Source organism: Amborella trichopoda, chromosome 3, assembly GCF_054954075.1.
Source record: "Amborella trichopoda isolate Santa Cruz 75 chromosome 3, AtrichopodaSantaCruz75HAP2 v2.0, whole genome shotgun sequence".
Lineage (NCBI taxonomy): Eukaryota > Viridiplantae > Streptophyta > Magnoliopsida > Amborellales > Amborellaceae > Amborella > Amborella trichopoda.
The window spans coordinates 26,911,999-26,984,087 of record NC_142338.1 but is presented as its reverse complement, the minus strand read 5'-3'; the positions used below and the strand labels follow the sequence as shown (position 1 = coordinate 26,984,087).

Genomic DNA, 72,089 nt, shown 5'->3' with positions numbered 1-72,089 from the left:
CTCAATATTGAAGCTGAGAGAAGAATGAGGAAGAAGACTAATGAGTTCCACTTTGCCCAAAGTTCATCTTCTCAGATCCCCAAAAAACCTTATAATAATAAAAAAATTAATAGGTATAGGGGAGATGGAGAAATTTTAAAAACCAAAATTATAAAGTTAAAAATACCTATTTTTATTATAAGAAAATTAGGCACATCAAGTTTAATTGTCTAAGCTCAAAAACAAAAATAGAAACTAGAATAACAACCCTGTTCAAAATAATCAAAATAAAAGAAAGGACTTGATCTGCGTAGTTCAAGAATCAATAGTGGCCGACTATGACCTAAGAAATTGATGGGTTGACTCAGCTTTCAGTCGACATGTCTCGAGGATCAATGACGGATTCACAAAGTTGAAGGAAATTGCAACTGGTAACCAGCAGATTTATATGGGAAATGACACCTACTGTGATGTACCACGTGTCGATACTTTCAAGTTGTATTTACCAAGATTAACAAATCTCTTATTAACTGCTATATTGTAATCGCCCAATATGAGGAGCAATTTGATTTTTATCCCTATGTTAGACGATAAGGGTTATGAAATAAGGTTCGGGTATGGTCGAGTCACCATTGGAAAACATTCTAGAGCATTGGTGTATGGTACTAAAGTTGACAATTTATACCAATCGAATATTAATGAAAGTTCATCTCTTTCTGGTTATTCAGATGCCTCTTTTGATGATTTTGTGTATGTGGATGATTCATATTTTTGACACATAAAATTAGGACATATAAATAAAGATATGGTCGGGTCACCATTGGAAAACATTCTAGAGCATTGGTGTATGGTACTAAAGTTGACAATTTATACCAATCGAATATTAATGAAAGTTCATCTCTTTCTGGTTATTCAGATGCCTCTTTTGATGATTTTGTGTATGTGGATGATTCATATTTTTGACACATAAAATTAGGACATATAAATAAAGATAAAATAAATCATATGGTTAAAGGAGGCTTGCTCCCCAATTTAGGAGAAATTGTGTTCAAAACATGTGAGTCTTGTACTTCTGATAAATTAACTAAAAAGCTTTTTCCTAAAAGGAAAAAGTCTAATGAACTACTTAGTAATATTCACTCTGATATATGTGACCCATTAAATGTAAAAACACATAGAGAAGTATGAAATATTTTATAACATTTATATATGATTATTCACATTATGAATATGTATACCTAATTAGTAAAAAAGTCAGATGCTTTAAAGACATTTAAAGAATATAAAAGTTGAGGTAGAAAATCAATTGGGTAGACTTATTAAAATTATTTGAATAGATAAGAGAGGTGAATATTGCTCCACATTATTTATCGAATTCTGTAAAGCGCGTAGTATAATTCACCAAACAACCATGCCATATACACCAATGGTGTAGCTGAAAGAAGAAATAGAACTCTAATGGACATGAACAAATTTATGATGAGCCATTCAAATTTATCACCTCATTTTTTGGGTAAAATTCTCAACACTGCAATGTATATTATTAATCGTGTTCCAACTAAATCTGTAGACTTTACCCTATATGAATTACGGACAGGTAGAAAACCTGACCTTATTATCTTGAAAGTTTGGGGTTCTTGAGTACATGTACTTATACCATTACAAAATAGAGATAAGTTACAAAGTAAAACTATAAAATGTTCATTTATAGGTTATTTAGAAAATTCAAAAGGCTATAGATTCTATTACAATGAGACTAGATCCTTAGTAGAGAACAGTGATACTCATTTATTAGAAAATATAGATGATGAAAATATTTGAAGTGAGCCTATTGACTTACACGAAATTGATAAAGATAATGGTCTTCAAGACCCTATTTCTCAGTCTCCCTCTACATTTTATGAGAATGATTCAATTGAATCAAGTATACTGGATAGGCCTAAAAGAACTAGAGCACCACCTACGACTTTATGTATTTATGAGTGAAAAAAATTATTTTTCAATGAATGAAAATTCAATAGATGAACCTCGAAGCTGTAGTGAAACTATTAGCTCACATGACTCAGCTGAGTGGACTCAAGTAATGGATGATGAACTTGATTTTATTAAAAGAAATCAAATTTGAGAGTATGTTAACCTCCCTAAATATAGAAAAGTCATTAGTTGCAAATGGGTCATAAAGAAAAAGTTTAATGCAAATAGATTCATTGATAAATATAAAGCTAGGTTGGTAGCAAAATGATTCACCCAAAGGGAGCGCATAGATTATGTACAGACTTATTCTCCAGTAGCAAAATTTTCATCTATTCGGATCATCTTAGCATTAGTTACATATTATGATCTATAATTATTTCAAATTGATGTCAAAACAGCTTTATTAAATGGAGAATTAAAATAAGATATATACATGAAACAACTAGAAGGATATGTAATTAAAGCTAAGAAGACAAATTATATAAACTTAATAAATCTTTATATGGTCTAAAACAATATTCTTTTCATAATGCAATTACTGAAATTGGTTATGTAGCTAATAGGTTTGACCATTGTGTCCATGCTTGGAATAGTGGGAGCAATTTTGATATATTATCACTATATATAGATGATATTTTGATAGCCAGTAATGATATTTCCACGAATAACCATACCAAATAATGACTAAGTTCCCATTTTGAGATGAAAGATATGGGAGAAGCCTCATATGTATTGGGCATTAAGATGATCATACATAGAAGTTCGAGACTTCTATGTCTATCTTAAGAAAATTATTTAGAAAGTGTTTTAAAGATATTTAAGATGAAAAATTGCACATGTTTGTAAAGGCTTGAAATTATCAAAGAAAATGTGTCCATCAAATAATAATAATAAAGTTGAAATGCAAAGAATTACATATGCTCAAGCTGTAGGATGTATAAATTATGTCATGTTGTGTACAAGACCTTATTTGAATCATGCATATGGTATTGTGAGTAGATTTCAGAGTAATCTTGGGATAACTCATTAGCAAGCCGTAAAAAGGATACTCAGATATATTCAGAAAACTAAAAATTAAAAGTTGTGCTTTCAAGCCAATAACTTAGAAGTTACTGGGTACTCTGATGCAGACTTTACAGGAGACGCAGATGATAGAAATCAACCTCAAGATTTATATTCATCTTTGGAGGTAGATGTGTTTATTGGTCTAGCAAAAAACAATGTTGTGTAGCTTGGTAAATTATGGAAGCCGAGTTTATTGCTTGGAGCATTGCGACAACTTATGTCGTCTAGATTAAATACTTCATAAATGATTTGAAGTTAGATATAATCGATAGATCTATTTTTTGTGATAATCAAGCTGTCATCTCGTCAATTAGAAATGAAGTCTATAGTTTTAAGGGTAAGCACATTGAAATTGATTATCATTATATTTATGATATTATTGAAAAGAATGAAATAACTGTAAGTTATTTGCCATTTTCAAATATGATTACAGACCCTTTAACAAAGGGATTAAGTGCATAAATATTATCAAAGCATGTAACTTTGATGGGACTTGCGAATATTTAAGTAAAGAATTTCCAAATGGGATTTTTTTTTCTTTGATGTCTTGGTCATGAGAGGAAAAACTGCATTAGCGTAAAAAACCTCATGACATGACTTTGGATATTTTTTTTGTTATGAGATATATAACGGCACAAGCGTTAAAAGCTTCATGACAAGGATATGCTCATAAATATTAAACCCACTAAGTGATATAAACTTTATGATATTTTAATGTGTCTAGCCCTTATGGCTAAATGAGAGATGTTGGTATGTATGAGTGACCATGGAGCCTAACATGTCTCATATTCTCTCTTTGATTATTTATCTCAATTATTTAATATTTATCGCTAAAATAAGGGCTTCTTAGAGAGAGAAGATGTCGTCATCTAAGGGGTAGATGATAACTACCCACCTCCCAAGAATTGTAGGCCATGTTTCTTAAAGATTCCAGGAGGAAGCCGAACGTTGGAGAACAACCTCCTCCCATCCGTCTATAACTAGGCTTTTCATGGTCATGGAGAGGCACATACAAAGAATTAATTTTTGAGTTCTAATTATTCTAGAAAAACTTGACCTTGCGATCTATAGTCTCATGGCATTGGCTTTGACTCTTGGGAATTTGGTGGGTCCATCTCTTTCCTCAATATTTTAACATTTTCGGCATAGTTTTGAGGTGGACCTTGCGTTAATAATATAAGGTTGACACCTTATACAAACCTCACCCATTAATGAATGAGATGATTAGTAAGAGAAAAAGAAAAAACATAGTAACATATAAGAAAGTATTTGGGTTTTAGTTCCAGACATAAATTAACAGAATATCTTAAATTTGAATAAGAGAGAGATATTCATATTTTTCTATTCACTATATTAAATGAGTCCAGCAAAGGAGATCCATCTTATCTCTTTATAATTATGTTAAGATGGAAGTTCTCTCTTTCTCCCTATAATTGAATGTCCTTTTTAATTATCATTTCAAGATAAATAATTATTTTTATAATTAATTTAATTTCACGTGCAACGCACATGCATACCATTAGTCTATTTTAATTGGTGATGCAGAACAAAAATTACTGGGTTTTAAAACGTGGTAAGATTAAGCGTCAACGTTCTTGATTAAAGTCCCTTTACACAGCATGTTTATTTTTTCGCTACTTTACCTTCATGGATATCTATATTGTCTTTTGATTAAACGTCAGTCATTAATTAAGCGCCTGATTTTGAAGTTTCCCATTTTTTTTTCAAATCTTAGTACTTGTCTTGGTGGGTATCTTGGGGTAAAACTGCCTGGTAAATTGGTATTTCCTGCTCTCTCTCATCGCCCGCCAAAAAACCTTAGGTTTAGCCCTTGATTACGATTATTGACTAGTCCTGCTCTGCAAGAAAAGCAGAAACTGTGATGGCGGCGACCATCACAGAGTTGGATGATGATATTGTGAGAAGCATGTCTATCGATGCAGTTTTTACAAATTATGTGAGTGAATATCATTCTTCTTTTATTCTCTCTCATCCAAGAAATTTGTTCTTTATGTAGTTCATGAAAATTTCAGCTAGGCTGCAAATCTATTTCCCCACCCTCTCTTTCTACTCATTTTTGCACATTTTTTTTTTGTTTTTCTATTATGTATGTTTGTATCTATCTATATATCTATCATGTTTCTACATGTAGTGGGAGTACAATGATTTTTGCTAACTTTCCTATGTAATTAAAAGTTAAGATTCAATTATTGTGAATTGATTGCAACTTGATTTGAATTGTTTGCAACTTCATTTGTGACCCCCCTTCCCCAACTCACTTTCTCTTCTAAGTTCTAATCACTCAATGTTTAGAAGTTTAGGCTGTAATTGCTTGATTTGTTTTGAGCTTCGTTTTGAATTGCTCCCATTTCCTCTCTCTCTCTCTCTCTCTGTAACTACACACCATAGTTAGAGCCTACAAGTTTAGATTATAATTGTAGTTTTTCCTAATAAGTTTTTCAAATACAGCAAACAGTACATAAGTGAAAATCACAATGTAAAAATGGTTTTTTTTAGATACCATGGAAAAAGGAAAAACAAAACAATGATCAGGGCAAATGTGAAAGATTTCATGGAATACCATTGCTAATCACCATTGACATAATCACATAAAAGGACTCTCCATCAATGATTTGGAGGCATACATACGAGGAAAGCAATAAATTACAGTGTAACACACTAAATAAGTAAAAAAATGGCTATACAACTATAAATTCCAGTGCATGAGTGAGTGACTGATTGTATTAGCCTCCTCCTGCACAACATGCACAGGTTTAGTATCATTATACCCCTCCATCAGAAATGAGTTGCACAGTGTACATAAACATGGCTCGGGCAAAGTACGGGTCCTACTGCCCCTGCCTCAGCCGAGTTACTCGAGCGAGTCTGTCGTAAGAACACATAAAGCTGACATTTTTTAGAGAGAGGTGATATGGCAAATTGGAGCCTTGCCCAAGGCAACCTGGCAATAGAGGGACTAGGTGAGAAAGACCAATGACACAAGTTAACTAGTGCTTGAGAGATTGATCCATGTATGGAGCGAGTGTCGATCGGTTGACGTACACTTCTAGCAAATACCAATTCTAGGATACACTTTTCCACAGGATTGAAAAATACAGGGAACCAAATGGGCCCCTATGGATCTAGGAAACCATGAACTACCCTATACTGCTAAATTGTACAAAAGTCAAAACAATTGGCCACTTTGGTCTAATGATAATCTGTCGAATTCAATGATGTGGGGAATCTACCCCATGGGGAGTTGTTTCCAAGTTAAACAAAGTGCCACAAACTACGCATGTGCCATCACTCACCATAAATCTGAGGATAAATATGTTCTTTACGATTTTATCGCACCATTCTCTCATGATGCTACAAACACCTTGACTTTTTACTCACCGCCGCAAAGGTGTACCCCATATTTCTCTATGCAACCTTTATGTAAAGACCACTATTATTAACCATAAGTCTATATTGCCACTTTGCTATAAGGGATTTGTTAGGCTCCCATAACATTCTTGTACCCAAGCAGCATTCTTATTTGTGTTGACATGTCTTTGACCATTCAAAATATCAAAATTTCGCCTCCTACCCGTAAGAAATTCATCAAGTAGTCTTTCTATATCTCCAACTTGGTTGGCACCTAAAAGAGGGATAGGGCTACTTGATTAGTGTGATATTTCTCACAACAAAAAGAAGCTTACTCCTCCATGATGAGGGTCTACTGAACTAGATCTCATGAGTTCTTATTTGGTTTAGAAATGTATGATGGCCCAAGGTATGAGCTAAGAAGGTATGAGACCTAATGATATAAAGTCTCAGTTGTTGTTCCTCACATTCATCCCAGCCATGGAGCTTTTCTTAAGATTAATTTTGAGTTCCATGACTACCTTGTAACTGTTGAAATCTTTAGGGAAGAGATGGACCCACCAAATTCCCAGGAGTGGAAGCCAACGTGTGTGAGACTGTGGATTGAAGATGTTAGGGTTTTTCAGAACAATAAGAACTTAAAGATAACGTCTCTGTGTATACCTCTCCATGGCCATGAAAAGCCTAATTATAGAGGGATGGATGAGGTCGTTCTTTAATGTTCGGCTTCCCCCTGGAATCTCTGATAAACGCGACCCACAATTCCTGAGAGGTGGGTAGTTATCATCTACCCGTTAGATGACCACATCTTCTCTTTCTAATTAAACCTTTATTTTTAGTGACAAATATTAAATCAGATAAATAATAAGAGAGAGAAATATGATACATGTTAGGCCCCATGGCCACTCATATGTACCAACATCTCCCATTTGGCCATGAAGGTTAAATACATTAAAATATCATAAAGTTTATAAAAACTACTTAGTGGGTTCAATATTTATGAGCATATCATTCCTATGAAGCTTTTCATGCTTGTGCGGGTATGCATCTCATAACAAAAAGAAAAAAAATCCAAAGTTATATCATGGGGTTTTTCACGTTAATGCGGCTTTTCTTCTCATGACCAAGACATCAAAGAAAAAAAAATCATATTTGAGAGTTCCTGACTTAAATATTTCTAAGTCTCATCAAAACTACATGCTTTGATAATATTTCTGAGCTCAATCCCTTTGTTAAAGGGTTTGCAATCATATCTAAATATGGCAAATAACTTCCAGTTATTTCATTCTTTCCAATAACATCATAAATATAATGATAATCAATTTTAATGTGCTTACTCTTGGAACTATAAGCTCCATTTCTAATTGATAAGATAGCTGCGTAATTACCACAAAAAAATGTAATAGGTCCGTCGGCTATCACCAGCTTCAAATAATTTATGAAGCGTTTTATCTATATAGTATAAGTTGTAGTAATGCTACAAGCAATATGCTCGACTTCCATAATATACCGAGCTACACAACCTTGTTTCTTGCTAGACCAAGAAATACATCCATCTTCAAAGAGGACTACAGATCCTGAGGTTGATTTTCTATCATCTATGTCTCCTGCAAAGTTTGTATCAGACTATCTAGTAACCTCTAAGTTATCAGCTTGGAAGCACAACTTGTAATTTTTAGTTTTCTAAATATATGTGAGTATCTTTTTTACGGCTTCCCAATGAGTCATCCCATGATTCCTCTAAAATCTACTTTCAAAACCATATGCATGACTCAAATCAGGTCTAGTACACAACATAGAATAATTTATGCATCTTACAGCTTGAGCATATGAAATTCTTTCTATTTTAGCTTTGTCACTATCATTTAATAGACACATTTTCTTTTACAATTTCAAGCCTTTACAAATGAGTGTTCTGTGGGCGAGCAACTTTTCAATTTAAATCTCTTTAAAATATTTCTAAATAATTTTCTTGAGATGAATATTGAAGTCTCGAACTTCTATCTCTTGTTATTTTAATGCACAATACATATGAGGCTTCTCTCATATCTTTCATCTTAAAATGAGAACTTAACCATGATTTGGTATGGTTAATCATGCCAATATCATTACCGACTATCAAAATATCATCTGTATACAGTGATAATATAACAAAATTGTTGTCAATAATCCAGACATATATACAATAGTCTAACCTATTGGCTACATAACCAATTTCAATGATTGCATTAAGAAAAGTAAAGCACCATCGCCTAGAAGATTGTTTTAGACCATATAAATTTTTTTTAAGTTTATATATTTTGTCTTCTTGATTTTTAATTGCATATCCTTTTGGTTGTTTCATGTGTTGTTTCATGTATATATCTTATTTTAATTCTCCATTTAAGAAAGCGGTTTTGATATCAATTTGAAATAATTCTAGATCATTATATGCAACTAATGTTAGGATGATCAATTTATGCCCTCCCTTTGGGTGAATCCTTTTGCTACCAACCTAGCTTTATATTTATCAATGGATCCATTTGCATTAAGCTTTTTGTTTAAGACCCATTTGCAACCAATGACTTTTACATATTTAGGGAGGTCAACCAATTCCCAAACTTGATTTCTTTTAATAGAATCAAGTTCATCATCCATGACTTGAATCCATTCAGCTAAGTCATGTGAGCTAATAGCTTCACTGTAGCTTTGATGTTCATCTATTGAATTCTCGCTCATTGAAGAATAATTATCTTCATTAATAAAAACATAAAATTCTTCTAAATTCGTAGGTGGGGCTGTCGTTCTTTTAGCCCTATTTGGTATATTTGATTCAAATAAATTGTAGAGGGAGACTGACATAGGGTATTTCAGATCCTTATCTTTATCAATTTCATGTAAGTCAATAGGCTTACTTAAACTATGTTCATCATCTATATTTTTTAATAAATGAGCATCACGATTCTCTACTAAGGATTTAGTCTCATGGTTATAAAATCTATAACCCTTAGAATTTTTTGAATAACCTATAAATGACCATTTTATAATTTTACTTTGTAATTTATCTCTATTTTGTGGTGGTATAAATATATGTGCCCAAGAACCCCAAACTTTCAAGATAGTTAGGTAAGGTTTTCTACCTATCCATAATTCATATGGGGTCAAGTCTATAGATTTAGTTGGAACATGATTAATAATATGCATTGCAGTGTTGAGAGCCTCATCCAAAAAATAAGGTGATAATTTTGAATAGTTCATCATAGATTTAGCCACGTCTATCATAGTTCTATTTCTTCTTTTAGCTAAACCATTTTGTTGTGGTGCATATGACATAGTTGTTTGATGAATTATACCATGCTCCTTACAGAATTCAGTAAATGAGGTGAAGCAATATTCACCTTCCCTATCTGTTCGAAGAATTTTAATATGTCTACCTAACTGATTTTCTACCTCAGCATTATATTATTTAAATGTTTCTAAATCATCTGAATTTTTACTAATTAGGTATACATATCCATAGAATGAATAATCATATATAAATGTTATGAAATATTTCATACCTCTCTATGTATTTTTATATTTAATGGGCTACATATATCAGAGTGAACAATACTAAGTAGTTCATTAGACCTTTTTTCTTTAAGGAAATGCTTTTTAGTTAATTTACCATAATTACACGGTTCGCATGTTTTAAACACAATTTCTCCTAAATTAAGGAGCAAGCCTCTTTTTACCATGTGATTCATTTTATTTTTATTTATATGTCATAATCTTAAGTTTCATAAATATGAATCATCAACACACACAAAAGCATAAAAAGAGCCATCAGAATAACAAAAAAGATATAAACTTTCATCAATATTCAATTAGTGTAATTGTCAACTTTAGTACCATACACCAATGCTCTATAATGTTTTTCAATGGTGACTCGACTAAACCTAAACCTTATTATCATAATGCTTATCGTCTAGCCTAGGAAAAAAAATTAAATTGCGCCTTATATTGGGCACATACAATGTATCAATCAATAAGAGGTTTGTTCCTCCTGATAAACAAAGCTTGAAAAAGCTTGAAAGTACTGATAACTAGTACATCACAGTAGGCATCATTTCCCATATAAATCCACTGGTTACCGGCTGTAATCTCCTTCAACTTTGTGAATCCGTCGTTGGTCTTTGAGACATGTTGAGTGGAGGTTGAGTCGACCCACCAATTTCTTAGTTCATGGTCGACAACATTGATTCTAGGACGACACATATCAAGTCATTTTTTTTATTTTTGATTATTTCGAGCAGGATTGTTATTATGGTTTATATTTTTGTTTTTCATCTTAGGAAAATTAAACTTGATATGCTCAATTTCTTTACAATAAAAATAGGTATTTCAACATTATTCTTTTGATTTTTAAAATTTCTCTCATTTCCCTTATACCTATTATTTTTCTAATTATTGTAAAATTATTGGGAAACTGAGAAGATGAACTTTGGGCAAAATGGAGCTCATTAGATTTCTTCATCATTCTTTTTTCAGCTTCAATACTGAGGTGCGTGAAAAGATTCAACATAGTTATCCATTGTGCAAAGTAGTTCAATACAATTACAATATGCTCCCAAGATGATGGGAGACTGTTAATGATAATAAGCACTTGTCATCTTTTATAAAACTCAATATAGTAGTCCTAGCTACTTTGTCATCTTCTGACCATTTTTCAAGTCACTTTCGGGCTTGACCATTGGCATTAGGCTCTAAAATTGATAGTTCTGTATCTAGAACATAATCCACCCTATCTTGGAAGAGAATATATCCAATTTTTCTCTTCCATATAGAACAATTTGTTCCATTGAGTTTTTCAAGTTTTGATAGTTCTGATATTACTAGCCTGGATGCTATTTTAAACTTTAGATAATACCGAAAGGTTTAAAAAATTCAATTATGTTTAAGAACAAGGTTGTCTTCTAGTCAAATCAATACGTTGCAGACTTTGTATGGGTAGCAACTTTAGTGAACAATTCTCTTAAAATGTTTATGTTTACACTACTATGATGCAAGAAAATCAAAAGGTAATGCAACAATCTACTTTATGTAATTCTTGCATAATACTAATTTTTATAAATATATGTTTTAGCTCTAGAGAGAGAAAGTCTACAATTATATTTAATATTTTTCAACAAAAATATAACATAACATAAATCACAAAAAATGAATTCACAAAATCAAGATCATGAAATTTTCTTACTTAAAAAGACCAAAGCATAGAATAATTATGCAAGGCAGTGACAATTATGATGCAAATAAAATATATAGAAAATCCCTAAATTATAAACATGCAATTGATATGTCAAACTTTACTCGAATAGTTGTTGTGTGTATAATAATTTTCAATAATCCAAAAAAAATATGCACTAATTTTCAACAACAAAAAATGGAAGAATGACTATGCAAGCTAACTGATTTTCAAGAAATATGTCGTTTTTTTTTGTGTCTCTCTCTAAAAATTAAGCAACATCTTTATTTCTCTCTCTAAATATTACAGCAGCAAATTTTAATTTAATTTTATTATTTATTATTAAGTTCACTGAAAATTTAGTGAATTTCACTGATACTCACTGAATTAGAGAGAGAGTAAATAATGAAGACCTTAACGTTATGATTGGTTCAAAGTTTTCTTTCTCCTTTTCAATACTGATGATTTCTTAAAAGCGATACGCAGAGAATATCTTAGAGACATAATATGATAAGCAAATAATATCTTTAAAGGGACAGTAAGATAATATCTTAAAAAAAGTATAAGCTGAGAGTATCTCAGAGAGCAGAGAATATCTTAAAAAGGATAAATAGAAAATATCTTAAAAAATTGATAAACAAATAATATCTCAGAGAGCAGAGAATATCTTAAAAGGGATAAGCAGATAAAATCTTAGAGAGAGAATATTTATTTGAGAAATAAAAAAATAAAAAAATCATATTATTAAATTTAAGGTAAAAAAAAAGTAAAAACATTTATTGTAAGATATACGGGCATGACAAAACCCAATATCAAAGTTACTGTAAATTAAACTAAAAAAAAGATATAAACACCAACAAAAATGAAAGATAGAACTTGGGACATGTAGGTTATGAGCAAGCCACGCTTCCACAACTATGTTATGATACCAACGTTGAAATCTTGAGGGAAGAGATGGACCCACTAAATTCCCAGGAGTCGAAGCCAATGTCGTGAGACTGTGGATTGCAAAGGTCAGGGTTTTCCAGAATAATGAGAACTCAAAGATAACTTCTCTGTGTACGTCTCTCCATGGCCATGAAATGCCTGGTTATAGAGGGATGGATGAGGTAATTCTCTAATGTTCAGCTTCCTCCTGGAATCTCTGACAAACGTGGCCCACAATTCCTGAGAGGTGGGTAGTTATCATCTACCCATTAAATGATGATATCTTCCCTATCGAAGAGGCCTTTATTTTAATGATAAATATTAAATCATTAAGATAAATAATAAGAGAGAGAAATGTAAGACTTGTTTGGCATGACAACTCATACATACCAACAGCAACACCACATATTTAGCTACCTGTTGTTCACGAGTTTCCTTCTATTGCAGAAAGTTTGGGTATCATTTGCATGTTGAAGATAGGGTACGCATTGACCTCCTCGGACCGCAATGTTGAGAACAATCAAGTTTTTAAATAACATTTTTGTACTTCTTATTTTTGTTATTAAATTAAATGGGTATGGTGGTAAGTAAGAACACCACCGTGACACTATTCTCTCATTTTTCTCTCTCATGTGAAACTCTCTCTCATTCTACCTCCCACTTTCTCTCTCTTCATAGTTCTTAATCTTTCTAACACTTTGCTGATTTCTATCATTCAAGTTTTTAAATGACATTTTCGTACTTCTTATTTTTGTTATTAAATTAAATGGGCATGGTGATAAGTAAGAACACCACTGTGACATTATTCTCTCATTTTTCTCTCTCATGTGAAACTCTCTCTCATTCTACCTCCCACTTTCTCTCTCTTCATAGTTCTTAATCTTCTAACACTTTGCTGATTTCCATGATATTCTCGAGATCCAATGATGTAATCTGACCTTGCAAAGACCGCACATAGTCATACGGTCAGAAAGCCTTGTGAAATCAAGTATTAAAAAAGAGAGACCTAAATATAATGGTTTTTCCATTTGTGGGTCTCCTTTTGATATGCGGATCGAATGGAAAAAAAAAAGAAGAACTTAAAAAATTATAGTGACGAGGCAAACCCTAAATTTTCATGGATCTAAAATTTCGATCTAAAAAATTGAAGGGGTGCATCAAACCCTAATTTTTCATGGGTCGAAATTGTGATGTCAAATTGAAAATCCTAAAACTAGTTGGGATTTTTTTGATGTTTCAAAGTGGTTGTTGGACCATCTAATGTGTCTCATATATAGTTGGCAAGTTGGGGATTATCAATAAATTGGCTAACCATAAAATTAAAAATAAATCATTTTTATTTTAAAAAAGTCGGATGAGAAAATTAGGTAAAAAATACGGATCGATAAAAATATTTCATATAAAGATATCGTTACTATATTGGATTAGGCTAAAAACATTGAAGTAAAATAATCGGATAATTTTATAACATTAAAAAATTTGAAATTTTAAAAAATAAAAATTATGTCAAAACCATCAATAACTAATTTATCTATAAAATTTTTAATAAACTAATATAATGAAGTAAATTAATTTAGGTACTTCACTTTCATCCAATCGTTTAATATTAAATCTATCTATTAAATACTTTAAAAAAACATCGCACCTACTAATTACATACCAAAAATAAATATACTATATAAAGTTATTCATTAAATACGTTAATTAGGTGACACATATACAATATAAATTTATTAAAAAAAATACACGATTTTCCATTATTATGGTTAAAGTTTTATAAATTTCTTTCAAATTGAAAAGAGGCTCGTAGAAATTTTAGTTTCACGTCTGTGTTTACCGTTTAGAGAGAGAAGAAGAAGGAATAGAAATTTGGGTTTCACGTCTGTGTTTACCGTTTAGAGAGAGAAGAACGAAGAGAAGAAACTAGGGCTGGCCTCATAGCCATCAGGGTTTATATGGAAGAACGAAGAAGGAAAAGGTCATCGGCTTCACAAACCATAATGGAAGAGGGCTCTAACTGAGTTTTAGAGTGGGAAAAGGAAGGAAGATGGGTTGCTGATTTTTGATACTTTGAAGAGGATTTTTCTCTCTGATTTGGGATGTTGTTTGAGAGAAAGCCTTAACTGATTTGTGAAGAGGCCCTGACTGATTTTTACAGAGAGAAAAGTAAGAGGGTTTTCATTTTATTGGGAAACAGCAAGCAGAGCTGAAGGATTAGGTTTGGGGAACTAATCTATATGTACAACTGCTTGCTCCTGTAAGTTTACAGTTTACACTATATTGTTTATCTTTGTTATCACATAAACAAAAACAAAATATTGATTACTTGGTCCTGTAGTCACACTCTCTGCTTCTCATTTATCAGTAAAATACTATGTTTTGAGCTATAATTTGTGCCATAAACAGTATTTTCATAAAAACAATTATCATAAATAATCACAGAAATCTGCTTGTATATGATTTTCTTTACACAATGATTTACTTTACCAAATGATTTGCTATAAACAGTATTTCATTTACACAACGATTTTCCATAATAACAACTGAAATCTGCATCTATTTGTTTAAGTTTTTAAGAAAAAGGGAAAAAAAAAACTTCATTCCTTCAATCTGCATTGAAGAACGCAGTTGGGATAAAGATTTCTATTTTATGTTTTTTTTTGAAATAATATTTTTTTTTCAAAAGCATGAAAGTAACAATGGTTGCAATACACAAAACAGGAAAAAAAAAAAATTTACTTTTTTTTTTAAAAAATATAGGTAAAAAAAGATACAATTTTTTGGCGTGATTTAAATCGTATTATGAAAAAAAAGCGCTTTAAACGTTTTGATGTAAACTACGCTATTTTTTTTTCCGACCTTTTCAAAAAAAAGGTCGTCGTTTAAAACTGTTTAAAAAAAAAAGCCGATTTTAATAAAATCGCCAATTAAACGGCGATTTGCTAACTATGGTCTCATATCTTCAGGTGGAGTGAAATCAAGCAGCTGTTTGTGGTAATCAGCAAGGCTTTTTTGGCTGCTTGTGGTAATCAGCTAGTTTTTTTGGCTGTTTGTGGTAATCAGCAAGGTTTTTTTGGCTGTTTTACCATTACTGACAAGTCTTGCTCTGCAAGAAAAAGCGGAAACTGTGATGGCGGTGGTCATCACAGAGTTGGATGATGATATTGTGAGAAGCATGTCTATTGGTGCAGTTTTTACAGATTATGTGAGTTAATACCATTCTTCTTTTATTCTCTCTCTTAGAAGAAATTTGTTCTCTATGTCGTTCATGAAAATTTCAGCTAGACTGCAATTCTTTTTCTCTACCCTCACTCTCTACTCATTTCCTCACCCTTCTCTTTTTTTGTTTTTCTATTATGTGTGTTTGTATCTATCTTGTTTCTACCTGTAGTGGGAGTAAAACGATTTTGCAAACTTTCCTCTGTAATTAAAAGTTAATATTCGAGTGTTGTGAATTGATTGCAACTTGATTTGAATTGTGTGCAACTTCATTTGTGACCTCCCTTCCCCAACTCACTTTCTCTTCTAAGTTCTAATCACTCAATGTTTAGAAGTTGAGACTGTAATTGCTTGAATTGTTTTGAGGTTCATTCTGAATTGCTCCCATTTCCTCTCTCTTTGTAACTACACATCATAGTTAGAGCCTGCAAGTTTGGATTGTAATTGTAGTTTTTCCTTATAAGTGTCTCAAATACTGCAAAGAATACATAAGGGAAAATCAAAGTGTAAAAATGGTTTTATTTAGACACCATGGAAAAAGGGGAAAAAAAAACAATGATCAAGAAAAATGTGAAAGATCTCATGAAATACCATTGCTAATCACCATTGACGTAATCACATCAAAGGACTCTCCTTGAATGATTTGGAGGTATACATACGAGGAAAGCAACAAATTATAATGTAACCCACTTGACCCTGAAGAAGTTAAAAAATGGCCATACAACTATAAAATTCTAGTGCATGAGTGAGTGACTGATTTTATTAGCCTCCTCCCTGAATAACATGCACATGTTTAGGTATCATTATACTCCTCCACCGGAAATGAGTTGCACAGTGTACATAAACATGGCTCAGGCAGGGTACGGGCCGTACGGCCCCTTCCTCAGCCAAGTTACTCGGGCGAGTCTGCTGTACGAACACATAAGGCTGACTTTTTTTAGAGAGAGGCGATATGGCAAATTGGAGCCTTGCCCAAGGCAACTTGGCAATAGAGGGCCAGGTGAGAAGGCCAATGAAACAAGTTAACTAGTGCATGAGAGATTGATTCTTGTATGGAGCCAGTGTCAATCGGTTGGCGTGCGCTTCTAGTAAATACCAATTCTAGGATACTCTTTTTCACAAGATTGGAAAATACAGGGAACCAAATGGGCCCTTATGGGATCTAGGAAACCATGAACTACCCTACTGCTTATAGCTCAAAAGTCAAAACAATTGGCCACTTTGGTCTAAGGATAATCTGCCGAACTCAATGAAGTGGGGAATCTTCCCCATGGGGAGTTGTTTCCAAGTTAAATAAAGTGCCGCAAACTGCACCATTTGCAAACACCTTGAGTTCTCTATGATTTTACCTTACCATTCTCTCTTGATGTAGCAAACACCTTGAGTTCTTACTCACAACACCAAAGGTGCTACCCCATAATTCTCTACATAACCTTTATATAAAAACCGCTATTGTTAACCATAAGTCTATATTGCCACTTTCCTAGAAGGGATTTGTTAGGCTCCCATAACATCCTTGTATCTAGGCAGCATTCTTATTTGTGTTGACATGTCTTTGCCCATTTCAAAAGATCAAATTTTAGCCTCCTTCCCATAAGAAATTCATCTGGTAATCTTTCTATCTTTACGACTAACTTGGTTGGCACCTAAAAGAGGGACAGAGCTACTTGATTAATGTGATCTTTCTCACAACAAAAAGAAAGTTACTCCTCTATGAGTAGGGTCTACTGAACCGGATCTCATGAGCTCTTATTTGGTTTGGCAATGTATGTTGCCCCAAGATATGAGCTAAGAAGGTATGAGACCTAATGATATAACGTCCCAGTTGTTCGTTCCTCACATTCATCCCAGCCATAGAGCTTTTCCAAAGATTAATTTTGAGTTCCATGACTACCTCGTAACACCACATATTTAGCTACGTGTTGTTCACGGGTTCCCTTCTATTGCAGAAAGTTTGGGTATCATCTGCATGTTGAAAATAGGGTATGCATTGTCCTCCTTGGATCGCAATGTTGAGAACAATCAAGTTTTTAAACTGTCTTTTTGTACTTCCTATTTTTGTTATTAAATTAAAGGATATAAGTGGGCATGGTGGTCAGTAAGAACACCATTGTGACACTATTCTCTCGTTTTTTCTCTTTCATTCTATCTCCAACTTTCTCTCTCTTCATAGTTCTTGATCCTTCTAACAATTTGCTGATTTCCATCATTCAAGTTTGCTATATTTTAACTTGGTATCAGAGCAAGATGCTTCTGGAGATATTCTTGAGACCCAATAATGTAATCTCACCTTGCAAAGACAGCCCATGGTTGTACGGTCAGAAAGCCTAAATTTGTGAAATTAGGTATTAAAAAAAAAGAGACCTAAATATGATGATTTTTCCATTTGTGAATATTCTTTGTGATATGTGGATCAATATGGGAAAAAAAAACTCAATTCTGAAAATTATAGTGGTGAGTCAAACCCTAAAATTTTATGGATCTAAAACTCCGATCTAAAAAATTGAAGGAGTCCATCAAACCCGAATTTTTCATGGGTGGAGTTTGTGATGTCAAATTGAAAGCCCTAGAACTGGTTGGGATTTTTTTGATGTTTCAAAGTGGTTTTTGGACTCTCTAATGTGTCTCATATTTTCGGGTGGAGTGAAATCAAGTAGCTGTTTTTGGTAATCAGCAAGGTTTTTCTGGCTGCTTGTGGTAATCAGCAATTTTTGTTTGGCTGTTTGAGTGTTTGTGGTAAACGACAAGGTTTTTTTGTGTGTTTTGGTTAAATAGTGGCTGATATATCAAATATTACTGATTCAGAGCACTCTTCTACGACCACCAATACTCGGAGTGTAAACTCTCTGTGGGTATCCATGGAAAAATCCCTGGTCTGCAGATTACTAATGTTAAACGTGATGGGACCTATTATTTGGAATGGTCTCGCGTTGCTAAAATGTTTATTGGTGGTAGAGAGAAGTTGGGTACATCATTGGTAAAATTGTTGAACCTGAAGAGACAAAATACTTCATATGAAAAGTGGGAGACTGAAAACTTGATTGTAATGTCTTGGTTATTGTACTCAATACAACCTTCAATTAGTAAAGGTTTCCTATTTCTTCGTATTGGGAAAGAAATCTGAGAATCGATACACCAAACATATCTCAAAGCAAGAATGGGTCCCGGGTTTACCCACTAGGGCAGGAGATATCACATCTTTGACAGGGGGAGCAGTCTCTAGCAGCATATTTTTCTTACTTTGAAGTCTATGGAGGAATTAGATCATGATCATATGTTTAAACCAGCCTGTAAGCAAGATGGGGATAAATACAAGGAATTTTAGGATCAAAATGGTATCTTTGAGTTTTCGGCTGGATTGCTCCCTGAGTTAGAATTAGCCAGGGTTCAAATTCTTAGTTGGGATGCTCTTTCATATCTCAATCAGGTATATTCCTTTATCCAGAGTGAAAAAAGTAGGATAGGTGTCATGCTTCCTGCACAACCAATGGATCGTGCTGCTCTTGTTTTTGCCTCATTGCCTCATTGCCTCCTAAGAACAATAAGGGGATTGGATCAACAAAATTTGGAAAAGGGAGTCCCAATTAAGGAGATAAAAGTAAGCTAAAGTGTGATCATTGTGGTAGGACTGGTCATGTCAAGGAGAATTACTGGGATTTAGTTAGTCGACTGGAAAAATCTAATCGTCCTGGGCAATTCAATGCACGTAATGTTTCAACCACTGGTGGTTCAACAACTATTAATGCTGGTTAGGTGCAACTCAATGCAGCTACATCCTTACCTTCTGTCCAGAGGAAGATGATATCAGTCTTCAAGGAGGAAATTGAGAGCCTTCGCCAGTTGTTTGCACAGTTAGATGGCCCACCTACTACCTCCACAGCATCCTTTGCCTACTCAGGTATTCATCCTTCTACCAACCATATCTCCCTTTATTCTTTTGGACAGTCATGGATCATTGATTTTGTTGCTTCAGATCATATAACTGGTATGTCCTCTTTGTTTTCTTCTTATTCTCCTTGTTTTGGAAGAGGAAAGTTAGAATTGCTAATGGTTCTTTGTTTTCTTCTTATTCTCCTTGTTTTGGAAGAGACAAAGTTAGAATTGCTAATGGTTCTTTCTCTTCCATTGCTGATAAAGGAATTGTAAATACTTCATCTCAATCATTTGTTCTTCATGTTCCTAACTTTTCTACAAACCTAATGTCTGTTAGTAGCATTACCTAGAGTCTAGATTGTAGTGTAATCTTCTTTTCTTTCCATTGTGTTTTCAAGACCTCGATATGAGGAAGATGATTGACAGTTATCGTGATAAAGGAATTGTAAATACTTCACCTCAATCATTTGTTCTTCATGTTCCTAACTTTTCTACAAACCTAATGTCTGTTAGTAGCATTACCTAGAGTCTAGATTGTGGTGTAATCTTCTTTCCTTTCGATTTTGTTTTTCAAGACCTCGATATGAGGAAGATGATTGACAGTTGTCGTGAAGCTGGTGGTCTCTACATTCTTGACATGCCTATTACTACTTCTCAAGCTCCTCAGTCCAGTATGAATATTAATAAAGATCGAATTTGGCAGTGGCATCTTCAACTTGGTTATTCGTCTTTTTAGTCATTGAATATTCTATTTCTTAAGTTGTTTGCTTCTACAAGCACGTCAGAGTTCAATGTGAAGTTTGTGAACTTTCAAAACTTTGTAGAAACTCTTTTTTGCCCAGTAATAATAAAACTACTATTCCTTGTGCTACTGTTCATTCTGATGTATGGGGTCCATCTCCTCTGACTTCTATTTTTGGTTATTGGTATTTTGTTTCTTTTGTGGATGATGACTCTTACTGTACATGGATATATCTTATGAAGACCAAATATGAAGTCCCTAAATTCTTTAGGGTCTTTTATAAGATGATCTATAATCAGTTTGACCCTAAAATTTAGTTACTCAGATCATATCAAAGTAAAGAGTATTGCAATTGGGAGTTACTTTCTTATATTAAAGAAAAAGGCATAGAATATCATAAGTCTTGCTCATATACCCCACAACAAAATGGGGTAGTGAAAAGAAAGAATATACACGTCTTGGAAGTGAGTTGTGCTCTTTTCTTGAGTATGAAGGTACCCGAGAAGTATTGTTTTGAAGTTGTACTTATGGCATCCTATCTCATCAATCAAAGCCCTCTCGTTTTCTTGATAACCAATCGTTCTATAAACTTATCCATCCTGATCGTCCACTTATTAGTGTCCCTCTTAAGGTCTTTGTTTGTGTTTGCTTCGTGCGCGTTCTTGGTCCAAATTGTACAAAGTTGTACCCTAAATCTGTAAAATGTATTTTCCTCGATTTCCCTTCCTCTCAGAAGGGCTACAAATGCTATGATATAGTGTCTTGGATGGAATTTGATTCAATGGATGTAATGTTTTCCTTTTTTCTCTGCCTCTCTTTAGGGGGAGCTCAATGTGGAAGAGAGCTCTCATGTTCCCCTTCATGTTCCTATTTTTTCTGACTGTAGAGGGCAGGAGGACAGTGGAGGCCAATCTTGTGATGTTAGAGCTGAAGAAAAGCAATTAAAAGTCTATACTCAATGGAAACAAAGAGTGGAGATCACCGTAGTTGACATGCCTCGGAGCCAGTCTCATACCTTTGATCCAGGTAATCCTAGATCCACTTTTATCAATTCTCAGTGTGATTGAGTCTCCAATTGTTGTACATAAAGGCAAACGTAGTTGTACTACTCAGCCAATTAGTAATTTTGTTTCTTATAAGTCCTTATCTCCTTCCTAGATTGCATTTGTGTCCTCTTTGTCTTTTGTTTCTATCCTTTCCTGTGTTACAAAAGCTTTAGCTCATCCTAAGTGGAAGGAGGCTATGCGTGAGGAGATGAGGGCATTACTTAAGAATACTCGGGAGCTAAGGGAAGAAGTTGGTTGACTGCAAATGGGTTTACACTGTAAAGCAAAAGGCCGATGGAACTATTCATAGATACAAGGCGAGATTGGTTGCTAAGGGGTTACTTAGACTTATAGAATAGTCTACTAGGCAACATTTGCTCGTTTAGATAAAATGAATTGCATTCGAGTGCTTTTGTCCTTGACAGCCAACTTTAAGTGGTCCTTCTATCAGTTGTATGTCAAGAACACATTCCTTCGTGTGGAATTACAAGAACAAGCTTATATGGTACCTCCACCTGTGTTTTGTGTACTTGGATGTGAAGGGAAAGTTTGTAGATTGAGAAATGCCATCTTGGGACTAAAGTAATCTCATAGTGATTGGTTTGAGAGGTTCAGTGGGGAAAGAATTAGGCATACTCAAAGTCATTCTGACCCTACCTTATTTATCTAACACACAAAGATCAACACCACAATCCTAATTTATATGTGGATGACATTGTTGTAACTGGTAATTGTCCTGAGGAAATTTTGCAACTCTAAAGGTTTTCTGGGAGAGAATTTGAAACGAAAGATCTAGGTTCACTGAAGTTCTTTCTTGGAATAGAAGTAGCCAGGTCAAAAAGAGGAATTTTCATCTCTCAAAGGAAGTATATATTGGATCTATTTAAGGAAACTGGAAAGCGTGGGGCTAAACTCGCCAACACACCTATAAAACAAAACCACAAGCTTGATGGCCTAAGGGAGAAGCTCTCAAGGACATGGATATGTTTCAAAGATTAGTGAGTTGACTAATATGCCTTTCACTTACATGCACAAACATTGCATATGTTGTGAGCATGATTAATCAGTTTAATGCATTCCCTTTTAACTATCCATCTTGAAGCTGCCATCAGAGTACTCATGTATCTAAAGTCATCACCAGGGAGAGGACTGCTGTTTGCTAATCATGGGTATCCATTGGTTGAAGCTTATACAGATGCAGACTGGGGTGGTTCTATTATAGATCGAAGATGGACATTGGGGTGTTGTACTTTTGTTGGAAGGAACCTTTGTGATTTAAAGGAGTAAAAGCAATCACTAGTAGCAAGATCAAGTGCAGAAGCTGAATATGGATCTGACTCATGGTACATGTGAATTACTATGTCTAAAAATTCTTTTATGAGAACTTGGTTTCTTGTGAAAGGTCAATGTCCTTGTACTTGACAATAAGGCAGCTGTCACTATCAGTGTAGCCCATAATCCGGTCCAGTATGATAGAACGAAGTGTATGGTAGTGTATCACCATTTTAATCGAGAAAGGGTTGCTACCAAAGAATTTTGTCTTCCTTATGTTAAAGGCTGTTGGGAAACCTCTACTAAAATGATTTTAAGCAAGCAGGGCATATGACAGATATCTATACACTAGCTTGAGGGGGAGTGTTGAGAATAATCAAGTTTTTATCTATTTCTTCTTATATCAAGTCCTTGAGGACATTTCTGTCATTTCCTTTTCTTAAGGGACCTTTTTGTACTCCATATTTTTGTTAATAAATTAAAGAATATAAGTGGGCCGTAATGATTAGTAAGAACACCATCTTGACTCTATTCTCTCCTCTTTCTCTCTCTCTCTCTTCAACTTTCTTTCTTGTCACAGTTCTTGATCCTTCTAACACTTTGCTGATTTCCATCATGCAAGTTTGCTACATTTTAACTCACAGCAAATTGCATCAATCATCATGTCTTCATCAATGATCTTGCCAAAGTACTCTTCCACCAATGTAAAGAGGAGGGGTTAAAAAGGGTCCCCCTGCCCCTATCAAATAAAGGAAATCCTAACGGATTTATCATGCATGGTCTCCCTCTCGCTTGCTCTCTGTGATATATAGACGTAGTAGTGTGACGATACCATAAGGACTCACTGAAACTTGATCCACTAAAAATTTTTAGGGCATCTGTCTCCTTGCTGCTCCATGAACATGGTTAAAAGGAAGTTGAAGAGAACTGTTAGCTTGTTATTGTCACATTGAAATGCTATCCAGCTCTCTTGTTTTTTTGTTTTTTCAATATAATGTCAAGATGTCTGTTAAAGTGAAGGCTTTTGTTCTTTCATCAGCAAAACACTTAATGTTAATGTTATTCCATTATCTTCAGGTTGGAAAGATCAGTTCTTTTGATTTTCATCGAACCGAAGATCTCTTAGTTACAGCAAGCGAAGATGATTCTATACGCCTTTATGATATTGCAAATGCTACGTAAGTTTGTAGGATATAATTAAAAGGACTACTGCATTGTGGTTGATATATTCTTAAATTCGATGCAAACTTTACTATGTTGCTTCATCATCTTGTGCATTATCATTTTGTGTATTCGTTATCTATTAGTTGTTCTGTTTTCTTTGAATCTTCTTGTTAGCTATGTTATATTCGATAAAAGTAGAAGATACTTGTACGGGTACACTGGCTAAGTGCGTAAAGTGAACTGATATGTATATTTTTAAGCATTTGTGGTAGTATTTTCCTTTTGAATTGAGTTATCTTGAAAAGGATTGTGCATTACGACTTGTTTTTAGTGCTTGGATATTCAAGGAAAGCTTGTAGATCTGGTATTGGCTAAAGGAGGGGCTAATAGATAACTTAAGTGAGAGGTTCACCTTGACTTTATAGATGTAAAAATCCAAGATTATTGCATAAAAACTATCACTAAACCTTGTGGATTTGGTACTAGCTAAATGAGGGGCTAACAGATAACTTAAATGAGAGGTTCAAACTTGAATTTATAGATGTAAAAATCAGAGTTTAATGCCTAAAGACTAGCCGTAGTCTTGGTCATTGAGTAGATTGTCTCATCCCATGGGTAACGCGAAATTATTAAACCTATATGAGCATATAATGTATACAAATGTCTCCTGTGTAAGGGTGGAGTCAGCTTAGGATGCAATGTTGTCTATCTACTTGACTAATATTTTCGTAGTCATATTCTTTAGATAAATAGATAATTGATATTTGGATAGTTTCAGGCAATTTTTACCGTAGTGAATATTGGATATTTTTTTTCCTGGGTCCCAGATTGAACTTTCACATCGTGGATTGGTTTTTGTTTTGAAACAATAAAACTTGTTACTTGGTAAAGAGAAAAACTGCCAATGTTCTTTCTTTTATTTGAGTTTAACCAAACCTTCAATTTAAATTTAATACAAGTTCCAGGTTTGAAAATAAGATAAAATATAATTGTTTCCAAGCTTTGGCAAATTCAAGGCATAACAATTTGCATTTCAACTATTGTCTTGTAATTCTTTCCCTGGACAAAATTTACTCTACTAGTGATATTTTCATATATCATCATCATTGAGAATTCATGAGTCTTGTTTTATGGTGGTATGTGCTTCTGCTTCATATTGGAACACTAGGGTTTTAAAGACAACGTATAACAAGAAACATGGTGTAGATCGTGTATGCTTTACCCACCATCCCAGCTCCATAATATGCTCTTCAAGATACAACCTGGATGCTACAAGTGGTATGATGCAAACGCTTGTCTCATGAGTTTTTGATTTGTTTTGATGGCTAAGCCCATTCTAATTGCCTCCAATAATTAGACATATAGTTTCCGTCTGCCAGAATCTCTGCGCTATCTTTCACTATATGACAATCGATGCCTCCGTAACTTCAAGGGGCACAAAGAGAGGTATTTCTTCCAAAAGCTGTATGCTATGAAGAAGTTATTTTGTTATTTATTTGTTTTCTTTTCGTGGTTCTACTGGATATGGCATAGCATAAAAGTAAAAGTAGAAGATAGAAATGCTGAAATTTATGTTCAACTAAAGGGACAGAATATCATCACCATTGTCATCATTGCCATCAATATTTAGGGGAAATCATGCTCGAATCCAGTACAGAAACTGCCGACCATTGGAGTCTTTACCATCCAATGAAATGATGGACAATGGTCGAGAGAGAATGCCATGAGCTATATTGGGACATGACCCCCACTTGGAAACTGCTGTCTCTTCATCATTGTCTGTCACTTTATTGGACCACGAGGGGCCAAAGGCACTACGTTTTCCAAAGTCCATCATATTATGGTGTGCATAGCCAGTTGCCTTTTCTTTTATTTCAATCAATAAGTTTTTGATATTTTGGTAATGCTGTTGGTAGAGTGGTTTCCCTCTGCGTGTCACCAATCAACGATAGCTTCATGTCCGGTTCACTTGACCACACTGTACGATTGTGGGACCTCAGGGTGAATGTTTGCCAGGTTAGATATTCAATCTACTATTGTATGTGCTTCTAATTAGAACGTAAAATAGAAGTATCTCATAATCCAATGGTCTAGTACCTTGAAAGTAGATGGACATTGATTAACTGTATTTGGGTGAATGTCCACATGGGTCTCGCATGCCTATTGTTAATCTCCAAAGTTGGTCGTCGAGATTGGACCATGATGACCTTAGGAGCAGTGCATGGCATGCTCCATTAGACTACAGGATATGAACCTAAATAAAGCCTCATACTACTACTCATTTCTTCAATGCATATTCATAGCCACTTTCATCATTTACAGGGACTTCTACATTTACGTGGCAGGCCCACAGTTGCATATGATCAACAAGGTCTTGTTTTTGCTGTAGCAATGGAAGGAGGGGCCATCAAATTGTTTGATTCGCGTTCCTATGATAAGGTCCATGGGCCAACAACTAAACCATGCATGTAACTTACTATTTCAATTTCGAAGGTCTGAACATATCTTTGAAAATTCTAGGGTCCTTTTGATACCTTTCTAGTTGGAGGAGATACAGCGGAGGTGTGTGATATCAAATTCAGCAATGATGGCAAGTCCATGCTCCTTACGACAACAAACAACAATAACTATGTTCTTGATGCGTATGGCGGTGAGAAGGTTGGTTTATATATTCTTTCTTCATATTAATCATAGAAAGAAAGAAAGAAGGTTGCTTACCATAAGGAACGCAGAGTAACTAGGGTCATTTCTGCAAAACTCTTATTATCATTATTCCCATACACTGGTGAGATGTGGTGATGTGCCCTGATAGCTTCTCTGGAATTACAACACCCTCCAAGAAAATTGTTAAATGATTATTTTGGCCTGTCTTTTTTTGTTTTATTTTCATTTTCATTTTCTATTCTTTTAATATACGGCATTATCCTTGGAAGTATATTTACGTACTTAATGTTGGATTGACACCTTCTATAAACTTTTGCATTATTAATTAGTTTTACTTATATTAGTACATATATTATTATTTATAAATTAGTATTATTTTGAAAAATTTAAAAAAACTAAAGATGCAAAAAAGAAAAACAATGAAGGAATTAACTTTTTTCTTTTTTGCATTTAGCAAGATAAATACTAGCTTTTTACTTTTTTTTATAGTAATATATTATTAATTTATATAATTTGTATTTTGGTTAATTATTATTATTTAATATAATTAAAGTTATTTTCAATTATATCAGTATGTATACTATTTACTTGTAAGTAAATATCATGCTCGAAAATTCGATAATATGAAAATACAAAACACATCATATAATACATATAATGAAATCATAATAATTAGATACCTATTGCAATCAAAATTAATTATGATGTCGTCATTATTTATTTTTTCCTTTCATGGTAGGGACATTCTTTTTTTTTTTTTTCGATTTAGTTTTGAATTTTGAAAAATATGAAAAGTACAGACAAAAAATGAAAGAAATAGAGAGAAAATGCAAATGAATAAAGAAAATTGAAGAGTGAGTTTTGTTTTTTTCATTTACCAATTACGATAATACTAAAATTTTAATTTTTTATTGTACTAATGTAACAATTACATCATGCACTAATTAAATAATTTTAATGTATACAGAAAATATAATCTTATAAGCAAGTAGTAAATAAAAATAGAGAAGGAATTATCTCTTCCTATTTTGTATTACCACTATAAGTACTAACTTTCTATTTTTCTTTTTTGTGGAAACATTATATTATTAACCTATATAATTAGCATTTCTGGTTGATAGAGAGAGTTTTCATTGAAAGGGAGAGAGAATATGAATAAATATTGATATGTAAATTGGGGAAGAAAGAAATTAATGGAGATAAAATAGGAATAAACTTACAAATAAATTGATAAAATTGAAAATAAAAAAGATACTTGGCAAAAAAAAAAAGAGAAAATATCTCCTTACCCACTAATTTTAACTTCTCTATCTCTTTGGACCCAAGGATGAAAAATATTACTTGGAAGCAAAGGACCTCCATTTTTTCTATCTTGCAACCCTATGAATCCCTTTTTTGATGAATTTTTGACCCCAATAAAAATTAAAATGACGTCCTATCTTGCAAAGGCTTTGTTTGTGGGTTTTTTTAGAGAGAGAGCGGGGATGATCTCTCATCCTTGGGTCCTTGGCTTCTAGGGGAATGATCTCTCATTCCATAGCTCCATGTCTCGCTGTTTTCTGTCGGTCACGATTTTGCGATTGTCTCTTTCATATACGCTGGTAGATGGCTTTTCTTCACTGAACCAACTCCGAGTTCACTCTCTCTCTAATTCCTGATTCATTATCTCTATAATTGCAAATTACTCCCTCTCTCTAACTCCTAATCCATTATCTCTAATTGCAAATAACTCTCTCTTCATTCTCTCTTTAACTGAAGATTACTCTCTTTCTTCATTCTCTAACAGCAAATTACACTCTCTCTCTAGATGCAAGAACGAGGCAAAGGCATTTCAGGGTGGTGGAACTCAGAGCCAAACCCCCGTGCAAACTCCACTCTCTCTACCCACCCCCAGTTGGCATTTGTGCCTTCTGTGTCCAAGAAAAACTCATCAGCCTCTCACTTTCTCTCTACCCACCTCTCACCCCCCAACACATCTCGGATTCAGGCCAATACACCTCAGAGTCTCACATTTTTGGGGTTGGCAAAATTTCCTCTCTCACCAAGGAAAGAGATCCACCACCCATCAGACCAGACTCCACAAAAGTGCTCAAGATAATCGTTTCTCTCTCTTCTCGTTCTTCTCTCTCTAACATCTTGAGGAGAGAGAAGCACCCACAACTCACTCGTGAAAGAAGTTATTCCTCCGCTCTCTACCACATCGAGAGAGAAGAATTACCTACGGTGAGTTGCCATGATCCCTGGCTCTAAGAAAACCCAATTGAACATATGGAAAATCCCTATGTGCTGTCTTTTGAGCTTTGTTGCCTAGAGAAGCCAGCAATTTCAACTCTTCATGATTTAAACCTATGTGCGGAGCACCTTCTAAGACGGCTATGGTTGCAAGAATTGCCCCGTTTTCCTTTACAATCTGCTCAACTTGCTTTGCAGTCTCAAGATTTTGGGGATAGGGCATTCCATGAGATATGATGGTGGACTCGAGGGCAACAACTGCATCTCCATGTGAGAGAGCATCACGAACAACTGGTGCCACCACCATACCCATTGTGCCAACATGAAAGAAGCACCTCTCTCTCGCCCAAGTTAATGAGAGAAGAAATATCTGCAACCCCACCATGAGAGAAAATCTTCTCTCTCTACCATGTTGGTGAGAGAGAAGAAAAACCCACCTCCTAATAATGATAGAAAAGCTTTTCTCGTGAAGATAAAGCGACAGTGAGAGATCATTCCCTCTCTCTCTTAAAAAAAAACCCACAAACGAAGCCTTTGCAAGATAGGATGTTATCTTAATTTTTGTTGGGGTAAAAAATTCATCAAAAAGGGATTCAGGGGGTTGCAAGATAGGAAAAATGGAGGTCCTTTGCTTTCAAGTAATATTTTTCACCCTTGGGTCCAAAGAGATAGAGAAGTTAAAATTAGGGGGTACGGAAATATTTTCCTAAAAAAATAATAGGGGTCCTCCTCTCGCTTTATATATAATAATAGATATATACATAATAGTGATGATGGATACGTAAGAGATAATAGGCAAACTGAGGATTATATCGCTCAATACTCCATTTTAATAGAGGAGCATGCAAAAAATGAAGACACAATGTGTACAATTTTTAATTATTAAATATGTATAGAATTGTAGGAAATTGAAGAAATATTCAAAACGAATAGCTCTTTCATGAATGACATAATGAAATAATTATTGAAATATAAATGTGCTACAATGAAAGATTAAGAATGTTCAATTGAAGAAAATTTAATGAATCCTATGTCAATTTTTTATCTTGGACCTTTGGGCTTCTTTTGGTCTTTGGTTGTTCTAGAAAATAAAATATGTTTGTAATCACATAGTTCATTGTTGTTCGATAATGAAAAATGTTTAGTGAGGCCCACACTACAAAATTTTTCTGTGTTCAATATATCACAAGCTGGAAAAGTGAGTGAGTCCCGAATAAAAGTTAAAAGGCATTAAAAAATTAGTTTTTTAAAATATAAAATAATTTAAAATTATTCAATATAAATAATTTTGACATTTCAAAATGTTAAATTTCAATTTGTGGAAATTTAGTTGTCTATCGCCATGTAAATGTAGGTCGCTACTAAAAGGCATTATGTAAAATAAGTTTTTAATAATGTTTAAAAATATTAAATTAAAAGAAAAAGAATCATAAGTGAATTTAAATGTATGATAATCAAATGAATAAAAAAGTAGGAATAAATATAAATTATAGTCACAAAGAATAATTTTAAAACATTTCAGATTTTAAAATTGGTATTTTATTTTTTTATAGTAAAGATGTAATATAATATTTAAATCTCAAAATTCATAATACATATATTTAAGAATCTTGAAAGTTATTGCCGAAATTTTAAAAAATTATTATGCTAATCCATGACATCTAAGATAAATTGCTTCAATGGTCGATGGCATGATGGCTATGGCATTGCTACCGAATATCATTATGCTAATATCCCTTTCTCTACTCCAACCTACAACATCTTTCTCTATAGAGAGTAGGTCTAGTGTCGTGGCGCTAGTATCATCTGAGCCCTCGTTAAAGATCACGGCTTCCATTCTCACTAACACTTTCAAAAGTTGACTCTTTCAAAATAGGTGGGGAGTTCGCAATCCCTACTAATCTACCCCCCAAATAAAAAACGAAAAAAATATCTTCTTGGTACCCTCATGCTTATGATAACATCTCTTTCCTCAATGTTGTGGTAGCATTTCTCCCTCTAAACCTACAAGCTTATAGTAACATCTCTCTCTGTAGGGCACAAACAATATCAAAAGAACTCTTTGTCCCCTGATTTTATAATAATCTCTCTCTTTCTTTCTCTCCTCGAAGCTATACTAACCTCTCTCTCTCTCTCTCTACCCTTAGGTTTACAGTAAGGTCTGTCTCAATCTTATAGTAACATGCTCATCTTTCATTGTCTCAAATAATATTATGATCACCAATATGTTGTTCTCATAGTTGCATTTGAATTGTGACTTGAAGCTTTTGCCTTACAACCCTTTAGAATTGATTATGGAACCACCTTGTCTTTCCTCATGTGTCTTTTCCTAGTGTTTTAGAACCCAGCGATCCGGACTTGGAATCAGCTTGTGCCGAACTAGGTTTGGGAAGGTATCGGTCACAGTTCAGTTCCCCCCTTAAAACTCCCCGTCCATTTTTTTTAAGCTGATCTAAATTGTTTTTTAGGTGAAAGCTTATCTAATGTTTTCTTATGCCTGCCCATAAAACCAACGCCAAAAAAAACCCCTTACCGTCCCACCACCTCCCAAACAAAAAATCCCCACACCATAAACTTCTATTTTAATTTTTATTTTGTTTTATATTTTTAACATTTTCTGGATCACCAATTCAGACCGATCAATATTACCGATCCGACAGCCCGAAATGGATATATGGGTTGAATGATCATCCATCAATCCGGGTTTTGAAACACTTCTTTCTCCTATATTCTTTGTTATATGGCCCATAGTTGTTTGGATCGGAAGCAAGACTGGAAGCAAGATTCGGATCAAGAGCAAGGGATCTTGAAATGCTGGAATATTCCAATGTTAGGAATCTAGATCCCCAAATGTTAGGGATCGCGATCCTAACCTTTTGAGGATCTTGACCCAACCTTTTAGGATCTTGATCCCAACCTTTTGGGGATCTTGCTTCCAACCTTAAAAAATATTTATAGTCTAGGACTATCTAGACGCTTTAAACTAGAGATCTTTTTATTTATAGCCGGAAGCAATGCAATTATATTAAAAGTGTAGTTATATTGCTAGCTAGCTATAAACAAAGAAAATCATCAGTGTAGTTGTTGTCTTGGTATTTAAAGTTGGGATTTAGGGATGGATTCGAGATCTTTAATGGTGGGGATTGGGATCCTAAAATTCAAAAATTGAGATCACTTGAAGATCCCTTTTCTGTGTCGTAAGAGCGAGATTATGGAGCGGGATCACTACCTTTGTTAGGAGATCCTAGTAACCCTTATGCCCATGTATGTTTTTCAGTGATAGGGGCATTCTTCTCTAACTTTGTTATTTGTATTATAAATGCTTGTTCTTGTTCTTGCAGTGCACTCTTTTGTTATAGCATTACTTGTATAATTTTATCTCTTGACATTCTTATTTCCATGGTCTGTAGAGATGTGGATTTAGTCTAGACCCATGTCCTAATTCCACAATTGAAGCAACTTTCACTCCAGATGGACAATTTGTAATATCAGGTAGCCTTTTGATAACCTTAAGGCAGGCGCTTCCTCCATGCTAGAGATTGTCTTTTTTTTTTTGGTTGTTACATGCAAGAGACTGTTTAATTATTTTCTATATAAAGGACATCCCACTATCTATATATTGTTGACTATTTTTTTCTTAATAAGTGCCATTAATTCATGGTTGAGGTGCTAAAATATCAAAATCTACCGCAAGTCAAACGACCAAGCAAAAACGTTATATCTGGTTCATAATTGTTGGGATCGGAGTGGGATTAGGATCAGCATTTGGGGATTGTGAATGGCTACAAATCTGTATAGTTGGGAGCACCATCTATACACTGTACTTTTTTGGGATTGAGATCCCAAGATTTTAGGGATCTCAATCCCAACTTTTGGGATCTTGCTCCCAACCTTAAATAATATATAGCCCAAGACTACATATACTCTTTAAACTAGGGATCTCTTTATTTATATCCAACAAGAAATGCAACTATATTAAAAATATGATTGCATTGCTAGCTAGCTATAAATTAATGAAATGATTAGTATGGATGTTATCTTGGTAGTTAAGGTGGGAATTGAGATCCTAATAATGGGGATCCAGATCCCAAAATTTTAAAGTTGAGATTCCTTGAAGATCCCTTTCATGGAGTGCTAGAGTGTAATTTTGCAACAGGATTGCCACCCTTGTTGGGAGATCCGGCAGCCATGATTTGGTTACACAGCTTGTGGATGAAATTTAATTCTAAGGGATAAGGGTTGTGCGCCTTGTTGTTATTATCCTACATGAGAACCGTTGAATATTCTATTTGTTTGATAGTTATGTCGAATGTTATACTGCAGGCTCTGGGGATGGAACCCTTCATGCATGGAGCATAAACACTAGGCATGAGGTGCGTGCAAGATATCGTTGTTTGTTTTAAGAATCAAGATTATGATTTTAGAATTTTTTTTTGCCTTTTCTAGTAATCTACAATGGTAATCTAGAATATTCGTTATGCAAATCATGAATTTGATAAAATTATGATATTTGAGAATTTGAATAAGTGAATAGTTCTTATTCAAATTGTCCTAGTTTTATAGTTTGATGAATCAATAATGATGATATTTTGGGATTGTATACTAAAAGACTGTTTACTTTTAACACGAGAAGGTCATAATCACATTTAGCAGTCACATTTGAAATACGGAGGCTAGGAGTGTGTCAAAAAGCTTAATAAATATTTTTTAGGACTTTGAGCTTGGTTGATAGCATTACCCCCTATTATCCGATTTCACATCTTACGACTTAGGGTGATTGTGACCTTCTTTTGCCAATGGTAAGTGGTCTTAGTATATATTTTCTCTGTTATTTTAGTGGAAATGCCCTTTCCAAATTGTAAATTTATGGTGAAGGATGGAAAATTTGCATGCTGGTTGAGAAATAACTTGGCTTTTGGACAGGATACAAGAATGGCAAGAGCTGTGGTTTAGGTATCTCTATTGATGAAATGCCCTACTAAAAATGTTAATGCAAAATGTGCAACTATTATCTTCAACTGTTGATGTATCCTTGTCCAAAACACAAGCAACTTGTACACCAGAGTTTAACCCAATAATGAAGTAAAATAAAAAGAAGGGGGAAGAAAAAAACTAATGGGTTGAAGTGGAGTGTATTGCCTTCGCCTAAACAGCTTGGAGCTTTTATTCTTGTCTTAGATTTACTGGTTCAAAGCTGATGCGTATCTATAAATATGTAGCTCCGTCTCAACCCTCCGGGTATTAGGTTCTTTCATTTCAAGCTCTTCAAATCCATTCTGTCCTACCAAAGCATGTGATGATACTAATATATTATTATATTAGAAACAAAAATAACCAAGCTTCCTATGAAATGGAAAATGACCTTACATTCCCAAATAAAAACCTGACATTAGTAGGTCTATGAGCATCAGTTTGCTAATAAGGTACCAATTTCTTTATTTGTCATAGCCTTCGTAATCAAACCTCCAATACAAAATGTAATGCCAATATGAAGCATGATAGCATGATCCAGGAGCTTCTCCTTGACATGCAATTGACCTTGCTATGCTTGTAAATTGGATGCTTAGATGAGTCTATGCTATCCCGAATAGGAGCAACATGTGAGCCTGAGGAAGAACTCGAGGAATACACGTCACTTGAAATTTTTAGGGGTGACCATAATTGCGGGAACCTCGGGGGTAGGGCCACAGTCACACCTTAGGTTTAGAGAAACATGGATCTTGCTCTTACAAAATGGGATCTTGGTCTACATGCTTGTAGGATCCCTCCAAGTAGAGGAGCAGTACTATTAATTGAACTAGTGGTCATATCCTTGGTATTATAGATTTATTTCTTTAGAACATGTTAAACTGTGGTTCATATTGCATCGTGGTATACTAAAATTGGGGTATTTAAAAACACTGTGTTATTCTAGTAAATTGGAATAGTAGAACTGTGTCATTGGTGTTAAGCTAAGGTGTATGATAATAGATCGAGCAGGCATTGTCCCGATCCTAATTTATTACAAATTATTAATTGATCTCATTTTATGTATAGTGGAACTTAGATACTTACAAGTCAAAACGACGACCCCAGTGACGTGGGATCTCGCTCCCACGTATCCTAAGATGTAGCTCCTTAACTTGTTGAATGTACGGATGCTGATCCTAACCCTAGGGAGCCTCCACCCTATGGCAGTTCGGTGTTTCCCAAACCGATCCCCCTCCCGAACCATCTCCCGCCTCCAAGCTCTATGGGGCTGATTTATCTTACTAGAAGTAATTTCATGTTCCTTAACCATTTGATTGAACTTCGATGTTGTTTGCTGCCTTTATCAACAGAATTGGTGAGAAAGACATGGTCCAAATAAAATACAAGATCCAGCCAATATGAAACTTTTTGAATGAAATTCAAGAAAAGAACATTCTTGAACTCGCATATGGAGTCATTGAATGTCTCTTTTAAGATCAAACAATTCCATCAAATTGGGTGTGATTTTATGCTAATAGCATCTAGGATACCTAGAATATCAGTGAACCCAGTTATTGCAGTTGATCTGTGTACTTTCTTTTATCTTCTAGGATCTATTTCTTGCTTAATGGAAAATTCGCTGTCAGACCTGGTTAATCTTTCACTCCATCCCCCCCCCACCCCCCACCCCCCACCCCCCACCCCCCACCAAGAGCATTTTATATTTCTGCTGAATATTCCCTCAACTAACAAAGAGATCTTGGGGGAAATGGCCATATATGACATTGACTGCATCCGTGTATCTTGTGTGCAAATTCTTCTTTTTTTGTTTTTCTGGGTAGTCTTCTTTTGTCTTTTTCCTTTTGATTAATGGAATGTTGATGAGATGAGATAAACCTGCGAATAAAATGAACGTCCTTGTGGTATTCAGATAGTTGATGGTGACAGAAACCAAGTGTTAACAAATTGGGAGTATTTACCGAGAATTAGACTTTGGCTCACAAAGTATTTCACATTAAGCTCTGAAGCAATGACAATATATGAGGGCCTTTGCGTGCATACTTGTGATTTTGAACATAATATCATGGAGAGGAACCTTGTTGTACATAAATATGATAAATGTCATAATACTACAATATATAGCTGAAGTTGAGTGGTCATAAGAAAAGAAATGCTGGATAAATCATGTTCATCAAAATATGTGAAAACTGAAGTGCTGATAGCAAAATTGACACTTTATTTTTTTTGGAGTTTTAATGATGTCAATATCATATATAGAATCAATAAGCATGAAAAGAGACAACAATTCACCAAATTCAACTTGGTTAGTATGTATTGGATACCAAAAGCATAAAGACTTTGCATGAGACCATATAAACTATATGCAAGCTACAAAAGATACCGAGGAAGAGCTATCTGATAAAATGCCTTGAGGAAATGAATTCTTCACATCTATTTAATTGAGGCAAAATATAGCATCTCTTTGCAAGCATGTTCCACATGGTATCACTTTTAATTATCCAGCAGCATGGTCTTATCTTACCTTACCTTATACATTTTTCAATTGCTCATTCCTTACCACAGGAGGTGATTGAGGTTAGTAGGTATAACGTAGGGTAGTAAGAGAGTGTTGCTTGTAATGAATGTACGTATTAACTTGAATATGACTCTGATTTTTATGTTCCATACTGAAGTTTATAAACCAGCTTGATAACACTCCCAAGTATTATATCTTGTCTTGATTAATATTACATTCATATGTGGCACGAAGCAATCCATGCACACTATGCATGTTCGAGAGAGTCACATATCCATGAACATTATGCATGTTGGAGACAGTCACAATTAAATTTTTGGTAAGCTAGATGCAGTCAAAGCTAGATGAGATAACATTTATGCTCTATAGTTTCAATGCGTATTCCTTTAGGTTGTTCCCATTGAGAGAGGTATCTCCTTTTACTTGATATAAATTAAAGGTGGCAGAGAATCACAAGGTGTAACCTAGTTGGGGTTACCAATTAGGAAAGGTAGACTTCCTCTAGATGGAGGTAGGTACTTTCTAGGGCGAAAAATGGTGTGATGGTGCGGCCTGTTGAATGTTTGGTTTGTCATAGAGAAGCAGTTATCGTAGACATTTTGGGTGATATCCTCTTTTTGGGAAAAAAAAGTCTGTTTCTCACTGCTCGTCTCTTTGTCTGGAAGTGTTTAGTAGTGGTTGCATGGGGAAAAGAAAATGAATATAAGTGTGTGATGTCAATAAAGAGAATGGTTTAAAATGAATGATCAATCAAGAGTTATAGATGTCATTTTTTGTTGGGTGAGAGATAAATTTATTGTCCCAAAATTGGTGATGTAAAGCTCTTTTCGGTACAGTGGATTTCAGTTTGTCATGCCTATAAATGTATGGGTGAACCCTATCCTTGTGTCATTTTGGAATCTCAATTTTACTTTATTTCATTTGCTGATACTATGGTTGGTTTTCACGTATTTCATTTCTACCTCGTTAATACACTGGCTCCCATGTTCTCACCCTTCCAAAACCTACTGTTGACCATAAGCTCATTCTCCTCGATATGCAGCACACCTCGAGGGGTCCCAAACCTTTCGCTTCGAGCTAGCTTGGTAGGAATCATACTCGGCTCAGGTCTAAGGTTGAGCGGTTTCGCGTTCAATGTAACCTTCAGCTCCTTAAATCTGACCTCAAGGTTTGGAGCCGTAGCTTCCTAGGTAATTTTCAGGGACAAAAGGTCACATTGCTTAATGCCATCCAAGAATGGGGCATCATCGATGAGACTCGGACCCTCAACGAAGTTGGAAGGGCCATAAGGCCTGAGTTAAAATTGGATTACCGACTCCTTTGGAAGGAGGACATCTATTGGTTTCAATGGTCAGTCAAGTGGTTGAAACATGGAGATATCAATACGGTGTTCTTCCACATGTAGCTAGTTGTTGGAGACAAGACAATATCATCTCCCAAATTACAGAGGATGACCTCGTCTTCGTCCAGCCACCCCTCATTGAAAAAGTTATTGACTTCTTTAAACTCCCCTTCAAGTCTCCCTTTGGGCCCAAGCCAAGAATCGCTGATCACTCCTTCCTCTCCATTTCCCCAGACAAATCCCAATGGCTCGAATGTCTTCTCTCCGAACAAGAAATCCTCTCGGCTATCTCTGACGTTGGTCAGGACCTTGCCCTCTTGTCCTGATGGCTACCCAGTCACCCTTTTCAAAAGGTTTTGGGACTCCCTCCTCCCGGACGTGCTATTCTTCTTCGTTGAAATCTTTGCTCGGGGAGCAGTCCACAAGGTGATGAATGCTACCTTTGTTGCGCTGGTCCCAAAAGTTGAAGTAGCTGAAGAGCTCAGAGACTTCTAGCCCATCAGCCTTATAAACAGCTCCTACATGATGCTATCGAAGGTCCTCTCTTTTAGACTCCTTGAGGTCCTTGATTGGGTATTTCCCCAATAAAGGCTTTTGTCAAGGATTGCCAGAGCCTTGGTGGTGCTTTTGTAGTCCACGAAGCCATCCCACTCTGGACTCCTCTCCAAAACCCCAGGCCTAGTTATCAAATAAAATTGGGGCAAGGCATATATGACAACACCGATTGGGCTGTCCTCGACGAAACTCTCCTTAGAATGGGGCTTTGTGCTCGGTGGAGAACTTGGGTCAGTGGTTGTATATCCTGTTCTTCTCTGTCTTGATAAATGGTATCGCTAAAGACTACTTCCCTTCCTCTGGGGGCGTGAGACAAGGGGACCCCCACTCCCCCTTCCTCTTTTCCATCGTAGCCAAAGTCTTTGGCATATCAATTGCGAGAATGTACCACCACGAAATCCTTGAGGGATTCAAGATTGGCAACCTTGGCCCGACTATCTCTCACCTACAATATGCTGATGATACACAACTCTTATGTGGTGCTAATAGTCAGCAGGTCCCTCCTCTTCCTAAAATGCTTCTAATTAGCTACAAGATTCAGAGTCTATCATCATCATCATCATAGCCTTTTCCCAATTAATTGGGGTCAGCTATACGAATCCTAGTTCGTCATTCTGCTCTATTAAAGGCCATACCCTCAGTGAGGCCATAAATCCCTATATCTTTTCGGACTACTTCCAAGCACGTCCTTTTGGGTCTACCCATTGCCCCTTTCAATCATTTCACTTGAACTAACTCGTACTTCCTAACAAGTGCTATACTTGGTCGACGCCAATTATGGTCAGCCCACCTAAGTCTACTCTCTCTCATCTTGTCGCCTATTGGTGTCACACCTAAATTCTCCATAATGGAGTTATTTCAAATTCTATATCTTCTTGTCTGGCCAGTCATTTATCTCAACATCCTCATCTCCGCTACACTCATTTTATAGGTATATTGTTTTTTGTTCGCCCAACATTCCTCCTCATAGAGCAAAGCTGGTCTCACAGCTGTTCTATAGAACTTGCCCTTCAGCTTCATTGGTCTACGACGATCACATAAAATTCTAGTTGCACATCTCCACTTTACCCGCCCTGTTTTAATTCTATGTGCGTCATCTTCCTCAATCTCTCTATTTTCTTGGATTGTCAACCCAAGGTATCGAAAGTGCGGTCTTTTTGTATTTCTTAGCCGTCAATCTTAACTACTTCCTCTTCTCAACTTTGATTATTATCAAACTTACATTCCATATACTCTGTCTTAGTTAGGCTAGTTTTAAAACCTTTGGATTCTAGAGCATCCCTCCAAAGTTCCAACTTTGTGTTGACATGATTTAGAGTTAATATGACAAAATCCAAGATGATCGGCTTGTCCCTTGAAGCCCAAATTGTTCAGGAGTTTGCCCATAGATGGGGCTGCAAAGTGGAGAACCTTCCAACCACCTACCTTAGCCTCCCCCTCTGTAGTGGTAAGCCAAGGAAAAGGCAGTGAGACCACATCATAGACAAGTTCGATTGGAGATTCGTAGACTGGAAAGGGCATTTCCTCTCCTTGACCATTAGGTTCACCCTTATTAAGGAAACCTTGTCTAGGGATGGCAATGGGTCCGGTCGGGTTGGGTCGGGTCAGGTCTGGGTCTGGGTCTGACCGAACTTGAAAAAATATTATGGGACCCAGACCCGGACCTAACTGGACCCAAATTCAGTGGACCTAGACCCTAACCCAAAAATATAGTATGGAACCATAACCAGAACCCGGATTCGATCGGACCCTACCACAAAATTAAAATATCTGTGTTTAACTATATTTAAATATATTTCATAAATTGGGACCCAAAAAATATTATGGGATCCAGATCCAGACCCAACACGATTGGAACCGGACCCGGACCTGAATAGTGTTTGGGTCCAAGGTTTGGACCTAACCTGCTGGGTCCAATTTTGGACCCATACCCGGACTCGGGGTCGGGACTACCCATCGGGCCCCGGTCCATTGCCACCCCTAACCTTGTCCAACATTCCCATCTTCCAAATGTATGCTTGCCGTAAGGGTTAGTAGATTAGAACAGCTCATGAGGAACTTCCTCTGGGCCGGAGGTAGGCAACAAATTCCACCTCATTTCTTGGGACAAGGTGTGCAATCCTAAATCCCAGGGTGGATTGGGGATTTGCAAACTCTTAAGTCCAACAACCTGTTCTCCTCAGTAAGTGGTCGTGGCGCCTAACCACTCAAGAAGGCCACCTGTGGCAACAAGTTCTCAGCCACAAATATCACTTTGATGTCCCCACCTGGTTATCTAACTGCCGTGTTATCTAACTGCCGTGCAAATCATAGGTCCTGAGGGGCCTGGAGATCCCGGCGCAAAGCCTATAGCCATTTCAAAGCAAACATTCGATTCCACCCCTAGACCGGTAGTAGAGTCAAATTTTGGAACACTTCCCTAATCTCTTCCTTTTGGCAAGCAACCGTGAGTCCACGATGGCCGACCTCTTAGTACCCCAAGGCCCAACCAGAGTTCACCCAAACTTCCGGAGATCTCTCTTGGATCATGAAATAGACGACTTTCTTTGACTCTCCTCCCTTCACTCAATCTACATTCCTCCCTTGGTGAAGATAGAATCATTTGTTCCCGTGCCATTTTGGGTTCCTTTTCCCTCTCCTCTTTCTACCACTCTCTTCAATCTCTTGCAACCCTACCACATTCCAACGCCAACAACCCCATCCCCACTGCTAGAGCCTGGTTCCCCTTTGTCTCCCCAAAGATACAAGTCTTCAGCTGTTTAGCTCTCGCTGAAAGAGCTCTGACCGTGGACCAACTCCAAAGGAAGGGATTGGCAACCCCAAACTGATGTGTAATGTGCTTGAAGGAAGAGGAAATTGATGCCCACCTCTCCATCCACTGTGAAGTTGCAAGTGACCTATGAGGTTTTTTTCAACTGGTCTTGGGTTACTCCGAGGCCAGTCCCGTGCATCTTCACCTCCCTTCAACCCCTCCCATGGCCAAATCTGTTATCCTACTCTGGAATGCCTCGGTAGCAGCCACCTTGTGGGTGCTATGGACCGAAAGAAAACACAGAATCTTCCAAGGCCAATCAGCCCACCCACGGGTCCTCAAGGAATGCATCAGATCGATGGTCATCTTTTTGGCCACGAACCACAGTCGTTTCAAGCATGTCACTCTTGCAGGCTTCCACTCAACTGGTTATCTTTACTCACCTCTTGGCCCCCAGGCATCCCTAGAGCCTCCCTTGGGCGACCCTAGACCGAGGCACCATCAAACTGTACTTCGACAGTTGGTTCACTGGGCAACCCTTGCCTTGCTGGAATAGGCAGGATCTTTAGAAACCATGAAGGGCTCACCATCTTCTCGTTCTCCAAGCACATCGGCCAAGCGGACTCCCACATGGTGGAGGCGTTAGCCCTCCCCGAGGGCGTTATGAACTTCAACCCCAACTGGAACCCCCCAACTGGAACCCCGCATTGGTGGTGGCTGGGAACTCCAAAAACATTCTCTATTGGACCTCTGGATCTGCAGCCCACCCTTGGAGACTTTCACATGTTTTTGGTTTGCGGAAATCTGCAGACCCATCTAAATCTCTTGGAATCATATTTGGCGTGAGGCCAACCAGGAGGCCGACTCATTCGCAAAGGAGGCTGCAACTGATTCAGACGGCACGGCAACCCTGTGAACCTTTTCTTGCGCACTTGGTCCCTGCCTATCTACCCTATTCTGTTTTTGGCTGTGCATAGCATTTTGTTGTTGTTGGCCACCTCCTGGGTGGCATTTTGTAGAGCTCCCAATATGTGGGGCAGCCCATTTTTTGATACACTACACCTCTATATCCTTTTCCTTCAATACAATACTTTACATATTAAAAAAAAAAAGAAAAGAAAAGTCCACAATTCTTTGGGGTTTCTACTTTCACATCAAAGTGAGTTTTAAAAACCTAACAATGCATTCTTGTAGAGAGAGAGAGTAAATTTTTACAAGTTTGAGCGACCTGTACAAAGAGATGATAATAATTAACTAGATATAAGAAAAATATAATAAAAAGGAATGACAAGGTATTCTCTCCATCTAACAGGTAGCATGTTGGAACTCTCAAGTTGGGGTTACAGCATGCGTGAAGTGGGCCCCTCACCGAGCTATGTTTGTGACAGCATCTTCAGTTCTTGCCTTTTGGATTCCTGACTCGAATTCAGAACCAGCCGATATGGACTCAAACACTTGAGTATTTAATTTGTTTCTTTTGCTAATTTTGTGTTTGTTACTTTTGCTTTTTTTTCTCTCTGCAATTTACACCCTTCAAATGGAGTGGTATCGCATTTAAACTTGGCATCTTTGAAAATGGTCTTTTTATGTTCGCACGTGCGTGTCTTTTGCAAGAGGAAATGCTGTGAAGTAGTGAAGCAGATAGGTAATGACAATAGTTGTGGTGCAGTAGTTGAGAGAGAGAGGGGCTATTAATAGATAGAAAGTTGGTGATCAGGACACCTTTGTGTTACAGAAGATCTGTACGGGGAAAATATAAAGCCGATTGTGGTCATTTGGCTGTGAAACTTTTGAGACCATGTTGTTGATTAAACTGCACTGTTGATTGTGGTCATTTTGCAATCAAATTAGAAAACATCTCTCTCTGTCTCTATCTTCCAGCGATAAGTCCACTGAAGACTTGGTTGTTGCCACCAAGAGAAGCACCCCATTCTAATGTGCACATTACTATGTGAGACAGCTTGATGACCACTTCTCGCATCTCAGGCCTATTCGTTGGGTCTTCATTCAGGCATGAAAATGCTATTTCAGCCATCTGAATCAATGGAAAATTATCAACTTCAATCAGGGATGAAAATCTCACTTGTCTTGTTAGCTTATAAAATCTCTGTCATTATTTTTGAGTAGATATTTTTGGGTAGAGTAGGGATGATGAGGGAACCAACCTTGTTTACTTCCTCTATGGGATAGTTGTCATTGAGATTTTTGTCAGTCACTCTTTGCAAAGAGACGTAAGGTTCTTCTCCCCTGAATATCTCGAGCATCTGAGCACAGTTCAGAATTTTTTGAAAGATTCAGCACGAGTTTCTAGTTGAAAATTTTATACATATTATAATAAAATATTGCGCTGCATGTAGCTCCAATTTTGAGCTCTGGTTGCCTGGAAACTCAATATTTGCATGAAAACTGACAGATTTTTTTTTTTGAAATTTAATATGGTCCCATAAATTTTATGTTCCACACTTGAGTCCCACTTTTTTATAATGAACATTTCATTTCAATTTTTTCTTTTTGTACGTGAGGTTTCATAAGCACAAAAAACTTTTCCTTTTCTTATATAATCTAATTAAGCTCTCAAAGATTGGACGTCTATACTTCTCTTTGTAATGTACTAGTAAACATATTAAAAATATAATTAAGTTAAATAAAAAATGACAAAATAACCTTGAAAATTTGAAAATATATGGGTATTTTGGTTTTATTTGATTCATTTTAAAATATTTTTGAGTTCCATCTTATGTATAGAAGAGAAAATTAATTTAAAGGAAAAAGTTTAAATAAGGTTGCAACCTTAAAATGTAGAATTAAATATGCTCCAAAAAAATCCATTGGAAAAGTTAGTTCTAATGTTAAACCCTCTAATTGATCATCTTGATATCAAGATATATGAATATGAAAATAAAGAAAGATTTTGAGTCCGCATCTGGCAATACAATTTCAAGATTTTTTTATGTTTATAAATCTATTTGATTTTAATTTTTGGAGTTTAAAATTTTATAATTAGAGTTGATTTTCAGATAATTTTAAGAATTTTTTACACCAAAATTACATGCTATGATAACATTTGGAGGTATGCTTAATTGGATTGTCTAAGGTTGCAACCTTATAGAAACTGCACCCAAATTTAAAATACACATTTTGAAAAAGTGGTTCTTGAATGTAAAAGATAAAGTACGCAAAGTTATTTTTAAATTTTAATTTTTATATATATATATATATATATATATATATATATAGATATAATTTTTTGTAAATTTCCCTTTAATCTAGGCATGCACGTAATTTAGAAAATCTAATAATGATAAATTTTGGTTTAATAAGAATGGGGATTTTAAACTTTCCCTTTAACTCATCCAAGTGACGTGCTACTCCACCTTGGTGCTGTGAGAAATAAGCAAGGGTTAGTCAGGGCATTCCCCTACAGTGACACGTTGTACTAGTACTTGGGTGCAGTGAGAAATGAGCAAGGGTTAGCTAGGGCATTCCCCCGAAGCGACGTGCCGAAACAAATGCCCGACTACAGTTATAAGTAGGCAAGTTCCTGTGTCATTCTAGACGAGTGAGGATAAAAAAGCTAGTGCAAGAGAATATGATACAATGATAAGTTGGCAAGTTCCCATGCCATTCTGGATGAGCGCGGGTAAAGAAGCTAGTGCAAGAGGGTAGGATACTTCTAGTCACATGGAATGTAGAAATGGTAACTTTTTCTTGAAAATTAATGTAGAAATGTTAACAGGTAAGAACTTGGAGTTAATGGATACATAGATGCAAAAGAGTTAATATAGCTTGTCTACATGAAATTAAGTGGAACGGGGAAAACAACTAAAGAAATTGATGGATATAAACTGTTGTATAGATAAAAAGATAATAATAGAAATAGCATAAACATAATAGTGGATAAGGATTTTAAAAAATAAAAGTATAGAGTGAGACCATTTACCTTTGATACAAGGTAGTCACATTAATATTGACTATTGGATGTCAAATTGGATGACTGTAATTATTCTATTGATCAAGCTCAAACTTCAGAAGAATTTTTCTCGAACATTGTGACACATCCAAGCTATCAAATTTCACATCCGATGGTGGTTGTGAGTAATCGTGACCACCTTGTATCAAAGGTAAATGGTCTCATTGTATACAATCCCTTAAAAAAAGGGTGTAGTTTGCATGAGGTTGCAACCTTAAATAATAAAATTAAGGTGCACCTCCAAATTTTATCCTAAATTTAATTTTAGTGTAAAAATTCTTAGGATGACTTGAGAATCTATTTTGATATCTAACTATAAAAAATTTTGAACTAAAAAAATAGTTCAAATCTAGTAGAGATCGATAAACACATGAAAATCTTGAAAATGGACAGTCCAGATATATTATGTTATATTTGAGACTCCAACCTTTTTTTTTTTTTTTCACTTTCATACATCATGATGTTGAAATGATCAATTAGAGGGTTTCCAACATCAAAACAACATTTTGTGATGGATTTTTGAGGTGCACTTTAATTCTACAGTTTAAGGTTGTAACCTTATATAAACTTTTTCTTTTAAAAAATAAAGTAGTTAATGTCAATAGAGTAGGTGATAAGCTCCTATTACGTAAAATTGTATTTGGGGAGGAGATAAATATAATTAGTGTTTATGAGCCACATGTAGGACTAGAGGATAGAATTACGAGATAATTTTGGGAGGACATGGATGAACCACTCTAAGAAATACCAAATAGAGAGATAACCTTTTTTTGGAGGGGACTTAAATAGTCATGTAGGAAAAGATAATAAAGGGTACGTGGGATATGATTTTGGGAAAAGAAATGGGATCGCGAGGCTATCCTGGATTTTGCTATGACCTACAACCTAGCAAACAACTAGTTTAATAACTTATAAAAGTGAATCATATAGAACCCAGATAGAACTTTTTCTATTCAAGAAAGTAGATCGACCATCATGTAAAAAATGTAAGGTTATTTTAGGAGAGAGTGTAACCATGCAACATAGGCTCATAGTTATGGATGTTTTACCTAAAGAAATGAAAGATGAAATCAAGAGTTTAAAAATCACCGATCTAGATTCAAATAACTCAATCTAGATCGAAAATCATTGATTAACATATCGAGATGAAACGACCGTGTAGTGAATCGGTATCGGTTCCAATCAACGATTGAAAAGTCGTCGAGTCAAACTGGAGTCTCTCGGTTCGACACGGGTTTTGAACACCCCGTATCAGTTCACGTAAAAGACGCAGAAGCGCCCGTATTTAAAAAGAGTCGTCGAGTTTTAAGCGAAAATACGCAGAAGCACCCGTGTCTAGAGAGAGTCGCCAAGTTCTAATAGAAAACACACCCGTACTACAGTAAGGGTGGTTTCAACAGGTTCACTAGCAATTTCAATCGGTTCTCGCAAGCAATTTCAATCGGTTCTCGCACGTCACACGTCATCACTTCCCACCCTCATCGTTCATACTTCCCAACTTAGCACGTCACACATCATCACTTCCCAACTTCCCATCCTCATCATTAAACTTCCCATCCTCACCATTAAAAACGTAACGTACCCATGTTGGAGCCACGTCATCACTTCACATAGATTCTCTACCGCATTGAATTTTCGTACCTTTGAAATGCATTCTCTACCTTTTATAGGTAGATTTACTTCCCAATGAGAATGATGTGGGACTAATTTCAGTTTCCCCTTGTGAATGCTTATTGACATAAAAATTGTAGTGTATATCTTATACTTTGCAAAATACTAGGATATATGATATGTAGTTATTTTTTTCTTTTTAGTTTTTTTCTAAATTTTGACATTGTTAGTTTGTATTCTTAGGTGAAAATCTTTTCTTGAATAATTTTACAATGCCATAATATTCACATTTATAAGGAAATTTATTTTAATTTTTATCGTACGATATGGAAGTGTTTTTTAATATTTTTTGAATCATAGTTGTTATAATATTATAAATAATAATCATACATTGATAATCAAATCTTGTATTTTATTTATTAAATTTTTTGTGTTATAAAGTATATAATGTATTATTTTTGTTATAACAGTAAAATAATTTGTTTATATTATTAATTTATTGTAGTCCATGTATGATTATATATTTCATCCATGATAATTTAATGTTTCTTCTTTTGTGTGATATAAATTTAAGGGTTAACAATAATTCATACAGGAAAATAATATCTCAATATTTACATATTGATGCAAAAAAATAAAAATTTTTAATGGAGTACCTCCATTTTTTATTGGATTCTTAAAAAAAACATTTATAATAAATTTTAATAATTTTTTTGAATTTTTTTTAAGGCTATATCTGAACGATTCGGCTCATTACCGATTAGAATCGCCGATTCACCGATCCGAATGAGTTTTTGAGATGCCCAATCGAAATCACCGATCCGCTTTTTAAACCACTGGTTCCAATGAATCGCCTAATTCTTCGAAAAAAAATCGGTCGCCAAGAAGCCCTGAATAAATTTTAGTAGTCTTATTAAATAGCTTTCTAATAGGTGAGACCTACGTAACAAATAGCCTGCACCGACATATCTTCTCAAACGGTATCCTCACGTTTAATATATTTTATTTTTCACCCATTATTTGGGCTCCACCATGACATGTGACATGTGGAAAGGGCGGCCATTTTAAAGGAGCTTGGCCCCACATGTACGACGTGGGCCTAAACAATTGCACCGAAACCACTTGTATTTTGAAAAACCGCATGTTGTATTGCATAGTTTGGAACTCAATTTGATCTCTCTCTTTATAGCTAAGCCGTAGGAAAAGAGCCCGGGCTTATTTGCTCCCTATCACTAGCTAAAACTCACATTTGTTTCCACACCTCTTTAAATTACGAGATAATGACTCTCTCTAATTATCAAGTATAGTACATTTGGTTACCCTTACATGGGTCATACGTGTTGTAATTTTTCAGGGGAAAAAATGGAAAGTACGATTAAAGGGGTTCAATTATTTTAACAAACCGATACTGGCTTTTTAGAATTTATTGTAAAAAAAACTAAAGGATTTTTTAGAATTTGTTTTTTAAGTTTTATTCTATAAAGATGCTTTCTAAAAAATTGTTAAAAACTACTAAATTATCTCATAGTTGGGAATCTGTAATAATTTAGGAATACTTAATTGTATCTAGCCAAATTATAAAAATAATATTAGTTGTAAAAGTATTATACCAAAATTAGTATAAAAAAATGGGTGCAGTTTGCATACGGATGCATCCGTAGGTGTAGAGGTAAGGTACACCTTCAAATTTTATCATGGTATATAATTTTGATGTAAAATGTTCTAAGGATTATCTCAAAATCTAATTTTATATCTAATTATAAAATTTTAAATTTTAAAAATGGTTAAAATCAAGTAGACCTGTAGATATATGAAAATCTTGAAAATGGATGGTGTAGATAATATGTTGTAAAATGAACTATTTCCGAGACTTAAAATCTTTTTATTTTTCATAGTCATACATCTTGATGTCGAGATGATCAATCAAAGGGTTTTTTAACATTAAAACTACATTTTCCGATGGATTTTTGAGGGGCATCCGTAGTTCTACAGTGTAAGGTAGCATCCTCATATAAACTTTTTCTTAAAAAGATAGTATCAAAATTAATATCAAGAACCACTCAGACAAGAAACAATGTCTCTATTTTCATGTATTTTTTGTAAAATAATAAACCACTCGCAATTTTTGTTCGATACTAAAAACACTATTTTTAGGGATTTTTAGTATTTTTTAAATTTTTTGAGGCTAAAACTGTTTGATCTAAGCTAATTCTCTAATCTGGATCGCTGATCGACTGTTTCAACCCAGTTTTTGGGGGGTCACCGATCCATTTTTTTAAGCATTGAGTGAAACTAAAAGGTGTGCAAAAATTAAGTGGTGGAATTTTAAAAAGGAGAAATGCCTATCTAGAATAAATTGGTAAAAGAAGGGATGAATTTTGAGCACGAAATTAATGTTATGTGCAATAAGATGGTCGACTGTATTAAGAAAGTCGCAAAAGAAGCTTTAGAAAAAAAAAACTAGAGGGAAAAAAAATTTCAGTAAAGAAACTTAGTGGTGGAATGAGGAGGTTCATAAGGCTATTATTGAAGAAAGATCATATAATAAAGCTTAGCAATGTAATAGAAATGATCAAAATTTAGAAGAATATAAAAATGCTAAAAAAATAGTAAGGCTAGTAGCTTAAAGCGTATGATAATCTGTAAAATAAATTAGGTACCAGAGAATGTGAAAATTGTCTTCAAACTAGTAAAAATGAGAGCGAGGAAGTATAGGGATCTAGATCATATTAGAGAGTGAGGATTAGATGATCCTGATAAAAGATGGTGAGGTCAGCAAAAGGTGGAGAATTTATTTTCAAAATTATTAAATAACAAACATTACATGTACACAACGTTAGGGAAAGGGAAATGACCTTCATATAGTTTTTATTGATTTAGAGAATGCATACTATAGGGTACCTAGAGATTTAATTCGTTTATGTTGGAAATAAAATGAGTTACTAGAGGCTATATTGACATAGTGAGAGACATGTATGAGGGAGCGCTAACTAGTGTGCAGACAACTAGTAAAATAGACAATTAAATTCATTGCGCTTACATCAAGTGTCAACACCGAACCATATATCTTTGTTTTGGCTATGGACGAGTTAATCAAGCAACTACAAGACGAGGCATCATGGTGTATATTGTTCGTAGATGATAGTTTTAATTGATGACACTGGAGGAAATGTTAACGTAAAGTTAGAACATTGGAAGATGTTCTAGAATCTAAAAGTTTTAAAATTAACCAGACTAAGATAGAGTGACAATTCTAAAAGATATTGTTTTCGGTATCTAGAGTCGATAATCTAAAAGAGTTGACAAATTGAGGAATATGTTGCATATAGTGTTAGAGCTGGATATGCAATGTGGAGATGTGCATCTAAAGCTTTATGTGATCACCACATACTATTGAGACTGAAGGGGAAGTTCTATAGGAAATTTGTAAGGCCAGCCATGCTTTGTGGGACAAAATATTGTTTGGTCAAGAAACAATACATCCATAGGATGAGCATAGCTGAGATAAAGATGCTGAGATGGATAATTGTAAGATAAGACATGATAGATTTCGAAATAAATATATACGAGAGAACTTAAGTGTAGCATCAATAGGTGATAACTAAATGAAAATGGACTTAAGTAGGTTAGCCATGTGCATCACAAACCTACTACAATACTGGTCAAAATGTGTGATTTAGTTCAAGTGGAATGATTTAAAAAGGCAAAAGGAAAGCCCACAAGGACATAGAAGTAGTAAGAGTGACTTTTGGTCTTATTGAGAGTATGACCATTGATAGAGAAGAATGAGGAACATGATTCATATAGCCGACCCCAAATAATTGAGATAAGGCTAAGATGATGATGTTGAACAATGATAAATTCTTATAATGATAACGACAAATTTGAGGTTTTGTTATATATTTTAGTATCAATTATTTAAGACAAGGATGGATAATCTTAAGAATTGGCTTTTCTAAATATTAGAATCAGGTGGGTTAGTAGAAAGAATTTAGAGGGATCAAATTTCTCTAATGGTGAGATCATATGAAGGCTGGGCCCTTCAATTTGTCGTAACTGTTATGGAGGTTAGTGTAAGACACCTTTCCTCAGGCATGATATGTGTAGGTTAAGTGGATTTGTAGTTCTTTGGCAGACTTAGTTATATCTCCTAGCAAGCTTGTTCTTTAGATCCATAGACCACAAACTTATATGAGAGAGGTGAAGCCCCTCAATCTTGATGAAACAAAATATCAAGATGGTGCAAGCTTAGGACTTTCGGTGAGAGACCCTAGTGAGCAGATTGTTGTGCGTGAAACCCTTGAACCTGATTGGTTGATTTTTTTATAAATAAAGTACGATAAATAAAACATAAAACATATACCACAAGAACATAAATATTTACGTGGTTCATTTTAGAAGGGCAATATCTACGGACACGACAAACTAAAATCCACTATACCAATGAAAGTTACCTCATAAATTTTGGGACATAGAGTTACCTTTATAATTCTCGATAAAACCACTTAAACTTGCTCTCCTAAACGGCAACACTGCAGATCTCTCATCTCTATTCCATAACTCGATCACTGTTTAGGAAGAGACCATAACTAGACTATTATGTAGAAGAGAACTTTAAGAGCAAATGAGACTTTCTCTTACTAAAAGGAGAAATCACCCAAAATTTCAGTATAAACTGTTTCTTTACAAGAAACCAGTCTCTCAATCTTTAGGAGTCTACAAGATACACCATCACAATCATCTCAATGAGTCTACAAGAGACACTATCATAATGTTTCTCTCCATAAGAAACGCTCTTATCTCTAAGAGGAAACTTTGCATCCCTTCTATCTATAGAGAAAACCAACTTTTTCATATGGTGACCCAAATAGGGAACACAAATTCTTTGCTCTTTCATCCCATATATATAAGATTAGGAATCCACACTAAATAATAGACTTCCTATAAATGTTATATATATTTAAAAAACCAAGAGATATAACCAATGGCGTATTCGTTTTTCTGAAAGTACTCTTTCGGATTTTTAAAACATTCCGCACTTGTTTCACAGTTTCCATCTAAAATTTGGTGACCCAAATAGGGCACACAAAATCTCTGCTCTTTCATCCCACATATTTAAGATTAGGAATCCACACTAAATAAGAGACTTCCTATAAATGTTACATATATTTCAAAAATTAAGAGATATAACCAAGGGCGTATTTGTTTTTTTGAAAGTATTCTTTCAGATCACTGTTTCCATCTAAAGTTTGGAAACTAATCTTTCAACAAAAGCTCCCACTTCTTTGTTAAAAAGTGAAAGAATAAGTTCCTAAGGCGTAGGAACTTAATCTTTCAGAATGTTTTTGTTGATTACTATTCACTATTCACTATACATAATATAAATACATAATATTAGTATTATTAATATGATACAATATAATATAATATTACAATAACATAATATAATATAATTTTATATTTTATCATATTATATTTTATTTTATTATATAATATAAATATATAGTAATACTGTATATAACATATAATATACAATGATTAAATACTATATAATATAAATTACATTAATAATAATATATAATATAGAATAAAATATATATTATATCTAATATAAGACTATAAATATGACATATATTAATGTGTAATATAATATTTATATTATACTAAATATCATATATTATATTATATATAAATATTACATATAATATATATTAAATATATTATAATAATATATAATATAGAATAAAAAATATATTATATATAACAATAAATATTAAATATATTAATATTTAATATAATATTTTATATTATACTAAATATCATATATTATATTATATATAAATATTACATATAATAAATATATATATATATATTATATGTAATATATTATATTATATTATATATATATATATAATATTATATTATATATTATATAAAACACATATTTATATTATATATAATATTGATATAATTATATTATAAATAATGTATTTATCATATTAAATAATATATATTATATATAATATATAATTTACATTAATAATAATACATAATATAGAATATAATAGAATATATAATATTTATGTAAGGGTGCGGTTTGTATAGAGCGGAGGCTCTAACCAATCAAAAGTAGAGCTCACCTTCAAAGAGTGTCGAGAAATGTAATATCAATATTGGAAATCTTTGTGATAGACTTAAAATATATTTTTACATTTATTTCTAAAGTTTAAAGCTTCAAAAATAGTGTAGATCGACTATCTATGAAAACTTGAAAATCTTGAAAATTAACGGTAAAAAAATACATTACAAAATACACTATTTCCAAAACTTGAAATCCATTTTTTTTTTTCTAATGTCCATGCATATTGATGCTAAGATGATCAATTTGAAGATATTTGGGCATCAAAACAACCTCTTCTAGTGAAAGTTTTGAGGTAGGCTCAAATTTGATTATTTAAAGCCTCGGCTCTATATAAGCTTTTTCCTTTATGTAATATAATAATATAAAAATTACATAGAAATATTTATTTAATATAATAAATATATACTAATATTTATATATTAAATATAATCTAATAACATAAATATTATATATAATATAATAATATAAATATCACATATATTTTATATTATACTAAATATTATATATTACATTATATAATATTGATATTATTATGTTATATAATATAAATATCTTATATTATATTATATATTTGATATAATATATTTTTATTACTTTATATAATATTTATATTATTATATTATATATAAATATCTTATATCATATTATATATTATATGTAACACATATTTATATTATATATAATATTGATATTGTTATATTATAAAAATATATTTATTATATTAAATAAATAGTATATGTAATATAATAAATAATAATAATAAATAAATAATAAAATATAAAAAATAATATATATTATAGATAAAATATATAAATATCTTATATTATATTATGATAAATATTACATTATTTGTTATATATTACATATTATATATTATATAAATATGTTATATTATATTTTATATTATATAACACATTTATATTAGGGTGCGGTTTGTATAGAGCTTAGGCTCTAAACAAACAAATTAGAGCCTACCTTCAAATAGTGTCGAGAAATGCGGTTTCAATATTGGAAATCTTTGTGATAGCATTAAAATATATTTTTATATTTATTTATAAAGTTCAAAGCTTAAAAAATAGTGTAGATCGACATATCTATGAAAACTTAAAAATCTTGAAAATTGACGGTCCAAAAATTCATTACAAAATACACTATTTCCAAAACTTGAAATCCATTTTTTTTCTTATGTCCATGCTTCTTGATGTTGAGATGATCAATTTGAAGATATATGGGCATCAAAACAACCTCTTTTAGTGAAATTTTTGAGGTAGGCTCAAATTTGATTGTTTAGAGCCTCGACTCTATATAAACTTTTATCTTTACATTATGAGTAATGATACTATGACACCCTCCCACATCCATGTGAGTAGGATCCTAAAGGATTACCATTAAATTTTGACACCCTCCCACATCCATGTGAGTAGAATCCCAAAGGATCACCATTAAATTTTGACACAGATCTCTAGAAAAGTGATCACATGGGTGTGGGACTTGGGTGAATGGGTTTATTGATAATTTTTCTAGATATTTGTATCAAAATTTAATGGTGATCCTTTGGGGTCCTACTCACATAGGTGTGGGAGGGTCTCATAGTATCATTACTCTTATATGGAAAAATTACATAAAAATCTATTATACTTTGTGTTATTACGGATATACCAAATAGTTTATGTTATTACATGTATGTCAATTTTTAACCTTTTATAACGTAATTTTTTAAAAAGGACCACTTTACCCTTATTCGGATGTTCAACATCCGAAAGTAGGTCGAAAGTTAAATGTTAAATTTCCTATTTTCGAATGTTGAACATCAGAAATTAAGGGATTTTTGGATGTTCAACATCCGAAAATACCCCGATAGTTTAATATTAAGTATAACATTTTTGGATGTTGAACATCCGAATTTAAAATATTTTCGGATGTTCAAGATCTGAAAATACCTTGATAATTAAATAAACCTTCGTCTTCTTTGTTTTCGGATGTTGAACATCCGAAAATCTCTTAAATTCGGATGTTTAACATCCAAAAATGTTGTACTTAACATTAAACTATCGGGGTATTTTAGATGTTGAACATCCAAAAATTCCTTAATTTCGGATGTTCAGCATCGGAAAATAGGAAGTTTAACATTTAACTTTAGGCATATTTTCAGATGATGAACATCTGAAAATCCCACCAATTTGGATGTTTAACATCCGAAAAAGGGTAAATTGATCTTTTTTAAAAATTGCGTTATAAAAGATAAAAAACAGACATACATATAATAACGGAAACTACTTGGTATACCGATAATAACGCAAAGTGTAACAGATTTTTATGTAATTTTCTCCTCTTATATTGTATAAAATATTTATATTATTAAATGAGAAATAATATATTAATTATATTAAATAAATATTATATATAAAATAATAATATAAATATACGATATTTATATTATTATATTATATATAATACATATTTATAATATGTATAATATTGATATTATTATATTATAAATAATTATTTATGATATTAAATAAATTTTATATATAATCTAATAAATAGTAATATTTAAATAAATAATAATATATATTATATATATAATATATAAATATCTTATATTATATTATTATAAATATTATTTATATGTTATATACATTATATATTATGTAATATATTATATAAGTATATTATATAAATATATTATATTATGTATAACACATATTTATATTATTTATAATATTTATATTATTATATTATAAATAATATATTTATTATATTAAATAAATATTATATATAACATACAATATATATTTATTATATTGCAAAATATTTATATTATTATATTACTATATTGTATATATTATTTATAGTAGTGTATTATAAATAATATATTTATTATATTAAATAAGTATTATATTAAATATAATAAATAATAAATATAAATACTATATATTATTATATTATATTATATTATAATAAATACTATGTGATATGTTTTATATAATACAAATATACATTAAGAAAATTTATAAAATACATTATATTTTATTATACATTATCTTATATTATATTATATTATACTTTATATGTTACATATTTATAGTTATATGGTTAATATGTATGTTATTGAACACAGTACCAAAAACTTTTTTAACATTCTAGCAGGTTATCAAACACAATATCTATAATTTATTTAAACCTTCTGAACAAAACTTTCAATTTTTTGAAAGATTTTAAGAACATTCAACTTTTTGGAAAATATCTTTCATAAAAACAAACGCCCCCAAGAGTCCTATTCAATCTCAATCCCATATAATATGAGATTTTCTAATGTGAGTAATTTTGGATAGCACTAAACCCAACACAAATGGCTGAGGCTAATGCAAGAAAGTGACTTGGTTGGCTCGATTGTAAGTAGCTTGACTTTTTTTTTTCTTAAAACCAAAGGTAAATAGCTTGACGTGACAGGACCTGGGATTGGACCATGTGTGGAGGTGGTGTGGCCATACATCTGGATGGGAAGATGCATAGACTGCAACACTCATGAATTGGTGTTTGAATTGACCATGCGTTTTAGTTTTACTTGGGATTACTGTAATTTCTCATCAACTGGTACAGGTGGAAGCTGGGTTCATTTTTTAGAACACTGCTAACTTCTCTCTTAGAAATGGGAGACGCAAAGGGAAGAAAGAAGCATACAATAGATATGAGAGATTTCATCTTGTTTGGTTCCCCAATCTCTCGTACGAGTGCTCGTTTTCCTGTTATGAGCTCCGCCAGAACCACGCCAAAAGCGTAAACGTCACTCTTAGGAGTTGATTGCAGCTCACAAACAGATCTGCACATCCAAACAGAAAATTTAAACAAATGGAAAAACTGACCGCATACACGTAGGGGTAGGAATGGGTGGGGCGGGTCCAGGTGGACCTGACCGAAACCCAACCTAAATACTTATAAGTTGGGTCCGGACCCGACCTGGATTTGGGTCAGGTCGGGTGCTTGTTTATAAATAAAAACATTTAGCATATATTTTAAACTATATACTTAATATTTTCTTATACAACTATATACTGGGTCAGGAAGGGTTGGGTTGACCTCGACCAGAACCTGATCATATTTGGACCCAACTCAGGCCGGGTCAAGGTCAAATGGACTCCGACCAACCGAGCCTATCCAAAATCTGGATCCAAACTCAGATCTCGTAACATCAACCCGACGCAATTCCCACTCCTACATAAATGGGTCTAGCCCTATACAATGATGCATCAGAGTTAGCATAAAAGAAAAATACGATAATTGGTTCATGAGTCGGCGGAAATGATTGTAATGGAACTTTACAAAAATCACAAAGAACTGAAAGTAGTATGATCAGCATGCGTTTTTTGGATTAAATTTGACAATACCCAATGGAATTTCTTAAAGGGAAAATGATGATTCTATTCGTGACAAGTGATTGTCAATGCTTGAAGAAAAAAAGAAAAAGAAAAAAAGAAGATAAAGAAATATTTCAACTTCAGATCCAGAAAAATGGAAAAATGGAAATGGTAGAAAGAAAGAAAATGAATCATGAAAAATTACAACTTACTCAGGTGGTAGATAACCTGGTGTTCCAACTAATCGTGTCGTCATGAAGTTTTCAGCTCCAGTTCGTTCCAAAAGCTTGGCCAGCCCAAAATCGGAAACCTTCAAAATATTGAAAACATAGCCTTTTAGTACTCAAGTCAATTCTTTCCAGTTTTTTTTTATGGCTTTGATTTTTGAAGAAGATGGGCCAAGTTTCTAACATAAAACCAGTCAATATGGATTTAAACTATGACATAAGTCCAATTTTATGTTTTTAAACTCGGCTTGGGCCTCGGACTTTGCCCTGGCCGGAGCCAAGTAACACGGCGGAGTCGGACGTGACCGAATAGTGTACAAGACCCAAAAGGCCCTAAAAAAATTAATCTAAAGAATTTTTTAAAAATACTAGAGAATTGTAAAAGTGAAACAAAACCAAAGATAATATAAAAAAATAATAAAATAAAATATAGATTTAGATAAATTGATTTAATCTCTAAAAAAAAGGAAAATATAAAAAAGTCATGTCACAAGAAAAATTCACAAATCATTGTTAAAAAAAAAGAAGGGTTCCAACTTACATGTATACTTTTTATACATTGGGTAATTCAGTGGGGATGACGAGCCTTTATCCGTTTTTTAAATCATTAGTGGTTTTTGAATGCGTTAGGTGAGAATAGAAGCCTAGACCTTAGCTGAAGCACAAGTGGTACTACCATCACGACCAAAACCCCATTTTTAACTTTTTATACATTGATTCCTTATTTTTATATAAGTTTACTTTTTCTTTCTATTCTTCTCAAATGGCCCGAGTTGCACCCAGATACACAGCTCGGCAAGGGCCGGTCCATGTAGAGTCACGGCTCGGCAAGAGCCGGTCCAAGTAGACTCAGCCGAGTTTTCAATCACTGATCCTTCTAATAAAGTGGCATTGCTTTTTTTTTTTTTTTCCCTCTATCTCTAACGACTTACAAGAAGTACAAGAAATTTTTTTTAATGATTGACAAGTACAAGTTGATTTCAATTTAATGAAAAATAAAGAACAAGGAGAGATTACCTTAGCCCTGAGAGCCTCATCAAGTAAAATGTTGGTGGTCTTTATGTCGCGATGGACATAGCGTGTCTTAGTGTGATCATGAATATATTCAATTCCCCTTGCAGCATCAACTGCAATCTGTATTCTTACATCCCAAGGAAGGGCCTCATGACCTGATTCATTCAACCCCATACTTACTACATCACATCCACCTCTCTCCCTCTCTCTTGTTACTAATTACTATTGGAAACCTACCTCGACAAGTTTAGCTTGTATGTACTTAAAAAGCTTGCAACACTATAAAATATGATGATTAAAAAAGAAGAAAAAAATTATTATGAAGAAAACTAATAAGAATCTTATGAACAAGAAGCATCTTTCCAAGCTCGATATGAAACAAAAGTAAAGACAAGCAGTTACCAAAGATCTTCAACTTAGGTGTGTCAAATTTAATCAGTGTTAACCGGACATGGGTCTGAAAGCGGTTTATCTGGCTTAACCGGTAAACTGGCTGATTCAACCATTCTAACCGAACAAGATTCGGGCGGTAAAAAAAATATTGAAAAAATAAAAAAAATATAAAAAAAACTACTAAAATATGAAAAGCATATAAAGAATGATTAAAACAAAACACATTCAAATGAAGTTGAAAATTAATGAAAAAAATAAATTTTAACGAATTGATTTTTGAATTAAAGTGAGTATTAATGACAAAGATAATTTTTAATCTTTACCATAATGTAAAGAATATTAAAAAGTAGATTACAAACCAAATTTTTTATTTTTGGGAATTTATATACATTTTTTTGAATTTTTTTTAATATCGGTCAATCATCAAAACTGCCCAAAACCGAAACCGGCCACTAAACGGTTCCTATCTAACTGGACGACTAGCAGCTAGATTGCCCGATTTTTCTAACAAATATTTTAATCTACTTAAATATCTTTTTTCCCTCGAAAAATTCATGTCCTGAGTATTGGTAGAATTATTCACGACGCCTCTTACCACCAACAATGCTGCCAAGTTTTTATTTATTTCAAAAGAAACACCGGTACTATAAACTTTATCTCATAAATAGTTAGTAGGCAAATTATTTTCTCTTTTTTCTGCATTGCAAACTAAGAAGGAACCAACTGAAATGGAGAATGTTTGTGCAAAAAATGACTTTTTTGGTTTTTTAAGAGCTTGCTTAATTCAGCTAAACGTTACCGATAGCAATTGATGCACTGGGTTTCTTTATGGTTATGTTTCCTCTCTTCTTTTTATTTCTTATTTTTATTATTATTATTATTATTATTTATTTATTATTATTTATTTATTTTTTTGAGGCTTGACTTTTGTTTTAGAGAAAAGGAAGGGATTAGCAGTGCGTGAGAAAGGGTGGAGCCTTCCCAAATCTTCACGTGACGGAGAAGGGAAGATGATAGAAAGAGATTTGTGGGTTTTTTAATTTTATTTTTTCTTGCCCTTCTTGTATAGATGGTGAATTGGGTAAAAGTATTGGCACTGTAAAAAGATTTATGGGTTGATTTTATTGCAGATCTTAAGAGAATGTGTCATCTCACTTATTTTATTTTTTATCTTCTATTTATTATTTTTTTCTGCATCTGTTCTGATCTTGCAGATCCCAAAAGAGTATAATTTCTCAAGCCTCCTATTTTATCTTTGTTGTTTTTTTCTTTCCTGCATCAGTTTTCATCAGAGCAAAGAAGATCCAATTATCACAATGCTATTGAAACCTAATCAGGATGAACGTATGTCACAAATTTTAGAAGGTCTAATCAAAGTCATAGAAGATATTCGAAGCGAAATTTGTGAAATGAATCAACGGTTGTAATGGTTGAAGAAGAACTTTCTTTGAAAAGAAGGTGCTCATAACTATGGATCTTGTGGGACCGATATCCCACGACCAACTCATGTCCCGATCATAACAAGGAAGTTTTTAGACAAGATCGTCATCCTAGAGAGCGTCTACGAGGTTTAGGTATTAAAGTCGATTTTTTTGAATTTCAAGTTCGAGGTCGAGCTTTTTCCGATCACGAGAGAATGGTGGAGTGGGGTTTTTTGCTTTTTTTTTTTTTTTTAGATTTGAGAATTGGGAAAAGTTTATATAGGGTTGAGGCTCTAAACAATCAAATTAGTGCCTACCTCAAACATTTCACCAGAAGAGGTTGTTTTGATACCCAAATATCCTTAAATTGAACATCTTGACATCAAGATGCATGTACATGAGAAAAAACTTAGATTTCAAGTTATGGAAATAGTATATTTTGTAACGTATTTTTGGACCGTCAATTTCAAGTTTTCATAAATATGTCGATCTACATTATTTTGGAAGTTTTAAACTTTATAAATAAATATAAAAATATATTTTGAAGCTATCACAAAGATTTCCAATATTGAAACCACATTTTTTGGGATAAAGGTAGGCTCTAATTTGATTGTTTATGGCCCACATTTCTTGATACTATTTGAAGGTAGGCTCTATACAAACTGCATCCTTTAGATTTAGGGCTATGTATTTAACTTTTTCTTTGCCTTTTTTTTTTTATCAGCTTACCTTTCGTGTTTTAGGGGGAAGCTTCTCCATTATTTAGTTAGAACCGTGGGATGGTAAAACGAAGGGATTATGAGTGCGTAAGAAAGGGTGGAAGCTTCTTAAAATTGTGCGGCGTCAAGCGTAGAGAGAGAGAGGAGAGAGAGAGTTGTGATTTTTTTTTTAATTTTATTGTTTTTTAAATTTATATTTAAAAAAAATATGGCTGTTCGTAAATTAAATAAAGAATTTGGATCTTGAAAAAAAAATTTCAGAAGTAATCTTGAGAGTCTCTTATTTTATTTATTATTTATTTATTTTTTCTTAGACCCTAAGAACTATGGATTTATTGGACTTCAACACAAAATCATTGTAATATCTATAGTTCATTTCAAAATATTTAGACAACAAAGATTAGTGAATTACCTTTCAATTGTGGATCATGAAGATGGTCACTCAGTGATCCATTATGAATATACTCATAAACCAAGTAAAGATGATCATCGCCACATGCATAGCCAATCAACTCCACCTGCGAAGAATATTATGAAATAAAACACTTTACAATTTCAAGAGAGATCAAGTTCCAATTATGAAGGAAACTATATTGGTCATCCATTGGATTAATTGAACCTACTCTTTAACTTTAACCCATGACTTAATTGCAGTCGCATCATAATTGAAGCATTCCTCCTTCATTTTCAGATTTATATTTCAGGCTTCATCAAATTTTAGATACAGTCTCTGTGTAAGAATCAAATTGAAGAGTGCAATGCTGCTGGAATCCCCACCAATTAGAGCTCAATTTAAATGTTCGAGGTTTTCGAGTGGTAGTTCCTACATAGTTCTTCACAAGTACAGTGTGTAATCTTCCACAGTACTGGATGTTTTTCAACTTCAGTATGCAGCTTCAATTTTTGATTGGACAAATTAAGGATCAGTACTTAAGAATATGATCAGGAAAACCATTGTTTAAGTCGAAATCATTCGCAAAATGAAGGAATTTGATGTATAGTAGGGGCGAAGCAACCACAAATCTACTTGTTCAAGTAAAAGGGCAAGAAACCAACACAGAGTAGAGCTATAAAATCCGTACCACATTTAGGTGATGCACTTTGCACAACACTTTTAACTCTGCGAAAAATTCCTTGGACTTATTCGACTTCATCCTTTTAATTGCAACTTCCTGCGAGCAAGCATAGATATTCGATAGATTGAAAAACTTGAGGTGTCCAAAACAATGATCTCACCTGCTTTTCCAGTACGCCATAATATACATCCCCATAACCTCCCTCTCCAATCTTTTTTGTTTCAGCAAAAATTTCAGTTGCCTCTTCGATCTCCTCCAAGGTGAATAAGAAAGGCCTTTCCGACTCAAAACCAGATCCATCTGCTCCAAATTGCACACCAAATACTTAGCTCACACTGCCTAAATTGCTGCTAAAAGTTTTAGCATAAGAGTCAAAAAGGCAGACCAAAGTTCCAAATCCAACCTTCCATAATTTCTCGGCCGAGTGATTGATTTCGTAACGAAGAAATGGTCCTAGCACTTGGCCATTTGGTTACATTTTCTGGATCTTTTATAGGCGGCGGCTGCTGCCGACATAATCTGTTCCTCCTCTTGACAAAGAGCACTAAAATGAGTCCAACTAAAAGTAATGCTATAGATGCTGATATCCCCACAACTATTTCTGGAATTCTCTTCTTCTCTGTTGATAAAAACAAACCATAATAATACTCATTATTTTCACAAAATATAAATGTGAATTATCCTAAAAAATATCACAAAAGAAAATAAACAGAGGACGTTACAACTGGTTTTCATATTGGACCATGCTTACAATAAATCTAACCCACAACTCTGGGTGTTTTGGTTTTAAGCAACAGAAAAAGGTATCTTCGAACGATCTCTTTTACAAGTTATTGCCAAAATAATCTCTAGGTGTTCTATGCAATTCCAACAAATTACTTTGAATAAAACAAAAAGGGAAATGATATCATGTCACCGTGCCATTATAATATAATGGAACCACACTTCTAGAAACCATTTTTGTGGTATTTGTATGAGTTAAAATTTTGCACTAACACTCTTCATCTCAATAATCAATCTCAAAAAAATAAAATAAAAATAAATTTGCATCCTATAAATGGTCAAAATGAGTCACCTATTCTCATTTTGATGAATTTCAAGATCTAGGCCTTTATGAATTCAAATCAATTTTTTCTTTTTTAAAGTTGTTAATCTAATGATAATAGAGTTATACAAAAAATTTGGAAAGGAAAAAGGTCCTTCTACGGCTTAGATCTAAGTATCTCAATAAAATGGAGGCGTATGTTAACTGGTCTAAAAAACACTTTCTATGTTGTGTTTTCAATTTTGTTTTTTGTGATTATTCATTAGAATAGAAAGAGTGTATATTTAAAATTTTGGGCCAAACAAATCGCCCTAACATGGTTTTTCAAGATTGTTTCATTATATTACTATACAACTTACATGAAATCACTCCCAAAACAAAAAAAACATCTTTTAAAAAGATAAGCTTATACATAAACTCTCTATAAGTTTGTCTCAGATAACTTTGTGCTGGACACTGGCAAACAATAGATAGTTCATTATTTGAATTAATCTCATTGAAATAGTATATGGGAAATTGTTTCATGCAGGCTGGACTGTATTTCTATATACACAGTCTAGAAAGTGCAAAGCATTGATCTTAAAGATGGAAGCAAGTAGGTGTTCCATGTAAAAACATTGGAAACTAAGGGTCAAAATATTTTCTTACTAGAATGATTATTTCTAGTTTTTAAAATTTATTTATTTATTTATAGTCATGATCTCCATGTTAGATATTACATGACTTTAAAAATTAAGGCTTAAAATCCATTTCAAAAATAGATTTATTAAGATGCCTGCACTTCTACACATGTGGGCTTCGCCGCATAAAAACCGGGTCCATAGTATAGTATGAATGATAACGAATACATCCAAATAAATCTTTACAAAATAATGCCACAGCTGAAAAAGAGGAAGAAAGATGGCTTGTATATACTTTTTTTACCCATACCTAATACCCAAAAGTAAAAAGAATTTTGGACACCAAACGTTTTAAGTATTATTAGAAACAATAATCTTGATATACTTCGGGGAATTTTTTAAAGAGGAAGAAATATTTACAAATATAAATAACAAACTATATATGCCAAATAAAAAAGTGAAATACGTTGAAATAACTAAGTATATTATGACCCTCATTGTTATGTAAAGTCTATTAGTCACTTTCATACAATCCAATTAAGGTTGGGCGAAAATCTTTCAAAAATTAGAATTGGGCCAGCAAGAATATAATTCTAAGTCAGCCTATCTAACTCAAGTAATTCTTGAGCCAAGATGGGACTGACTATATTTAACTCAAAAAATTCCAAAAATTTATTACTCCCATGGCAATGAATATTTGTGATCATCACAAGGGTTACCTTTTTTAAACGAGCTTCTTTTTTGTTTGAGTGCGGTTTGTGTAGAGCCGAGGCTCTAAACAATCAAATTAAAACTAATCTTCAAATTATGTCGAGAAATGTGGTTTTTATATTGGAAATCTTTATGATAACGTTAAAATATATTTTCAGCTTTGATTATATAATTTAAAGTTAAAAAACAATATAGATCTAGCAGATCTATGAAATTTTGAAAATCTTGAAAATTGATGGTCCAAAATGCGTTAAAGATGCACTATTTCCGAAAATTGAAATCCATTTATTTTTCATGTTCATGCATCTTGACGTTGAGATGATCAATTTGAAGATATTTGGACATCAAAAAACCTCTTCTAATGAAATTTTTGAGGCGGGCTCTAATTTAATTTTTTAGAGCCTCGGCTCTATATAAACTTTTTCCTTTTTGTTTTAGGCAAAAGATTTCCTTATTCCTACATGAGGATACAGGCAAAACTTACACTACAAATATCTTTTAGATCCCACATTTTGGGGACATGATCTCTAGAAAGGGACAAACATGCACAAAAAAAAAACAAATTAACTCCTACTCTCTATGTGCCCAAACAAAATGGCATTCAATAAGATTAAATTGGAACCATCGAATTTTTCCAAAGAATGAACAACATGTTCAAGAACTCAAAATCCATTTTTTTTCCCTTTGAAAATAATCATCTAGGTAAAATTTAGATAAATCTCAAAATTTCCAAAAAAAGAAAGCGTCCCATACAAGTGTTTTTGCCTAGGAAAGTAAATGTATACTATGCTCCCAAGGGAGCATAGAATGTGCGCTGTTTTACTTTTTCCAGCTTTCCAAAATAAAAGATCCGCTATTGTTTAAGGCACTGTTTTAAAAAACGGCGAGTCGAATCGGGCTCGCCCGGTTCGACTCGGAAACACGCGTGCTCGTACCGGTTCCAACGGAAAACTGGGAACCGCCCGGTTCTAGAGTGGAACCGCCGGTTTCCATCTGGTTCAACCCGGTTCTAGAGTGGAACCGCCGGTTCCTATCCGGTTCAGTCCGATTCTAAAGTGGAACCGCCTGTTCTCATCCGGTTCAGCCCGGTTCTAGAGTGCAACTGTCGGTTCCCATCCGGTTCAGCCCGGTTCACACATGTAACACATGACACGCAAGTACGAGCGTGCCCCACACATACTCACACGCGCACACGTGTGTCCGAGCGTACGTGCGAGCATGCCCCACACACACTCACACGCGCACACGTGTGTCCGAGCGCACGTGCGAGCGTGCCCCATACACACTCACACGTGCACACGTGTATCCGAGCGCACGTGCGAGCGTGCCCATGCACACTCACACGCGCGCACGTGTGTCCTTGGGCATGTGTTGCATTTTTGTTGTGTATATAGTGGTTGGTATAAATATTTTTGTTGTTTTCGAATCCCCTTAGGCATGTGTTGTATTTTTGTTGTATATATAGTGGTTGGTATAAATATAAAAATTTTTGTTGTGTATATAGTGGTTGGTATAAATATAAATATTTTTGTAAATAATATAAAAAACATAAAAAAATGAAAAATAAAAAAATTAATTTTTTATATAACCGTTAATTTTTGTTGTATATAGTGGTATAATTATTTTTGTAAATAATATGAAAGGTATAAAAAAAATAAAAATGAAAAGTTTATTCTATTTGAAATCTCCATCTTTCTACTAACAATCTCTTTTACTAAATTTATTATAGAAACCTAAAAAAATAAATTTTTGAAAAATTGAAATGTTATTTCCAAAATTTGTACGCATTTTATTAATTTTTACATTGGTAACCAAATATTTTATTTTATTTATGAATTTTTACATTATAAATCATGTAATGTACTATTTTTCTTACAGTTGTCAATAATACATTTTAAATTAGATAATATTATAAAATATTTTTAATTTGTTATTATTTGTCTAATAAAATAATTATAAAATGTAAACTAATAATTATAATTTCAGTATATAATATTATAATTAGTGAGGTTGTAATAATTTTGGATTATAGTTAGTTAGGCTGTAATAGTTTGGGTTTTTTTAGCGGGTTAGGGTTTTTCGCCAAGACGAGATTTTAATGGCCATTCTTTCATTGATTAGTCTACTCTTTATAATAGTCCATATATAATTATATATTTTATCCATGATAATTCTATGATTTTTCTTTTATGTGATGCAAATTTAATAGTTAAAATAAATTTATACAGGGAAAGAACATCTCAATATTCACAAATTGATAAAAAAAATGAAAGTTAATAATGTAGTACCCTCATTTTTTATTGGATTCCTAAAAAACAACATTTATAATGAATTTTAATAATTTTTTCGGATTTTTTTGAAGCTTTAATCCGACCTATTCAGCCGATTCTCGATTCGGATCGCCGATTCGTCGATCCGAATCAATTTTTGAGGCGCCCGATCCTGGTTACCGATCCGTTTTTTAAACCATTGGTTTAAGGAAAAGGAAAGGAACAAGTGAGTACCTGTGTGGGTGAAAACATCTCCACATACCCATTATTTTTCTTTATAAACCAAAGAAAAAAGTTCACAAGGTTGCAACCCTATACTATTGAATAAGGTGCAACTAAAAAATTTCCTTGAAGAGAGCTTTGAGACCTTGGATAACCCTCTAATTAATCATCCTTTGATGTGTAGCTACCAAGAAAAAAAAAAAAAAAAAAATCGGTCCTAATGGGATTATATACAATAAAATTATTTACCTTTGGTAAAAGGAGGTCAATTACTTACAATCGGTTGTGAATTGATAGCTTGAGTGTGCCACAAAGTTTGAAAAAAATTATTTTCAACTTTGAGCTTGGTCAATGAAATAAATGCAGCCACCCAATTTCATATTCAATGGTCAAGATTAATTGTGACTACCTTATACCAAAAATATTAAAAGCATACATTAAAAAAAAAAGGAGCCTAAATTTATTGAAATATTTGGGATTGTGAACTCACTTTTGTTTGGGCTTCCAGGCTTTTGCATGGGGACGTACAAGACCCAGCCCACGACGATGATGTTCGGATCCCCAACCAACTTGGCATTCAGCCGTTGGATCCTACCCACATCAGATCTCAGCGGTGTTGCGATCCCAACCAACGTATCAGATTGCTGCACAGTGTACGTTACCACCACGTCCTCCTCCAAACACCCGCACAAAACATAGAATTCCACCTCCGTCCCTTCGTTCTTCACCCCCCACACCTGCCCATCGAAAATTTCAGCCAAAATTTCGGAGAGGGCATTCTCGGGTCTCTGGAACCTCGCACGTGCGAAATAGCCTGTGGTTCCATTGAAGTTTTGGCAAGTGCAATTGGCTCGAATTAGGTAGTCCTGCGTGGGTCCACGCATTATGGGGGTTATTTGTGAGGGACTGATGGAGAAGAAGGGGGCTAATTGCTGTGGGGTCTGGTTCCTGTTAATGTGGTAGAGGAGAGAGAAACATGAGTTTTTGGTTTGTGGATTACATGAGAATGGGTACAAGAGGCTGCTGGGGTCTGCATGGGAGAGTGTTAGAGAGAGAGAGAGGAGGAGAAGGAGGAAGTTGCAGAGATGAGTTGCCATGAAAGAGTTGGTTGCAGTTCTTGATCTGATGGGTTTTTCTTGTTTAGGAAGGCAAGGCAGATCATTGGTAGTAGAGCTCATCTATGGAACAGTGTTTCTATTTTGTTTCCATTTGTAACCAATCCCAAGCTCTTTACACATCTCTCTGTCTAAAGGGTCCATTTGTGTTTCAAAAAAAAGGCATTTTAGTTTTTCTCAAGAGAGATGTCTTGTCTTCTCTTATGGGAGGGAGAGGAGAGAGCAGGTATGTACGTTGTTATTTCCGTCTTGTTTTTATTGTTTGGGATGGGAGTGAAGGTGGGGCGTGCCATTTGGTAACTTCCTCCTGTCTTGTCTTCACTATATTCATTCGATGAGGCTCAGCAAAATGACCCCTCCCTTTTTTTTTGCTATCCTCTCACATCTTTGGTTTGGGGCAATGACCTAAGCCCCCATTATATTCATAAGCAATTGTTTCGTGAGGGCTGAACTATATTTCTACAATATGCCGTCCAGAGATATAAAATATCCATCTAAAATATGGATGCAAATAGGCGATCCATCTAAAAACAATTGTTACAATGTCCCTATGGTGTCTGTGAGGTATGATGGTGAGGTTGATAGTTTCAAATAGGTGGTCTATCTAAAATGGAGCTTGGGGAAGAAAATGGTGAGGTTGATAGTTTCGATGTCCTTGTGGTATCTGTGAGGTATGATCTGTCTTGTGGATTTCTCTTTGGTGTGAGTTTCCCATTGTGGGCTCTTTCTCCCCACTATCGAATATATTTTTGGCTTGAGCGACTGGGCTAGAAGGGTTTGAGGCTTGCCTTATGCTCCATTGGTTAAAATTATGAGTGATAATAAGATTGTTTTTTTTCTGCGTACCAAGGAGGAAGCTTTGGTAGCTCTGGACAATCGTTTTGTTAGAGTACGTGAAAAGTTTTTGTCATTAGATTTTTGGAAACCTTCGTCTCATTTTTCTTTGAATTAGTATGTCTGGTATTCCTTTCCATGCTTGGACGGTGGATACTTTTTGTAAGGTGGCTAATTGTTAGGGGGAATTTTGTAATATTGATAAAGATTCCTTTGGTAGGGCTGATTTGAAATATGTTAGAGTCCATTTTTGGAAGCTTAGGGGGGCATCCATTCCCAAAGTGGTGAGACTAACAGTGGGCCAATCTCTGCCTAAGGCAGTTGTGCTTCCTCAAGCTGACGAGGGTTGGAAGGAGGTTCATTTCCGCCGCTCGGCTCTGGTGGTGGACGCTCAGGCTACCTCAAATTTTTTTTTCTGGCAGGCTTTCATTGGAATGTTCAGAACTGGAATAGTCAACTCTTTTTTAGGGGAGGCATTAAGGGTTTTCAAAATCATAAGAGATGGATTCCTGTGGAGCCTTTTGCGGATTGTTCGGCTGCCTTCCCGCCCGGCGTTTCCTTTGGAGGTGAGGGTCTAGGTTGCCAAGCTGATCGTTTGGGCCCACCACCATCACCTCCTCCTTTTTTCTGTAAAAATAATAACCAAGGCGGCGTATCTTTGTATGGGATATTCAAGGCATAACTTTTAGAGGAAAATAGACTTGTGGTAGCCTCCCCGACTTTTACACCGCCGTGTGCAGGCGGACCGCCTTCTTTCTCTTCCTCTCTCTTACCTTTTACAAGAGAGAAGGCGGCGACTGACTGCAAACAACAAAATTTCAGATGTTTTTTCTTCTCTACTTTGGTGGTGGCTTGTCATCGGCCTTACTCGACGTTGGCTCTACAAGCGTTGCTAGTGCTGTTGGGAAAGATGTACCCTCTGATGCATTGTCGTGCTGCTAGAAGGATCCGTTCTTCTCTGAGGCCATCCTTTGATCCTCTGGCTATTGACCATTTGGCTATTGTGTTGATTGATGAGGGTGAAGAACAAAATTTGTTGGAAGAAGGGGAATTTGCACTCGAAGCCCTTGAAGTCTTGGGTGCAGATGGGTATGCTCCTGAGGTTGATCGTCCGGATCTTGGCCTTGCTGTGGTGGAAATGGATGATCTTCCCCCCCTCAATGTCACCCTACAAGAGAATAAACCTCTTGTGCTTCATTTGGTTGCTGATATTCTAGTTAACTTGCCTGTTCAGGTGTATTCCAAGAAGGAGGTTCAGATGACCTGACATAAACAAGATCAGTTCTATTGTTTTTGACTATGGTGTGGACTTTAATGTCCCGATTGGGATGGTATTTCAAGAAATTCTCGGAAAGAAAAAGTTAGAAAAGATAGGAAAGGTTCGTAAGGAACAATCAGGTGCTCTGGAGAATACTCCTACTAATGCAGGGGGAAAGATAAAGATAAAAAGCAAAAGTGTGATTAAAGGCACGAGATCTTTTGGAAGATTGCAAGCTCGAGGAATTCTGCCTCTTAATGCTGTTGCGAGAGGATTCATCATCTCTGATGATCAGGTGATTGAAGTTAACTCGGATTCGTCGGCTGGAGATGGGGTTCTAGGTGAAAGCTTAGAGGAAGCGATGCTCCTGGAACATGCCTATTTTGGTTCGACTAGGGATGGCCTAGGTTCTTCCTTTGCTAACCTCTTTTAATGAATATTATCTCGTGGAATGTTAGAGGTCTGGGCGACCTCAAACGTAAGAAAGACGTCCACTTTTTGGTAACCAAGTTTAAACCTTATATACTTATTCTGCAGGAAACTAAACGTCCATGCCCCAATTTGTCTGGTGTTAGGGAAGTTTGTGGACCTGGTTCAGTTGACTTTGTGGGGATTGGTTCAATAAGAGCTTCTGGGGGATTGTGGATTCTTTAGGATCCTACAGTTTTACAGTCTTTTTGCATTGTGAAAAAAGTTAATTTTGTGTTCCTAGGTTTTCGGGGCTTTTTTCTGATTTTAAATGGGCATTGATGAAATGTTCATGGACCTCATGCTTTTGCTTAAAGATATCTTTATAAATGAGATGTCAAATGTCCTTAATACCTTTGAACGTCCAATTTGTTTAGGGGGGATTTTAATTTTACCAGGTGGCCAAAAGATAGTAACTATGGTGGGCTTGTCACATCTGCCATGCATCTTTTTAATAGGTTCATTGAGGCTCATGATTTGATAGATTTTCTTGTTTCAGGCACTGTCTTTACCTGGACTAATGGGAGTACTGTGAATATATCAATGTCTAAACTTTATAGATTTTTTGTTTGTGGAGAGTCGTCAGAATCCTTCCCTCTTGCTTCGGTTAAAGCCTTACCTAGGCTCTCCTCTGATCATACCCCTATTACACTTTGCTCTAAAATGGTCTGTATGAGACCTAAACCTTTCAGATTGGAAATTGGTTGGCTTAAGGAGAAGGATGTGGTTGACATTATAAAGAGCACTTGGGAGAACACTATCCCTTTTGGCTGTCTGGATTTCCAACTCCATAAGAAACTTTTAAATATTAAACACAAGCTTATTGCCTGGAAAAAAGAAAAAAGGTTCCATATTAGGGGTAAAGTTGAGGAAGTCCTTAGAAGTATTAAAGAGGTGGATGTCGTTGTGCAAAACTCTGGATGCTTGTCTGATGAGATGGTTATGGCAAGATGCTCTAGAACAAAAGAGTTGGAGGAGTTTAGAAGGGTATAGGAGGTGTACTGGAAGCAAAGGTCTAGAGTTAAATGGTTGAAGGAGGGGGATTTGAATATTAAGTTCTTCCATGTTATGGCTAATGCACGCACTCTTCAAAATGATGTCTCGGGACTGTTGCACCATGGAGTCGATCCTGAGGATAGTTTTGGGATGTCTAATGCTATCATTAGTTATTTCCAAAAAGCTTTCACCTCTAAGATTAATTTACCTCCATGTTCAATAGGGTGGGCTTCAGAGCTCTCACTTCAGATTTGGTTTCTTTTCTGGAGGGAGATGTCTCAATGGAAGAATTAAAAAGAGCGGTTAAGGCTCATGGGCCTAACAGATTTCCTCTGATTTTTTTCTATACTTTCTGGAATTTAATTAGTGGTGAGTTGTTGGAGATGGTCAGGGGCTTCTTCAGGAGAGGAGAACTTTTTAAAGGTATTAATTCTACATTTATTTTCCTTGTTCCTAAAAAGTCTATCATTGTTAACCTAGGTGATATTAGACCCATCAGCCTTCTGACGAGTTTGTATAAAATTGTGGCTAAGGGGCTTGCTGAACGGCTTAAGATGGTTTTGCCGTCCATTATTACAGGTCCACAATAAGCTTTTATTGAGGATAGACTGATATCTGATAACGTCTTTGTTGCACAAGAATGCATTCGTTCGAGAGTTTTGAGTGGTATTCTTGGAATTGTGATTAAGTTGGACAAGAAAAAATTTATGATATGGTTTAATGAAGTGTTATTTTAGAAATTATGAAGAATATGA

The 72,089-nt window shown here is 34.4% G+C and overlaps 2 protein-coding genes across 39 annotated transcripts; one reads left to right on the top strand and one right to left on the bottom strand.

Moving 5' to 3' along the window:
- Window positions 1-14,686: 14,686 nt before the first annotated feature.
- LOC18437349 (Transducin/WD40 repeat-like superfamily protein) lies at window positions 14,687-42,733 on the top strand. 33 transcript variants are annotated; one of them, XM_088860486.1, is made up of 13 exons: window positions 14,687-14,774; window positions 15,484-15,722; window positions 18,542-19,634; window positions 21,238-21,377; window positions 23,747-23,847; window positions 25,002-25,111; window positions 25,213-25,279; window positions 25,750-25,849; window positions 26,179-26,272; window positions 26,354-26,491; window positions 32,140-32,221; window positions 33,053-33,102; window positions 42,177-42,733. In XM_088860486.1, exons 8-13 carry the CDS (start codon window positions 25,839-25,841, stop codon window positions 42,321-42,323), a joined length of 522 nt encoding a protein of 173 aa, XP_088716612.1. In that variant the 5' UTR covers window positions 14,687-14,774; window positions 15,484-15,722; window positions 18,542-19,634; window positions 21,238-21,377; window positions 23,747-23,847; window positions 25,002-25,111; window positions 25,213-25,279; window positions 25,750-25,838; the 3' UTR covers window positions 42,324-42,733. The 33 variants fall into 33 exon arrangements, with proteins under 33 accessions (XP_088716612.1, XP_088716602.1, XP_088716589.1 ...); XM_088860476.1 differs by having other exon boundaries at window positions 26,156-26,272; XM_088860463.1 differs by having other exon boundaries at window positions 25,199-25,279; window positions 26,156-26,272.
- On the bottom strand, window positions 42,537-67,936 carry LOC18437348 (lysM domain receptor-like kinase 3). Of its 6 annotated transcripts, none has more exons than XR_016051015.1 (10): window positions 67,154-67,936; window positions 62,199-62,414; window positions 61,956-62,095; window positions 61,802-61,891; window positions 61,132-61,237; window positions 58,190-58,341; window positions 57,174-57,255; window positions 56,272-56,410; window positions 43,030-43,128; window positions 42,537-42,899 (listed from the first exon to the last, which is right to left on the bottom strand). XR_016051015.1 is itself a non-coding variant. In XM_006847558.4 (10 exons), exons 1-10 carry the CDS (start codon window positions 67,839-67,841, stop codon window positions 42,735-42,737), a joined length of 1,893 nt encoding a protein of 630 aa, XP_006847621.3. In that variant the 5' UTR covers window positions 67,842-67,936; the 3' UTR covers window positions 42,647-42,734. The 6 variants fall into 6 exon arrangements, 4 of the variants coding, with proteins under 4 accessions (XP_006847621.3, XP_088716579.1, XP_088716576.1 ...); XM_006847558.4 differs by having other exon boundaries at window positions 42,647-42,899; window positions 57,158-57,255; XM_088860453.1 differs by lacking the exon at window positions 67,154-67,936 and adding an exon at window positions 62,518-62,570 and having other exon boundaries at window positions 42,647-42,899; window positions 57,158-57,255.
- Window positions 67,937-72,089: the final 4,153 nt, after the last annotated feature.

Excerpts from the sequence above, each read along its gene's own strand:
- LOC18437349 (XM_088860454.1), top strand. The coding sequence starts at position 15,648 with ATGGCGGTGGTCATCACAGAGTTGGATGATGATATTGTGAGAAGCATG. Across the intron at positions 25,280-25,749 it reads TTCAAGGGGCACAAAGAGAG|AGTGGTTTCCCTCTGCGTGT; the intron begins GTATTTCTTCCA and ends TGCTGTTGGTAG. Across the intron at positions 26,273-26,353 it reads ATTCGCGTTCCTATGATAAG|GGTCCTTTTGATACCTTTCT; the intron begins GTCCATGGGCCA and ends TGAAAATTCTAG.
- LOC18437348 (XM_006847558.4), bottom strand. The coding sequence starts at position 67,841 with ATGAGCTCTACTACCAATGATCTGCCTTGCCTTCCTAAACAAGAAAAA. Across the intron at positions 62,415-67,153 it reads GCCTGGAAGCCCAAACAAAA|AGAAGAAGAGAATTCCAGAA; the intron begins GTGAGTTCACAA and ends TTTTATCAACAG. Across the intron at positions 58,342-61,131 it reads TCATGATCCACAATTGAAAG|GTCATGAGGCCCTTCCTTGG; the intron begins GTAATTCACTAA and ends TGAATGAATCAG.